The 71,883-nt window shown below is 50.8% G+C and overlaps 4 protein-coding genes across 5 annotated transcripts; all 4 read left to right on the top strand.

The window, feature by feature from the left end:
* Window positions 1–7,672: 7,672 nt before the first annotated feature.
* On the top strand, window positions 7,673–24,945 carry LOC141069215 (nmrA-like family domain-containing protein 1). Its single transcript, XM_073558648.1, has 5 exons — window positions 7,673–7,727; window positions 20,275–20,513; window positions 20,626–20,875; window positions 21,985–22,175; window positions 22,519–24,945. The coding sequence occupies exons 1-5, from the start codon at window positions 7,688–7,690 to the stop codon at window positions 22,696–22,698; spliced, it is 900 nt and encodes a 299-aa protein (XP_073414749.1). The 5' UTR covers window positions 7,673–7,687; the 3' UTR covers window positions 22,699–24,945.
* Window positions 24,946–29,420: 4,475 nt separating this feature from the next.
* On the top strand, window positions 29,421–43,584 carry LOC141069214 (nmrA-like family domain-containing protein 1). Its single transcript, XM_073558647.1, has 5 exons — window positions 29,421–29,535; window positions 41,283–41,521; window positions 41,653–41,902; window positions 42,749–42,939; window positions 43,215–43,584. Exons 1-5 carry the CDS (start codon window positions 29,496–29,498, stop codon window positions 43,392–43,394), a joined length of 900 nt encoding a protein of 299 aa, XP_073414748.1. The 5' UTR covers window positions 29,421–29,495; the 3' UTR covers window positions 43,395–43,584.
* Window positions 43,585–55,943: 12,359 nt separating this feature from the next.
* Window positions 55,944–60,365, top strand: LOC141069213 (nmrA-like family domain-containing protein 1). The gene is made up of 5 exons (XM_073558645.1): window positions 55,944–56,097; window positions 57,493–57,731; window positions 58,009–58,258; window positions 59,430–59,620; window positions 59,900–60,365. The coding sequence occupies exons 1-5, from the start codon at window positions 56,058–56,060 to the stop codon at window positions 60,077–60,079; spliced, it is 900 nt and encodes a 299-aa protein (XP_073414746.1). The 5' UTR covers window positions 55,944–56,057; the 3' UTR covers window positions 60,080–60,365.
* A 3,702-nt stretch (window positions 60,366–64,067) lies between these two features.
* LOC141069210 (nmrA-like family domain-containing protein 1) lies at window positions 64,068–70,214 on the top strand. 2 transcript variants are annotated; one of them, XM_073558642.1, is made up of 5 exons: window positions 64,068–64,193; window positions 65,527–65,765; window positions 65,889–66,138; window positions 69,506–69,696; window positions 69,761–70,214. In XM_073558642.1, exons 1-5 carry the CDS (start codon window positions 64,154–64,156, stop codon window positions 69,938–69,940), a joined length of 900 nt encoding a protein of 299 aa, XP_073414743.1. In that variant the 5' UTR covers window positions 64,068–64,153; the 3' UTR covers window positions 69,941–70,214. The 2 variants fall into 2 exon arrangements, with proteins under 2 accessions (XP_073414743.1, XP_073414742.1); XM_073558641.1 differs by lacking the exon at window positions 64,068–64,193 and adding an exon at window positions 65,220–65,379.
* The last annotated feature ends 1,669 nt before the right edge of the window (window positions 70,215–71,883 follow it).

The following is a 71,883-nucleotide window of genomic DNA, read 5'->3' as shown; positions in this document are numbered from 1 at the left end:
GTGATGGGGCGATGTTCTGCAGGGTGATGTGGCGATGTTCTGCAGGGTGATGTGGCGATGTTCTGCAGGGTGATGTGGCGATGTTCTGCAGGGTGATGTGGCGATGCTCTGCAGTGTGATGGGGTGATGTTCTGCAGGTTGATGGGGCGATGCTCTGCAGAGTGATGAGGCGATGTTCTGCAGGGTGATGGGGCGATGCTCTGTGGTGTGATGGGGCGATGTTCTGCAGGGTGATGGGGCGATGTTCTGCAGGTTGATGGGGCGATGCTCTGCAGAGTGATGAGGCGATGTTCTGCAGGGTGATGGGGCGATGTTCTGCAGGGTGATGGGGCGATGCTCTGCAGTGTAATGGGGCGATGTTCTGCCGTGTGATGTGGCGATGCTCTGTGGTGTGAAGGGGCGATGTTCTGCAGGGTGATGGGGCGATGTTCTGCAGGGTGATGGGGCGATGTTCTGCAGGGTGATGGGGCGATGTTCTGCAGAGTGATGGGGCGATGTTCTGCAGTGTGATGGGGCGATGTTCTGCAGGGTGATGGGGCGATGTTCTGCAGAGTGATGGGGCGATGTTCTGCAGTGTGATGGGGCGATGTTCTGCAGAGTGATGGGGCGATGCTCTGTGATGTGATGGGGTGATGTTCTGCAGGGTGATGGGGCGATGTTCTGCAGAGTGATGGGGCGATGCTCTGTGGTGTGAAGGGGCGATGTTCTGCAGGGTGATGGGGCGATGTTCTGCAGGGTGATGGGGCGATGTTCTGCAGGGTGATGGGGCGATGTTCTGCAGAGTGATGGGGCGATGTTCTGCAGTGTGATGGGGCGATGTTCTGCAGAGTGATGGGGCGATGCTCTGTGGTGTGATGGGGTGATGTTCTGCAGGGTGATGGGGCGATGCTCTGTGGTGTGATGGGGCGATGTTCTGCAGGGTGATGGGGCGATGTTCTGCAGGTTGATGGGGCGATGCTCTGCAGAGTGATGAGGCGATGTTCTGCAGGGTGATGGGGCGATGTTCTGCAGGGTGATGGGGCGATGCTCTGCAGTGTAATGGGGCGATGTTCTGCCGTGTGATGTGGCGATGCTCTGTGGTGTGATGGGGCGATGTTCTGCAGGTTGATGGGGCGATGTTCTGCAGGGTGATGGGGCAATGTTCTGCAGGGTGAAGGGGCGATGTTCTGCAGAGTGATGGGGCGATGTTCTGCAGTGTGATGGGGCGATGTTCTGCAGGGTGATGGGGCGATGTTCTGCAGAGTGATGGGGCGATGTTCTGCAGTGTGATGGGGCGATGTTCTGCAGGGTGATGGGGCAATGTTCTGCAGGGTGAAGGGACGATGTTCTGCAGAGTGATGGGGCGATGTTCTGCAGTGTGATGGGGCGATGTTCTGCAGGGTGATGGGGCGATGTTCTGCAGAGTGATGGGGCGATGTTCTGCAGTGTGATGGGGCGATGTTCTGCAGAGTGATGGGGCGATGCTCTGTGGTGTGAAGGGGCGATGTTCTGCAGGGTGATGGGGCGATGTTCTGCAGTGTGATGGGGTGATGTTCTGCAGGGTGATGAGGCGATGCTCTGTGGTGTGAAGGGGCGATGTTCTGCAGGGTGATGGGGCGATGTTCTGCAGGGTGATGGGGCAATGTTCTGCAGGGTGAAGGGGCGATGTTCTGCAGAGTGATGGGGCGATGTTCTGCAGTGTGATGGGGCGATGTTCTGCAGGGTGATGGGGCGATGTTCTGCAGAGTGATGGGGCGATGTTCTGCAGAGTGATGGGGCGATGTTCTGCAGAGTGATGGGGCGATGTTCTGCAGTGTGATGGGGCGATGTTCTGCAGAGTGATGGGGCGATGCTCTGTGGTGTGAAGGGGCGATGTTCTGCAGGGTGATGGGGCGATGTTCTGCAGAGTGATGGGGCGATGTTCTGCAGTGTGATGGGGTGATGTTCTGCAGGGTGATGGGGCGATGTTCTGCAGGGTGATGGGGCGATGTTCTGCAGGGTGATGGGGCAATGTTCTGCAGGGTGAAGGGGCGATGTTCTGCAGAGTGATGGGGCGATGTTCTGCAGTGTGATGGGGCGATGTTCTGCAGGGTGATGGGGCGATGTTCTGCAGAGTGATGGGGCGATGTTCTGCAGTGTGATGGGGCGATGTTCTGCAGTGTGATGGGGCGATGTTCTGCAGGGTGATGGGGCGATGTTCTGCAGAGTGATGGGGCGATGTTCTGCAGTGTGATGGGGCGATGTTCTGCAGAGTGATGGGGCGATGCTCTGTGGTGTGAAGGGGCGATGTTCTGCAGGGTGATGGGGCGATGTTCTGCAGGGTGATGGGGCGATGTTCTGCAGGGTGATGGGGCGATGTTCTGCAGAGTGATGGGGCGATGTTCTGCAGTGTGATGGGGCGATGTTCTGCAGAGTGATGGGGCGATGCCCTGTGGTGTGATGGGGTGATGTTCTGCAGGGTGATGGGGCGATGCTCTGTGGTGTGATGGGGCGATGTTCTGCAGGGTGATGGGGCGATGTTCTGCAGGTTGATGGGGCGATGCTCTGCAGAGTGATGAGGCGATGTTCTGCAGGGTGATGGGGCGATGTTCTGCAGGGTGATGGGGCGATGTTCTGCAGTGTGATGGGGCGATGTTCTGCAGAGTGATGGGGCGATGCTCTGTGGTGTGAAGGGGCGATGTTCTGCAGGGTGATGGGGCGATGTTCTGCAGAGTGATGGGGCGATGTTCTGCAGTGTGATGGGGTGATGTTCTGCAGGGTGATGGGGCGATGTTCTGCAGGGTGATGGGGCGATGTTCTGCAGGGTGATGGGGCAATGTTCTGCAGGGTGAAGGGGCGATGTTCTGCAGAGTGATGGGGCGATGTTCTGCAGTGTGATGGGGCGATGTTCTGCAGGGTGATGGGGCGATGTTCTGCAGAGTGATGGGGCGATGTTCTGCAGTGTGATGGGGCGATGTTCTGCAGTGTGATGGGGCGATGTTCTGCAGGGTGATGGGGCGATGTTCTGCAGAGTGATGGGGCGATGTTCTGCAGTGTGATGGGGCGATGTTCTGCAGAGTGATGGGGCGATGCTCTGTGGTGTGAAGGGGCGATGTTCTGCAGGGTGATGGGGCGATGTTCTGCAGGGTGATGGGGCGATGTTCTGCAGGGTGATGGGGCGATGTTCTGCAGAGTGATGGGGCGATGTTCTGCAGTGTGATGGGGCGATGTTCTGCAGAGTGATGGGGCGATGCTCTGTGGTGTGATGGGGTGATGTTCTGCAGGGTGATGGGGCGATGCTCTGTGGTGTGATGGGGCGATGTTCTGCAGGGTGATGGGGCGATGTTCTGCAGGTTGATGGGGCGATGCTCTGCAGAGTGATGAGGCGATGTTCTGCAGGGTGATGGGGCGATGTTCTGCAGGGTGATGGGGCGATGCTCTGTGATGTGATGGGGTGATGTTCTGCAGGGTGATGGGGCGATGTTCTGCAGAGTGATGGGGCGATGCTCTGTGGTGTGAAGGGGCGATGTTCTGCAGGGTGATGGGGCGATGTTCTGCAGGGTGATGGGGCGATGTTCTGCAGGGTGATGGGGCGATGTTCTGCAGAGTGATGGGGCGATGTTCTGCAGTGTGATGGGGCGATGTTCTGCAGAGTGATGGGGCGATGCTCTGTGGTGTGATGGGGTGATGTTCTGCAGGGTGATGGGGCGATGCTCTGTGGTGTGATGGGGCGATGTTCTGCAGGGTGATGGGGCGATGTTCTGCAGGTTGATGGGGCGATGCTCTGCAGAGTGATGAGGCGATGTTCTGCAGGGTGATGGGGCGATGTTCTGCAGGGTGATGGGGCGATGCTCTGCAGTGTAATGGGGCGATGTTCTGCCGTGTGATGGGGCGATGTTCTGCAGGTTGATGGGGCGATGTTCTGCAGGGTGATGGGGCAATGTTCTGCAGGGTGAAGGGGCGATGTTCTGCAGAGTGATGGGGCGATGTTCTGCAGTGTGATGGGGCGATGTTCTGCAGGGTGATGGGGCGATGTTCTGCAGAGTGATGGGGCGATGTTCTGCAGTGTGATGGGGCGATGTTCTGCAGGGTGATGGGGCAATGTTCTGCAGGGTGAAGGGACGATGTTCTGCAGAGTGATGGGGCGATGTTCTGCAGTGTGATGGGGCGATGTTCTGCAGGGTGATGGGGCGATGTTCTGCAGAGTGATGGGGCGATGTTCTGCAGTGTGATGGGGCGATGTTCTGCAGAGTGATGGGGCGATGCTCTGTGGTGTGAAGGGGCGATGTTCTGCAGGGTGATGGGGCGATGTTCTGCAGTGTGATGGGGTGATGTTCTGCAGTGTGATGGGGCGATGTTCTGCAGGGTGATGAGGCGATGCTCTGTGGTGTGAAGGGGCGATGTTCTGCAGGGTGATGGGGCGATGTTCTGCAGGGTGATGGGGCGATGTTCTGCAGGGTGATGGGGCAATGTTCTGCAGGGTGAAGGGGCGATGTTCTGCAGAGTGATGGGGCGATGTTCTGCAGTGTGATGGGGCGATGTTCTGCAGGGTGATGGGGCGATGTTCTGCAGAGTGATGGGGCGATGTTCTGCAGAGTGATGGGGCGATGTTCTGCAGAGTGATGGGGCGATGTTCTGCAGTGTGATGGGGCGATGTTCTGCAGAGTGATGGGGCGATGCTCTGTGGTGTGAAGGGGCGATGTTCTGCAGGGTGATGGGGCGATGTTCTGCAGAGTGATGGGGCGATGTTCTGCAGTGTGATGGGGTGATGTTCTGCAGGGTGATGAGGCGATGCTCTGTGGTGTGAAGGGGCGATGTTCTGCAGGGTGATGGGGCGATGTTCTGCAGGGTGATGTGGCGATGTTCTGCAGGGTGATGAGGCGATGCTCTGTGGTGTGAAGGGGCGATGTTCTGCAGGGTGATGGGGCGATGTTCTGCAGGGTGATGGGGCGATGTTCTGCAGGGTGATGGGGCGATGTTCTGCAGAGTGATGGGGCGATGTTCTGCAGGGTGATGGGGCGATGTTCTGCAGGGTGATGGGGCGATGTTCTGCAGAGTGATGGGGCGATGTTCTGCAGTGTGATGGGGCGATGTTCTGCAGGGTGATGGGGCGATGTTCTGCAGAGTGATGGGGCGATGTTCTGCAGGGTGATGGGGCGATGTTCTGCAGGGTGATGGGGCGATGTTCTGCAGGGTGATGGGGCGATGTTCTGCAGGGTGATGGGGCGATGTTCTGCAGGGTGATGGGGCGATGTTCTGCAGGGTGATGGGGCGATGTTCTGCAGAGTGATGGGGCGATGCTCTGGTGTGATGGGGCGATGTTCTGCAGGGTGATGGGGCGATGTTCTGCAGGGTGATGGGGCGATGTTCTGCAGGGTGATGGGGCGATGTTCTGCAGGGTGATGGGGTGACTTACATTGTCTTTTGACAGAAAACCCCCAGAATTGACAGCTCTAAAATGAGCTGAATTTTATAAACCAGAGCTTCGTTCACAATTCTGCAGTCTTCAGAGCTGAAATCTCCCAGCATTCCCTGCTTGTCCAGGTGATTTGCTTTCTAGGAAATGTTGTTTTTACACAGTGATGAGATGTAGGATAAGCTTAGTGCCCCCCTGCACTGTCGGAGCTCGGGGGCCGGTGATTTGTGGCGGTTCGCTCTTTTCTAGGACGACGTCCCTGCGCGGTGTCTCCGGTATCAGGCCGGCGGCTGCAGAGGATTACAACATCACACGGCCTATTATGTGTAGTGGGATTATAAACCGCACTTCAATACTGGGATTACACGGCAGCCGCCGCCCGGGTCATGGGATCGGATTCTCTGCGCCTTCAGGGCACGGATCGTCCATAGAATGAGGAGACCTGCGAGCCAAGGATCCGATACTGAGCCACATTCACAATGGCAGCCTGCAAACCGAGTGCTGATTGTCTGCCGCAGACATTCAACCACTCAACATAAACCGGGGAAAGTTGTTTGCAAAAGGAAATAAAAAGAGGATGGAATAAGGGGCGGCTCTGGAGATTTCCTTGGATTCCTAGAAATAGATCATATAATTCTTCACTCCCTCCTGCTCTTCCCTGTGTCAGTCCTCACTGTGATCCTGCAATCAGTCCGTGAACCCGGGGGCTCAGGATGAACAAACCAGAAAGAAGTTCCATCAGCTCAGTAATAGAATTTTTATTTGGGTTGTATTCTGAGTTATCACAGGGTCTGTACACCATCATGTCTCTGCTCGGCGGACATGATGGGGGCATTTATATAGGGTCTTGGGATCAGGGTCTAACTTTCCTTAGGGACCCCGGCATCCTGATGATCTGGTTGCCTCTTACGTGCAGTGCTGAGTGACAATGTAATGTATGTAAGTACCTGGATAAGAATGAAGTGATTAAACAGAGTCAGCATGGGTTTGTAACTAATAAGTCATGTCAGACTAACTTAATTTCCTTCTATGACAGAATCACTGACTGGGTGGATCAGGGAAATGCTGTAGATATAGTATATCTTGACTTCAGCAAAGCATTTGACAAAGTCTCTCATACAATCCTTATTGAAAAAATGACTAAGTATGGAATGGACAAGGCAACTGTTAGGTGGATTCATAACTGGCTTAGTGATCGGACCCAAAGAGTGGTCGTAAATGGCTGCACATCCAGTTGGAAGAATGTCTCAAGTGGGGTACCACAGGGCTCTGTCCTGGGCCCTGTATTGTTCAACATCTTTATCAACGATTTAGATGAAGGAATTGAGGGTAAACTGATTAAATTTGCTGATGACACAAAGCTAGGAGGGATAGCTAATACTAGAGAAGAGAGAGAGAGGATTCAAAAAGATTTAAATAAACTGGAGAAGTGGGCAGCAACTAACAGAATGGTTTTTAACAGGGAGAAATGCAAAGTACTACATCTGGGCAATAAAAATGAAAAAAGCATATACAGAATGGGAGGAATAGGCCTAAGCAACAGCACATGTGAAAAAGACTTGGGTATACTAATAGATCACAGACTGAATATGAGTCAACAGTGTGATGCAGCAGCAAAAAAGGCAAATGCAATTCTAGGATGTATTAACAGAAGCATACAGTCTAGATCACGTGAAGTCATTATTGCCCTCTACTCCTCTTTGGTCAGACCTCATCTGGAATATTGTGTCCAGTTTTGGGCACCACATTTAAAAAAAGACATCAACAAACTGGAGCAAGTTCAGAAAAGAGCGACCAGAATGGTGACCGGTCTGCAAACCCTGTCTTATGAGGAAAGGTTGCAGGATTTGGGAATGTTTAGTTTGCAAAAGAGAAGACTGAGAGGAGACTTAATAGCTGTCTACAAATATCTAAAGGGCTGTCACATTGTAGAAGGATCAACTTTATTCTCATTTGCACAAGGAAAGAATAGAAGCAATGGGATGAAACTGAATGGGAGCAGACACAGATTAGATATTAGAAAAACTTTTTGACAGTTAGAGTGATCAATGAGTGGAACAGGCTGCCACGAGAAGTGGTGAGTTCTCCTTCAATGGAAGTCTTCAAACAGAGGCTGGACAGACATCTGACTGGGATGATTTAGTGAATCCTGCTTTGAGCAGGGGGTTGGACCAGATGGCCCAGGAGGTCCCTTCCAACTCTACCATTCTATGATCTGCAGCCTCGGCCCGGGGGCGGGGAGGGGTCCGGGCTCTGGTATATAATCCGCTCCTCTGGGCTGTATACCTGCACACACTCCAGCGCACAGCAGACATGGCCAACAAGAAAGTCCTCGTGGTCTTTGGAGCCACAGGTGAGTGCGGGGGTGGAGGAAAGTGCTGAAATTTGAGGGAAACTATTTCTCTGAATTAATCGGTGACGACATTATGAGCAAAGTTTCCGTAGCGTCCCATTCATTGCATCCTGAAAATCTGCGCCCCCGCGGCATTGTGTGCGCACCGCCGAAATACACATGGACCTGCCGTCCTGTCACCCCCATCATCCAGCACTTGCCCTGTGGTGAGAAATGTGCAGAATTAATGACAATTTCCAAGCAACTTTAATTTTCTGCCTCACGAGTCCCAAAACCTCCCATTAGAATTCTGAAAATTCTCCCAAATCATAAAAAGAGGAAAGAGGTTCACACATAGCGGAGTCAGTGCGATAAATCAGTACACCCGGGTGTTTCTATACACCCACACAGAAATATTCTCCTAGATAAGCTCATTAGTGTTCACACACAGTATGGTACTGTACGCATGCCCCCCACAGTGCCCCCTATAAAGTGTAATGCCCACCACCCTGTATGATGAGCCCACAGACCAAGAGAACTGTTTTATATGCCTCACAGTGTACGCACAATACACACAGCTCTGCTATGCAGACACACAGCTCAGCTCTGCTATGCAGACACACAGCTCAGCTACCCACACATACACACTCAGCTCTGCTATACAGACACAGCTCTGCTGTACACACTCAGCTCTGCTATACAGACACAGCTCTGCTGTACACACTCAGCTCTGCTATACAGACACACAGCTCAGCTACGCACACATACACACTCAGCTCTGCTATACAGACACACAGCTCTGCTGTACACACTCAGCTCTGCTATGCAGACACACAGCTCAGCTACGCACACATACACACACAGCTCTGCTATACAGACACACAGCTCTGCAATACAGACACTCAGCTCTGCTATGCAGACACACAGCTCAGCTGCACACACATACACACTCACTCAGCTCTGCTATACAGACACACAGCTCAGCTACGCACACATACACACTCAGCTCTGTTATACAGACACACAACTCTGCTGTACACACTCAGCTCTGCTATACAGACACACAGCTCAGCTACGCACACATACACACACAGCTCTGCTATACAGACACACAGCTCTGCAATACAGACACTCAGCTCTGCTATGCAGACACACAGCTCAGCTGCACACACATACACACTCACTCAGCTCTGCTATACAGACACACAGCTCTGCTAAACAGACACACAGCTCAGCTACGCACACATACACACTCAGCTCTGCTATACAGACACACAACTCTGCTGTACACACTCAGCTCTGCTATACAGACACACAGCTCAGCTACGCACACATACACACACAGCTCTGCTATACAGACACACAGCTCAGCTACGCACACATACACACACAGCTCTGCTATACAGACACAGCTCTGCTATACACACTCAGCCCTGCTATACAGACACAGCTCAGCTGCGCACACATACACACACACCTCTGCTATACAGACACTCAGCTCTGCTGTACACACTCAGCTCTGCTATGCAGACACACAGTTCAGCTGCGCACACATACACACTCAGCTCTGCTATACAGACACACAGCTCTGCTGTACACACTCAGCTCTGCTATGCAGACACACAGCTCAGCTGCACACACATACACACTCAGCTCTGCTATACAGACACACAGCTCTGCTATACAGACATACAGCGCTGCTATACAGACACACAGCTCTGCTGTACACACAGCTCTGCTATACAGACACAGCTTAGCTACGCACACATGACACACAGCTCTGCTGTACACACAGCTCTGCTATGCAGACAAACAGCTCAGCTGCACACACATACACACTCAGCTCTGCTATACAGACACTCAGCTCTGCTGTACACACTCAACTCTGCTATGCAGACACACAGCTCAGCTCTGCTATACAGACACTCAGCTCTGCTGTACACACTCAGCTCTGCTATGCAGACACACAGCTCAGCTGCGCACACATACACACTCAGCACTGCTATACAGACACACAACTCTGCTGTACACACTCAGCTCTAGTATACAGACACAGCTCAGCTGCACACTCATACACACTCAGCTCTGCTATACAGACACACAGCTTTGCTGTACACACTCAGGCCTGCTATACAGACACAGCTCAGCTGCGCACATATACACACACAGCCCTGCTATGCAGACACACAGATCAGCTGCGCACTCATACACACTCAGCTCTGCTAAAGAGACACAGCTCAGTTGCGCACACATACACACACAGCCCTGCTATACAGACATACAGCTCAGCTGCGCACTCATGCACACTCAGCTCTGCTATACAGACACAGCTCAGTTGCGCACACATACACACACAGCCCTGCTATACAGACATACAGCTCAGCTGCACACTCATACACACTCAGCTCTGCTATACAGACACAGCTCAGTTGTGCACATTCAGCTCTGCTATACAGACACACAGCTCTGCTGTACACACTCAGCTCTGCTATACAGACATAGCTCAGCTGCGCACTCATACACACTCAGCTCTGCTATACAGACACAGCTCAGTTGCGCACACATACACACTCAGCTCTGCTATACAGACACAGCTCAGTTGCGCACACATACACACTCAGCTCTGCTATACAGACACAGCTCAGTTGCGCACACATACACACACAGCCCTGCTATACAGACACAACTCTGCTGTACACACTCAGCTCTGCTATACAGATACAGCTCAGCTGCGCACACATACACACACAACTCTGCTATGCAGACACACAGCTCAGCTGCGCACTCATACACACTCAGCTCTGCTATACAGACACACAGTTCTGCTGTACACACTCAGCTCTGCTATGCAGACACACAGCTCAGCTGCGCACACATACACACTCAGCTCTGCTATACAGACACACAACTCTGCTGTACACACTCAGCTCTGCTATACAGACACAGCTCAGTTGCGCACACATACACACAGCTCTGCTATACAGACACAGCTCAGTTGCGCACACATACACACACAGACCTGCTATACAGACACAACTCTGCTGTACACACTCAGCTCTGCTATACAGATACAGCTCAGCTGCGCACCCATACACACACAACTCTGCTATGCAGACACACAGCTCAGCTGCGCACTCATACACACTCAGCTCTGCTATACAGACACACAGCTCTGCTGTACACACTCAGCTCTGCTATGCAGACACACAGCTCAGCTGCGCACACATACACACTCAGCTCTGCTATACAGACACACAACTCTGCTGTACACACTCAGCTCTGCTATGCAGACACAGCTCAGCTGCGCACACATACACACTCAGCTCTGCTATACAGACACACAGCTCTGCTGTACACACTCAGCTCTGCTATGCAGACACACAGCTCAGCTGCGCACACATACACACTCAGCTCTGCTATACAGACACACAACTCTGCTGTACACACTCAGCTCTGCTATACAGACACAGCTCAGCTGCGCACACATACACACTCAGCTCTGCTATACAGACACACAGCTCTGCTGTACACACTCAGCTCTGCTATGCAGACACACAGCTCAGCTGCGCACACATACACACTCAGCTCTGCTATACAGACACAGCTCAGTTGCGCACACATACACACAGCTCTGCTATACAGACACAGCTCAGTTGCGCACACATACACACACAGCCCTGCTATACAGACACAACTCTGCTGTACACACTCAGCTCTGCTATACAGATACAGCTCAGCTGCGCACACATACACACACAACTCTGCTATGCAGACACACAGCTCAGCTGCGCACTCATACACACTCAGCTCTGCTAAAGAGACACAGCTCAGTTGCGCACACATACACACACAGCCCTGCTATACAGACATACAGCTCAGCTGCACACTCATACACACTCAGCTCTGCTATACAGACACAGCTCAGTTGCGCACACATACACACTCAGCTCTGCTATACAGACACAGCTCAGTTGCGCACACATACACACACAGCCCTGCTATACAGACACAACTCTGCTGTACACACTCAGCTCTGCTATACAGATACAGCTCAGCTGCGCACACATACACACACAACTCTGCTATGCAGACACACAGCTCAGCTGCGCACTCATACACACTCAGCTCTGCTATACAGACACACAGCTCTGCTGTACACACTCAGCTCTGCTATGCAGACACACAGCTCAGCTGCGCACACATACACACTCAGCTCTGCTATACAGACACACAGCTCTGCTGTACACACTCAGCTCTGCTATGCAGACACACAGCTCAGCTGCGCACACATACACACTCAGCTCTGCTATACAGACACACAACTCTGCTGTACACACTCAGCTCTGCTATACAGACACAGCTCAGTTGCGCACACATACACACACAGCCCTGCTATACAGACACAACTCTGCTGTGCACACTCAGCTCTGCTATACAGATACAGCTCAGCTGCGCACACATACACACACAACTCTGCTATGCAGACACACAGCTCAGCTGCGCACTCATACACACTCAGCTCTGCTAAAGAGACACAGCTCAGTTGCGCACACATACACACACAGCCCTGCTATACAGACATACAGCTCAGCTGCCCACTCATACACACTCAGCTCTGCTATACAGACACAGCTCAGTTGCGCACACATACACACACAGCCCTGCTATACAGACATACAGCTCAGCTGCACACTCATACACACTCAGCTATGCTATACAGACACAGCTCAGTTGTGCACACTCAGCTCTGCTATACAGACACACAGCTCTGCTGTACACACTCAGCTCTGCTGTACACACTCAGCTCTGCTGTACAGACATAGCTCAGCTGCGCACTCATACACACTCAGCTCTGCTATACAGACACAGCTCAGTTGCGCACACATACACACTCAGCTCTGCTATACAGACACAGCTCAGTTGCGCACACATACACACTCAGCTCTGCTATACAGACACAGCTCAGTTGCGCACACATACACACACAGCCCTGCTATACAGACACAACTCTGCTGTACACACTCAGCTCTGCTATACAGATACAGCTCAGCTGCGCACACATACACACACAACTCTGCTATGCAGACACACAGCTCAGCTGCGCACTCATACACACTCAGCTCTGCTATACAGACACACAGCTCTGCTGTACACACTCAGCTCTGCTATGCAGACACACAGCTCAGCTGCGCACACATACACACTCAGCACTGCTATACAGACACACAACTCTGCTGTACACACTCAGCTCTGCTATACAGACACAGCTCAGTTGCGCACACATACACACAGCTCTGCTATACAGACACACAGCTCAGCTGCGCACTCATACACACAGCTCTGCTATACAGACACAGCTCTGCTGTACACACTCAGCTCTGCTATACAGACACAGCTCAGTTGCGCACACATACACACACAGCCCTGCTATACAGACACAACTCTGCTGTACACACTCAGCTCTGCTATACAGATACAGCTCAGCTGTGCACACATACACACACAACTCTGCTATGCAGACACACAGCTCAGCTGCACACTCATACACACTCAGCTCTGCTATACAGACACACAGCTCTGCTGTACACACTCAGCTCTGCTATGCAGACACACAGCTCAGCTGCGCACACATACACACTCAGCTCTGCTATACAGACACACAACTCTGCTGTACACACTCAGCTCTGCTATACAGACACAGCTCAGTTGCGCACACATACACACAGCTCTGCTATACAGACACAGCTCAGTTGCGCACACATACACACACAGCCCTGCTATACAGACACAACTCTGCTGTACACACTCAGCTCTGCTATACAGATACAGCTCAGCTGCGCACACATACACACACAACTCTGCTATGCAGACACACAGCTCAGCTGCGCACTCATACACACTCAGCTCTGCTAAAGAGACACAGCTCAGTTGCGCACACATACACACACAGCCCTGCTATACAGACATACAGCTCAGCTGCACACTCATACACACTCAGCTCTGCTATACAGACACAGCTCAGTTGCGCACACATACACACTCAGCTCTGCTATACAGACACAGCTCAGTTGCGCACACATACACACACAGCCCTGCTATACAGACACAACTCTGCTGTACACACTCAGCTCTGCTATACAGATACAGCTCAGCTGCGCACACATACACACACAACTCTGCTATGCAGACACACAGCTCAGCTGCGCACTCATACACACTCAGCTCTGCTATACAGACACACAGCTCTGCTGTACACACTCAGCTCTGCTATGCAGACACACAGCTCAGCTGCGCACACATACACACTCAGCTCTGCTATACAGACACACAGCTCTGCTGTACACACTCAGCTCTGCTATGCAGACACACAGCTCAGCTGCTCACACATACACACTCAGCTCTGCTATACAGACACACAACTCTGCTGTACACACTCAGCTCTGCTATACAGACACAGCTCAGTTGCGCACACATACACACACAGCCCTGCTATACAGACACAACTCTGCTGTGCACACTCAGCTCTGCTATACAGATACAGCTCAGCTGCGCACACATACACACACAACTCTGCTATGCAGACACACAGCTCAGCTGCGCACTCATACACACTCAGCTCTGCTAAAGAGACACAGCTCAGTTGCGCACACATACACACACAGCCCTGCTATACAGACATACAGCTCAGCTGCCCACTCATACACACTCAGCTCTGCTATACAGACACAGCTCAGTTGCGCACACATACACACACAGCCCTGCTATACAGACATACAGCTCAGCTGCACACTCATACACACTCAGCTCTGCTATACAGACACAGCTCAGTTGTGCACACTCAGCTCTGCTATACAGACACACAGCTCTGCTGTACACACTCAGCTCTGCTGTACACACTCAGCTCTGCTGTACAGACATAGCTCAGCTGCGCACTCATACACACTCAGCTCTGCTATACAGACACAGCTCAGTTGCGCACACATACACACTCAGCTCTGCTATACAGATACAGCTCAGCTGCGCACTCATACACACTCAGCTCTGCTATAAAGACACACAGCTCTGCTGTACACACTCAGCTCTGCTATGCAGACACACAGCTCAGCTGCGCACACATACACACTCAGCACTGCTATACAGACACACAACTCTGCTGTACACACTCAGCTCTGCTATACAGACACAGCTCAGTTGCGCACACATACACACAGCTCTGCTATACAGACACACAGCTCAGCTGCGCACTCATACACACAGCTCTGCTATACAGACACAGCTCTGCTGTACACACTCAGCTCTGCTATACAGACACAGCTCAGTTGCGCACACATACACACACAGCCCTGCTATACAGACACAACTCTGCTGTACACACTCAGCTCTGCTATACAGATACAGCTCAGCTGTGCACACATACACACACAACTCTGCTATGCAGACACACAGCTCAGCTGCACACTCATACACACTCAGCTCTGCTATACAGACACACAGCTCTGCTGTACACACTCAGCTCTGCTATGCAGACACACAGCTCAGCTGCGCACACATACACACTCAGCTCTGCTATACAGACACACAACTCTGCTGTACACACTCAGCTCTGCTATACAGACACAGCTCAGTTGCGCACACATACACACAGCTCTGCTATACAGACACAGCTCAGTTGCGCACACATACACACACAGACCTGCTATACAGACACAACTCTGCTGTACACACTCAGCTCTGCTATACAGATACAGCTCAGCTGCGCACACATACACACACAACTCTGCTATGCAGACACACAGCTCAGCTGCGCACTCATACACACTCAGCTCTGCTATACAGACACACAGCTCTGCTGTACACCCTCAGCTCTGCTATGCAGACACAGCTCAGCTGCGCACACATACACACTCAGCTCTGCTATACAGACACACAACTCTGCTGTACACACTCAGCTCTGCTATACAGACACAGCTCAGTTTCGCACACATACACACAGCTCTGCTATACAGACACAGCTCAGTTGCGCACACATACACACAGCTCTGCTATACAGACACAGCTCAGTTGCGCACACATACACACACAGCCCTGCTATACAGACACAACTCTGCTGTACACACTCAGCTCTGCTATACAGATACAGCTCAGCTGCGCACACATACACACACAACTCTGCTATGCAGACACACAGCTCAGCTGCGCACTCATACACACTCAGCTCTGCTAAAGAGACACAGCTCAGTTGCGCACACATACACACACAGCCCTGCTATACAGACATACAGCTCAGCTGCGCACTCATACACACTTAGCTCTGCTATACAGACACAGCTCAGTTGCGCACACATACCCACACAGCCCTGCTATACAGACATACAGCTCAGCTGCACACTCATACACACTCAGCTCTGCTATACAGACACAGCTCAGTTGTGCACACTCAGCTCTGCTATACAGACACACAGCTCTGCTGTACACACTCAGCTCTGCTATACAGACATAGCTCAGCTGCGCACTCATACACACTCAGCTCTTCTATACAGACACAGCTCAGTTGCGCACACATACACACTCAGCTCTGCTATACAGACACAGCTCAGTTGCGCACACATACACACTCAGCTCTGCTATACAGACACAGCTCAGTTGCGCACACATACACACACAGCCCTGCTATACAGACACAACTCTGCTGTACACACTCAGCTCTGCTATACAGATACAGCTCAGCTGCGCACACATACACACACAACTCTGCTATGCAGACACACAGCTCAGCTGCGCACTCATACACACTCAGCTCTGCTAAAGAGACACAGCTCAGTTGCGCACACATACACACACAGCCCTGCTATACAGACATACAGCTCAGCTGCGCACTCATACACACTCAGCTCTGCTATACAGACACAGCTCAGTTGCGCACACATACACACACAGCCCTGCTATACAGACATACAGCTCAGCTGCACACTCATACACACTCAGCTCTGCTATACAGACACAGCTCAGTTGTGCACACTCAGCTCTGCTATACAGACACACAGCTCTGCTGTACACACTCAGCTCTGCTATACAGACATAGCTCAGCTGCGCACTCATACACACTCAGCTCTGCTATACAGACACAGCTCAGTTGCGCACTCATACACACTCAGCTCTGCTATACAGACACAGCTCAGTTGCGCACACATACACACTCAGCTCTGCTATACAGACACAGCTCAGTTGCGCACACATACACACACAGCCCTGCTATACAGACACAACTCTGCTGTACACACTCAGCTCTGCTATACAGATACAGCTCAGCTGCGCACACATACACACACAACTCTGCTATGCAGACACACAGCTCAGCTGCGCACTCATACACACTCAGCTCTAATATACAGATACACAGCTCTGCTGTACACACTCAGCTCTGCTATGCAGACACACAGCTCAGCTGCGCACACATACACACTCAGCTCTGCTATACAGACACACAACTCTGCTGTACACACTCAGCTCTGCTATACAGACACAGCTCAGTTGCGCACACATACACACAGCCCTGCTATACAGACACACAGCTCAGCTGCGCACTCATACACACAGCCCTGCTATACAGACACAACTCTGCTGTACACACTCAGCTCTGCTATACAGATACAGCTCAGCTGCGCACACATACACACACAACTCTGCTATGCAGACACACAGCTCAGCTGCGCACTCATACACACTCAGCACTGCTATACAGACACACAACTCTGCTGTACACACTCAGCTCTGCTATACAGACACAGCTCAGTTGCGCACACATACACACAGCCCTGCTATACAGACACACAGCTCAGCTGCGCACTCATACACACAGCTCTGCTATACAGACACAGCTCAGTTGCGCACACATACACACTCAGCACTGCTATACAGACACACAGCTCTACTGTACACACTCAGCTCTGCTTTACAGACACAGCTCAGCTGTGCATACATACACACACAGCCCTGCTATGCAGACACACAGCTCAGCTGCGCACTCATACACACTCAGCTCTGCTATACAGACACAGCTCAGTTGCGTACATACACACTCAGCTCTGCTATACAGACACAGCTCAGTTGTGCACATATAAACACACAGTCCTGCTATACAGACACACAGCTCTGCTGTACACACTCAGCTCTGCTATACAGACACAGCTCAGTTGCGCACATATTCACACACAGCCCTGCTATACAGACATAGCTCAGCTGCGCACTCATACACACTCAGCTCTGCTATACAGACACAGCTCAGTTGCGCACATATACACACACAGCCCTGCTATACAGACACACAGCTCTGCTGTACACACTCAGCTCTGCTATACAGACACAGCTCAGCTGCGCACATATTCACACTCAGCTCTGCTATACAGACACAGCTCAGTTGCGCACTCATACACACTCAGCTCTGCTATACAGACACAGCTCAGTTGCGCACATATACACACACAGCCCTGCTATACAGACACAGCTCAGCTGCGCACTCATACACACTCAGCTCTGCTATACAGACACAGCTCTGCTATACACACACAGCCCTGCTATACAGACACACAGCTCTGCTGTACACACTCAGCTCTGCTATACAGACACAGCTCAGCTGCGCACATATTCACACTCAGCTCTGCTATACAGACACAGCTCAGCTGCGCACTCATACACACTCAGCTCTGCTATACAGACACAGCTCAGTTGCGCACATATACACACACAGCCCTGCTATACAGACACAGCTCAGCTGCGCACTCATACACACTCAGCTCTGCTATACAGACACAGCTCTGCTATACACACACAACCCTGCTATACAGACACAACTCAGCTGCGCACTCATACACACTCAGCTCTGCTATACAGACACAGCTCAGTTGCGCACATATACACACACAGCCCTGCTATACAGACACAGTTCTGCTATACACACTCAGCCCTGCTATACAGACACAACTCAGCTGCGCACACATACACACACACCTCTGCTATACACACTCAGCTCTGCTATACAGACACAGCTCAGCTACGCACTCATACACACTCAGCTCTGCTATACAGACACAGTTCTGCTATACACACTCAGCCCTGCTATACAGACACAACTCAGCTGCGCACACATACACACACACCTCTGCTATACACACTCAGCTCTGCTATACAGACACAGCTCAGTTGCGCAAACATACACACTCAGCTCTGCTGTACACACTCAGCTCTGCTATACATACACAGCTCAGTTGTGCACATATACACACACAGCTCTGCTGTACACACTCAGCTCTGCTGTACAGACACACAGCTCAGCTACGCACATTTTCACACACAGCCCTGCTATACAGACACTCAGCTCTGCTGTACTCACTCAGCTCTGCTATACAGACACAGCTCAGCTGCGCACTCATACACACACAGCTCTGCTACACACACTTGCCTTCGTCCTGATCTTTACCTAGACTGAACAGTGGAGGAAGGATCTGTTGGCTCTGTGCTAACTTTTCATTTCACTGTTTGTTAATTCTTATAAAGTGCCTAAAGGGTTAACAAACATCCTGACAGTAGTTTTTAGACCTTGAGGGGTGCAGCTTTTATGGCATCACTTCTGAGGGTTTCCAATGTACAGGAGCTTCTCACAACAATAGAATATCATTAAAAAGTGAAATTATTTCAGTTCTTCAATACAAAAAGTGACTCTCCTCTATTCTACAGAGTCATTGATTGGCAGCAAACTCGCCTGACCTTAACCCCATAGAGAATCTATGGAGTATTGTCAGGAGGAAGACGAGAGACACCAGAGCCAACAATGCAGACGAGCTGAAGGCTGCGATCAAAGCGACCTGGGCTTCCATAACCCCTCAGCAGTGCCACAGGCTGATCGCCTCCATGCCACGCCGCATTGATGCAGTAATTGATGCACACGGAGCCCGACCAAGTACTGAGGGCATCTACTGATCACACATTTCAGGAGGACAACATTTCAGATTTTACAATCACTTTCAGGCTGGTGTTATAAAGTATTCTAATTTCCTGAGATAATGACTTTTGGGTTCTCATTGGCTGTAAGCCATAATCATCAACATTACCAGAAATAAACCCGTGACATAGATCTCTCTGTGTGTAATGTCTCTATAGAATAGAGGAGAGGCGCTGTCTGTATAAATTCACTTTCTGATGATATTCTCATTTTGGGAGAAGCTCCTGTAGATGCCCCTTAATGTCACTTTTAAAACTGAAGAGATCTCTAGAAAACAAAAAAAAGTTTTCTAAATGTCATTGGAAAAAAATGGAAAATTGTTGTGAAGGGTTAACCCTAGTTGACTTATGGGAAATGTTTTTTTATGAACTATTTTGTATAGTGCGACTATCTGCTGTAAGGAAATAAGAATTCAAAGTTTGAAAATTTACATTTTTTCCAAAATTGGAACATTTAGGCCCCAGAGGGATCTGTAATTCTATAGTTTACTGATCGCTGCCTAGGTTACCGACCACCTCCAAATCTAATGGTGGTGCTAATGTCCGCCATGTCTTGTGCTTTCTCTCCCAGGAGCTCAGGGCGGATCGGTCGCTGCCGCTCTCCTGGATGATGGCACCTTTGAGGTCAGGGCGGTGACTCGGGACACCAGCAAACCGGTAGCTGTGAAGCTAAAGGAGGCCGGAGCGGAGGTCGTGTCCGCGGATCTGGACAATGAGAGGAGCCTGGAGGCCGCCCTGAGCGGGGCGTATGGGGCGTTCCTGGTCACCAACTTTTGGGAGCATAAGAGCAAGGAGAAGGAGATCACACAGGTAACGGCGCCATTACTAGACTGTCGCATGATGTGGGATTCATCCTGAGCCTCCTGGTTCATGTAAGGAGCGCTGCTCTGGATCCTGATAACACTTTTATAAATTTCTCCAGGGTAAACTGATCGCAGATCTGTCCAAGCGTCTCGCCCTGGAGATTGTGGTCTTCAGCGGCCTGGAGAATGTGAAGAAACTGACGGAGGGAAAGCTGGAGGTGCTGCATTTTGATGGAAAAGGAGAAATTGAGGAATATTTCCGTGAGATCGGGGTCCCCATGACCAGCGTGAGGCTTCCCGGTTACTACGAGAACCTGCTGACCTTCTTCAGGCCCCAGAAGAACAAGGACGGTGATGGCTACTCGCTAGGTACAAGAAACGTTCGTTTTACAAAACCTTTTGATTGTCAAAAATATGTATTTTTTTGTACCTTATGTAAAAGCCGCCGTTCTCCTGAATCCGGCGATGTTTTTCCTTTGTACCTGCCCCTCTCCGTTCCTGAGATATGGCCTCTTCTTCCCTGTACAGAAATCAAGTCTTGTTAAGCAAGTGGGCGTTACAATCAAGAACACGCCCACTGTTTACTGGACAACCCCGCCCACTTGGCTGAAATTCAAGATTTATATATGATGAAGAGGTGACACAGGCTCAATGACATGTAAAACAATAAACTGAGTATTACTCGCGCTCCACAGGTCCAGCACTGCCTCTCCGCCGCCGGACTCGTCTGTTGTTTGGCTGCAGCGGTGATGTCTTATTAACACTGCTGCAGCCAATCACTTCTTGCCATCTCCTCTTCTCCTGACTCTGGTGTGGAGCGCCGACATCTCTCAGCTTCCTACAGACTTGCATACAATTAAATAAACAATTCTCTTTTTTTTTTTTAGAGGTCTGATCTCAGCAGGATGTGAACTCCCAACCTGCATCATTGTAGGCAGCAGCCAGCGCTACAAGCCACAGGCTGCACTGACAAGTAACGGAGCGTAGGATTTCATGAAAGCTCCTCCCTCTGTGCAGCTAAAGATGCTGCTAAACTGTGCAGATTTGGTGCATGTTTTTCTCCATAGGCTTCTTTCTATTTGGAGCCTGAAAAAATACGCCGTTGCCCTTTAAAAAAAAAAAAAAACACATTAAAAAAGCTGCTTTACCTCTGCACAAAAAAATGCATCAAACAAGGGGGACAATGCAGTAGTGATGCCTATTCCTATACTAAATGGGGTCAACAGTCGGCTCTGAGCCAGCAAGAAAGCAGAACTATGAATGCAGCTCTGGATGTGATTGGGGTATAATGAAGTATTTATCCAAGATCTCTGTAGCTGTCAGTGACCAGTCATACGCTTGTCTACCTCCACAGCTGAAGTCTCTGTATGGATGTAATGTGCTACAGCTGAGGGTTTGTTACAGTTGCATCCAGTCTCGCATCCTAGACTCCAGGTGATCGGTCGGCTCCAGTTTCATGACTCTCCTTCTCTTTCCAGCCATCCCGATGGGTGATGTGCCCCTGGATGGGATGTCGGTCACAGATTTGGGCGGTGTGGTGGTCAGCATCCTGAAGTCGCCATCTGATCATGTAGGCAAGAACATCGGGCTGAGCACGGAGAAGCTGACGGTGGCGCAATATGCGGCCATAATGTCCAAAGTCACCGGCAAGGACATCAAAGACGCCAAGGTGAGATCAGCGGCTTCTCCGGTGAGCGATCACGCTTATCTTACATGTAAGCTCCGCCCTTAAACTATAAGACACGCCCCATCATGGCCGCCACATTGCAGAGTGTGCGTGGGTTACCAAGGCAACCATCCAGCGTCCAATCCTCACCAGACATGGGGTGGAGTATGCTCACTCACAACCAGAGCTGCATTTACAATTCTGCTGCCTTATAGTGGGCTCTCAGGCTGCGGGACAATCTCCTCTGCCTGTCATGGCTGATACCAGAGAGCAATAGCTTGTGTTTAGTCACACTGAGGCCTGTGGTGCGATGTCCCATTAAATGTACATTTTTATGTAACCGCAGATCTCCCTTGAGGCGTATGAGAAGCTCGGCTTCCCCGAGGCATCAGAGGTGGCCAAAATGTTCCGCTTCCTAGTCACGAAGCCCGAACAGGACGTGGACATCACCTTAAAGCTCAACCCCAAAGCCAAGACCTTTGAGCCATGGATGGAGGAGAACAAGGAGGCGTTTAAGGACTTGTGAAGTCGTTTGTGACTGTGAAATACTGAAACATCGGGGCTGCTTTAGAAAAACTAGTGCATGGAGACAGGAAAAGCAATCTGACCATAGCAACCAATCAAAATCCAACTCTCATTTCTGAGACGGCCTTTGGAAAATGAAAGCTGTAGCCTGATTGGCTGCTATAGACTATTTCTGTTGAATCTGCTGGTTCTCTGGACTATTACTGTGAAACACTGAACTGTCTGTTAAAAACTGAAGCCTGAGGATCCCCTTCAGTATGATTGCTCCCATAGCCACCCACATAGTACAATCCTATCACAGCCCCTCACACAGTAAGATGCTAGCACTGTCCCCTACACACAGTATGATACCCTAAAGGCTTCTCCACACACACAAAATGCTGCCCCAGCCCCACAGTCACCCCTACAGTTTTACATCCCCACACAAAGTATTATGCCCCTACAGCCCCCCATACAGTGTGATGCCCCTCACCATACAGTATGATACCCCCCATACAGTGTGATGCACCCCATACAGTGTGATGCCCTCCACCATAGAGTATGATGCCCCCCATACAGTATGATGCCCCCAATAGTGTGATTCCCTCCACCATACAGTATGATGCCCCCCATACAGTGTGATGCCCTCCACCATACAGTATGATGTCCCGCCATACAGTGTGATGCCCCCCATACAGTATGATGCCCCCCATACAGTGTGATGCCCTCCACCATACAGTGTGATGTCCCCCCATAGTGTGATGTCCCCCCATACAGTGTGATGCCCTCCACCATACAGTATGATATCCCCCCATACAGTGTGATGTCCCCCCATAGTGTGATGCCCCCATACAGTGTGATGCCCTCCACCATACAGTATGATATCCCCCCCCATACAGTGTGATGTCCCCCCATAGTGTGATGCCCCCATACAGTGTGATGCCCTCCACCATACAGTATGATATCCCCCCATACAGTGTGATATCCCCCCATAGTGTGATGCCCTCCACCATACAGTATGATGCCCTCCACCATACAGTATGATGCCCTCCCCCATACAGTATGATGCCCCCCATACAGTGTGATGCCCCCCATACAGTGTGATGCCCTCTACCATACAGTATGATGTCCTGCCATACAGTGTGATGCCCACCATACAGTATGATGCCCCCCATACAGTATGATGCCCTCCACCATACAGTGTGATATCCCCCCATACAGTGTGATGTCCCCCCATAGTGTGATGCCCCCATACAGTGTGATGCCCTCCCCATACAGTGTGATGCCCTCCACCATACAGTGTGATGTCCCCCCATACAGTGTGATGCCCCCCATACAGTATGATGCCCCCCATACAGTGTGATGCCCTCCACCATACAGTATGATGTCCCCCCATAGTGTGATGCCCCCCATACAGTGTGATGCCCTCCACCATACAGTGTGATGTCCCCCCATACAGTGTGATGTCCCCCCATACAGTGTGATGCCCCCCATACAGTATGATGCCCCCCATACAGTGTGATGCCCTCCACCATACAATATGATGTCCCCCCATAGTGTGATGCCCCCATACAGTGTGATGCCCTCCACCATACAGTATGATATCCCCCCATACAGTGTGATATCCCCCCATAGTGTGATGCCCTCCACCATACAGTATGATGCCCTCCACCATACAGTATGATACCCTGCCCCATACAGTATGATGCCCCCCATACAGTGTGATGCCCCCCATACAGTGTGATGCCCTCTACCATACAGTATGATGTCCTGCCATACAGTGTGATGCCCACCATACAGTATGATGCCCCCCATACAGTATGATGCCCTCCATCATACAGTGTGATATCCCCCCATACAGTGTGATGTCCCCCCATAGTGTGATGCCCCCATACAGTGTGATGCCCTCCCCATACAGTGTGATGCCCTCCACCATACAGTGTGATGTCCCCCCATACAGTGTGATGCCCCCCATACAGTATGATGCCCCCCATACAGTGTGATGCCCTCCACCATACAGTATGATGTCCCCCCATAGTGTGATGCCCCCATACAGTGTGATGCCCTCCACCATACAGTGTGATGTCCCCCCATACAGTGTGATGTCCCCCCATACAGTGTGATGTCCCCCCATACAGTGTGATGCCCCAATAGTGTATCCACTTCATCTCATGCTTCTTTTACTGGGGAAATGTATACCAGGAAAAAAAACTCTCCCCCAAAAAAGGAGCAATTTCCTCTAGGAGAACGAGGTTTCTGCTTGGAAAAACTCCTTGATTCTGTCCATCTCCAAAAACTCTGTTGTAATGTGACCCTGACTGATCCGGAGCTTGTTTGATGTCCTAATATATGTGCATGCTACTCTATAGGAGATGGATCAGCACACCCGCCCTTGTCCCGCTGCTTTATAGTGTAACCTTTTGTTTTTCTCTCCTTTCCTATCCTCCCCTCTTTACATTAACATTTTTTGCTCTCCCTCCCCTTCTGTAGTGTAACATTTTTTTTAAAGCCAATAAAAATATGTTGATAAGAAAAACATGTTAGGTGATTATATTAATACACTCGCACCATACTACATGCATACACACACACATTTACTGAATAAAACAGACGGAGTGCTTCTTTAGACTGGCTTGAAAAATGTTAGTCGTCCATACAGCAACTCCATGCTCGCTATTTCCAGAGATGTCCAGATCGGAGTTGCTGCACGGAGGTCCGTGATTTCTGTGCACACAGTACTGTTTATAAGGACGTCCTCCATACAGCAACTCCATGCTGGCTGTCTCACTACAGAGGTGACCAGATCTTAGTTATTGCACGGAGGTTCTGCTTTTGCATTAAAAAAAACCCAAAACATTCTACTCATCTGACTCTGCTCCCATGATGTGCACCAAGGCCGGCAGCTGAGATCAGCGTGCCTACTATGGCGACGCATGACGTCACTGCTATGCAACGCCAATGCCTGGCACGCCATTTTCAGCCTCTTATTGGCTGGCGGCTTTTATTGTAGTGTTGTGAGCCGGCGGTCTCAGTGACACAATACATTTCACTTGGACGCACATCCAGCTGAAGTAGACGCCGGGGTCAGTCGGCCCCTCCCAGCACGGACCCGGTCGGCCCCTCCCAGCACGGACCCGGTCGGCCCCTCCCAGCACGGACCTGGTCATCCCCTCCCAGCACGGACCCGGTCGGCCCCTCCCAGCACGGACCCGGTCGGCCCCTCCCAGCACGGACCCGGTCGGCCCCTCCCAGCACGGACCCGGTCGGCCCCTCCCAGCACGGACCCGGTCGGCCCCTCCCAGCACGGACTCGGTCGGCCCCTCCCAGCACGGACCCGGTCATCCCCTCCCAGCACGGACTCGGTCGGCCCCTCCCAGCACGGACCCGGTCGGCCCCTCCCAGCACGGACCCGGTCGACCTCTCCCAGCACGGACCCGGTCATCCCCTCCCAGCACGGACTCGGTCGGCCCCTCCCAGCACGGACCCGGTCGGCCCCTCCCAGCACGGACCCGGTCGGCCCCTCCCAGCACGGACCCGGTCGACCTCTCCCAGCACGGACCCGGTCATCCCCTCCCAGCACGGACTCGGTCGGCCCCTCCCAGCACGGACCCGGTCAGCCCCTCCCAGTACGGATCCGGTCATCCCCTCCCAGCACGGACCCGGTCGACCTCTCCCAGCACGGACCCAGTCGGCCCCTCCCAGCACGGACCCGGTCGGCCCCTCCCAGCACGGACCCGGTCGACCTCTCCCAGCACGGACCCGGTCATCCCCTCCCAGCACGGACCCGGTCGGCCCCTCCCAGCACGGACTCGGTCGGCCCCTCCCAGCAGGGACCCGGTCGGCCCCTCCCAGCACGGACCCGGTCGACCTCTCCCAGCACGGACCCGGTCGACCTCTCCCAGCACGGACCCGGTCGGCCCCTCCCAGCACGGACCCGGTCATCCCCTCCCAGCACGGACTCGGTCGGCCCCTCCCAGCACGGACCCGGTCGGCCCCTCCCAGCACGGACCCGGTCGACCTCTCCCAGCACGGACCCGGTCATCCCCTCCCAGCACGGACTCGGTCGGCCCCTCCCAGCACGGACCCGGTCGACCCCTCCCAGTACGGACCCGGTCATCCCCTCCCAGCACGGACCCGGTCGACCTCTCCCAGCACGGACCCGGTCGGCCCCTCCCAGCACGGACCCGGTCGGCCCCTCCCAGCACGGACCCGGTCGACCTCTCCCAGCACAGACCCGGTCATCCCCTCCCAGCACGGACCCGGTCGGCCCCTCCCAGCACGGACTCGGTCGACCTCTCCCAGCACGGACCCGGTCGGCCCCTCCCAGCACGGACCCAGTCGGCCCCTCCCAGCACGGACCCGGTCGGCCCCTCCCAGCACGGACCCGGTCGACCTCTCCCAGCACGGACCCGGTCATCCCCTCCCAGCACGGACTCGGTCGGCCCCTCCCAGCACGGACCCGGTCGGCCCCTCCCAGTATGGACCCGGTCATGGTCGCACCCTCTGCGACTGTTACGCTTCTGCTGCAGAGAGTTTCTCCAACAAATCGCAATGTGTGAACACACCCTGAAACAGATCCACATGCCGTCATTTTTCACTAATGTCACACCAAGCTTAGAAACGACAACTGAACCCATAGTTCTGAAATAGAATTATTTATATATTTGTTTTAATAAAACTAACAAAGATATGGATATATTTATATACACAAATGTAGAACAATGAACTTTACAAATCAATATGTAGAATTAACCCAAGTTGGAGATTAGCGATGACGAAAGCAAAAAAACCTTTGTACCCGAGTCCCCTGCGCTTTAGTTGTAAAAAATTTTGGAAAAATTGGATTCCTGTATTTACAATAAAATCCTTTTTTGGTGAATACAGTAGAGGACACGAGACTGTGAGTATATGCCCCGCCACTAGAGGGCATTCCATCGTAGCCCTGAGATATACCGGGGTCAGGGAGGTGGTGATCACATCAACCATTCAGATCTCCCTGAAGAAATGTCCACAGGAGGCCGCCTGGAGGGATCCCGGAAAGATGACATGGTGCTGGGAAAAATGAAAATAGGCTCAGGAGGGTGCAGGAGCTGTGAAACCTCACGACGGTGTGGCAATGGTGACACCCTGGTCTTCTGTCTGGATGCTTGCTGAGGAAAGGAAGAGTGCCAAGACAGGAGAAATGAGGCCTCAGTGCCAACACCGCCGGGAGCCCAGGAAAGGAAACTGCCACTCTCCGACCCACCGTCACCTGCCTCCCCCACTGCCCCCAATCTGGGTGAGGGAGGTCAGAGTGGTTCATATGCCAAAAAGAGGCCTATGGCAGAGAGAAGAGGACCTGGGTGAGCCCCGCACCACGTATAACACCTCGTAAGATATCGCAAAAACACCAGAGCCTCAAAAAAAAAGCCATACAGGTGTCAAGAAAGTACAGAAAAGGGCAGTAAAGCAGAAGACGGGGAAGGTGGAAAAGACGTGCCCAAAGGAAACCCCCCAGAGGACAGACCCCAGCAAGCCAATAGAAATAAGGAGCGGGGGAGGGACTACTTATTCACTCATTTATATAGCGCCATTAATTCCACAGCGCTTTACAGACATTATCATCACTGTCCCCATTGGGGCTCATAATCTAAATTCCCTATCAGTATGTCTTTGGAATGTGGGAGGAAACCCACGCAAACACGGGGAGAACATACAAACTCCGTGCAGATGTTAACCTACAAGAGAGAAAATGAAAAAAAAAACCCTAACGTAACAGCATGGTTTTTCTCATTTTGTCTTTTGTAGGTTTTGTATGCTTTTTGGCCATGTGAACATGCGTTTATATGCTGCATGTGTACCAACTCAAACCAAGCTCAATTTTTGTGTTTTTTTCTTTGTATTTTTGCATTCTGTGCCAGCCGGGGTGTGGCCTCCCTCTCCTGAGCTGGAAATTGTATATAAAGGCTTCCCCTGACTGGTGTCCACTGGTTGGGACCCGGTCCTTGTCTGCCCTTATTCACACAGGCGTCCACTTTGACACATGATAAGGTTATTAATATTAGACAGTGTAGGACCGCCCCGACCACAGAGTCACCTTCTCGATGGTGGGGCGGCTTTTGTGCTATGTTTGATCAAATACAGTATTACTAAGAACTCTGTATGATTTAAATGCACTTTTGCTTTTTATTTAATTACAGCAGGGTTTTTCTCATTTTGTCTTTTGCAGGTTTTGTCTGCTTTTTGGCCATGTGAACATGCATTTATATGCTGCATGTGTACCAACTCTAACCAAGCTCAATTTTTGTTTCTTTTCCTTGCAGATGTTGTCCTTGGTGGGATTTCAATCCAGGACCCCAGCGCTGCAGTGCTAACCACTGAGCCACCCTGCCGCCCATAACTCGTCTATCGGACATCAGTGGCCGCTCATAGTTTGGAGCCTCTGAGGTCCGGTGTCCCCCAATACTATTAAAGAGAAAAACAGCCAGAACTCAGCCCTCACCAGCCCTTCAGAGGGTCTCGTGGAAATACAAATTCTTCCCTTCAGATCCCCCAACACCCCTTTCCCTGTTCAGCTCCACACCCCACACGCAGCCCCATGCATGGAACAGCACCCTTTTCCCTGTACTCCCCCCACAAGTGATATCCCCCCCAGCACGCAGCCCCCCATGCGTACCATCACGCTCTTTGCATGTACCCTCAGCCCCACACACAGCCTCACCCTTTTCCCCACACTGCCTTATGTGCAGTGCTGTCACATTACTCTTTGGTCGCAGCCCAGGGGCGGATCCGGGGCCTCCGTATATAATCGACTCCGCGCGCTGCCAGTCCACAGCAGCCATGGCTGACAAGAAAGTGTTTGTAGTCTTTGGAGCCACAGGTGAGTGTGAGGAAGGGAGGAAAAGTTTTGAGAAGATATTTCCCTGCAGGCGGCCATGGTGTCTGGATGTGGAGGTGATTCTGTAACTGTCCCAATCATACTAATTATGCAAAGTGTCTCTTCAGAGAGGAAGAGGACTAGAACTCTAATGCCACCTATTGGAGGTAGCAATCCTAAAAGTCAATGTTGACCCTTTAATGATCCTTGTTACATGACTTAGGATAAAAGCCAAACCAGAATCTCCATTTGCAGACACTGTGTTTCGGGGTACTGCCCCTCGTCAGTGCAAAGTGGGAGATCTGGTTTGGCTGTGAGAGAGGCGTCTGACCGATATCCAAGAAGTATCATTTCTCCTCATGGAGAATGACATGCTAAGCATGTCGAGGTGAGGAGAAATGATACTTCTTGGATACATGTCCTAATCATCTTACTGCAGTTTGCGTAAGGAGTTGGACATACTGCCCACGTTCCCCCTGGAAGAACACGTGTTTTTTTGTATTGTAATGTATAATGTGAACTGTGATATGCCTCCCTATATCCTCTGCAGGAGCCCCACACAGCCTCCCTATATCCTCTGCAGGAGCCCCACACAGCCTCCCTATATCCTCTGCAGGAGCCCCACACAGCCTCCCTATATCCTCTGCAGGAGCCCCACACAGCCTCCCTATATCCTCTGCAGGAGCCCCACACAGCCTCCCTATATCCTCTGCAGGAGCCCCACACAGCCTCCCTATATCCACTGCATGAGCCCCACACAGCCTCCCTATATCCTCTGCAGGAGCCCCACACAGCCTCCCTATATCCTCTGCAGGAGCCCCACACAGCCTCCCTATATCCTCTGCAGGAGCCCCACACAGCCTCCCTATATCCTCTGCAGGAGCCCCACACAGCCTCCCTATATCCTCTGCAGGAGCCCCACACAGCCTCCCTATATCCTCTGCAGGAGCCCCACACAGCCTCCCTATATCCTCTGCAGGAGCCCCACACAGCCTCCCTATATCCTCTGCAGGAGCCCCACACAGCCTCCCTATATCCTCTGCAGGAGCCCCACACAGCCTCCCTATATCCACAGCATGAGTCCCACACAGCCTCCCTATATCCACAGCATGAGCCCCACACAGCCTCTCTATATACACTGCGTGAGCCCCACACAGCCTCCCTATATCCTCTGCAGGAGCCCCACACAGCCTCCCTATATCCACAGCATGAGCCCCACACAGCCTCCCTATATCCACAGCATGAGCCCCACACAGCCTCCCTATATCCTCTGCAGGAGCCCCACACAGCCTCCCTATATCCACAGCATGAGCCCCACACAGCATCCCTATATCCACAGCATGAGCCCCACACAGCCTCCCTATATCCACTGCATGAGCCTCACACAGCCTCCCTATATCCTCTGCATGAGCCCCATACAGCCTCCCCATATACACTGCATGAGCCCCACACAGCCTCCCTATATCCTCTGCATGAGCCCCACACAGCCTCCCTATATCCACTGCATGAGCCTCACACAGCCTCCCTATATCCTCTGCATGAGCCCCATACAGCCTCCCCATATACACTGCATGAGCCCCACACAGCCTCCCTATATCCACAGCATGAGCCCCACACAGCCTCCCTATATCCTCTGCATGAGCCCCACACAGCCTCCCTATATCCACTGCATGAGCCCCACACAGCCTCCCTATATATCCTCTGCATGAGCCCCACGCAGCCTCCCTATATATCCTCTGCATGAGCCCCACGCAGCCTCCCTATATCCACAGCATGAGCACCACACAGCCTCCCTATATCCTCTGCATGAGCCCCACACAGCCTCCCTATATCCACAGCATGAGCCCCACACAGCCTCCCTATATATCCTCTGCATGAGCCCCACGCAGCCTCCGTATATATCCTCTGCATGAGCCCCACGCAGCCTCCCTATATCCTCTGCATGAGCCCCACGCAGCCTCCCTATATCCTCTGCATGAGCCCCACGCAGCCTCCCTATATCCTCTGCATGAGCCCCACGCAGCCTCCCTATATCCTCTGCATGAGCCCCACGCAGCCTCCCTATATCCTCTGCATGTGGGTCGCCCTCCCAGGGCTGTGGGGTACTCGGTACCGGGCCGGTGTCAGGGGGATGTGTCACAGCAGCGGTGACCCGGTCCGTGGCCCTGGGCGCCCAAGTATTGGTGGGGTTGATGTATTGGTTTATATGAATAGTTCGTGACGCCACCTGTGGTGTTCGGCAAATGAGGTGTTAGGCCAACGCTGCATGCAGATCCTCTGGGGCTGGTGGTGTGTTGCAGCCTACATGGTGTAGCTCCCCACAGGTGAAGCTGTAGCCCCAGGGCAGTGTAGACGTGTACTTAGAGGAGAGGCGCAAGCGGTGTGGATGCTGGTACCCAGATGTAGCGGTGCTGAAGGTGTTAGCGCAAAAATGAATGGAGGATACCGGGGCTTGTAGTTCCAAAGCTTTACTCAGTCTGTAGTGCACACAGGTGCCTGCCTCCGGGACATGTCCTCCGGGTCAGAGACTCAATCAACCTCCAGGCAAGATAGGACTCTCCCCGCCAACACTCCGCCAACATGTACCTTTCTGAACGTCTCCTCTTTAGCGCCTTTAAGTGTGAAGATCTCCTAGTACCGAGTTACACTGGAGTGCCTCCTGACAGATGTTCCCAAGAACTCTACTTGTACAGCAGACAGCTGTAGCCTGCTTCGTGGACTCCCTTCTCCTGAGTCCCGGCTCTCTATACAATTGCTGTTGCGCCCCAAGTCTCAGATGGGAGTAGTGCATTTACAGCCAACTACTCCACCGGTGTCTGCTGCAGAACCATAAGTGTCCATACAACCTCGGGGACCGGCCCCCGGCCTTGCGCTTAGAACCTATAGGCAGGGTTCTTCCTCTAACCCACGTCCTCTCTGTTCTTTACGCCTTCATTCCGTACTTGTCTTTCTTTCTTATGGAATCTTAGGTTACAGTTCTACGTCTTTCTCCTTCTCTTCCCTTTCCCGTGCCAGGTGGCTCAGATCACTGAAGCAGCTGCAGCACTCCTTCCTCCATCCCTCTTCCAGGGATCTCCTTCCTCTCTGACCTCCTGTCAGACCGACCCATCCTCAGACTCTCCTGACTGACTGTCCTGTAATTCTAAACCTTCCCAATCTTTTATATGTATCTCAACTCCACTCACCTCCCAGCACGTCCAGTGTTCCAAGCAGGGAACCACCAAAGGTGCTCTGCTACCCTCTGAGCACGGAGCCGCAATGTGGTTGTGCTGAACTACCCTGTTGTGTGGGATGCGAGTGTTGGAGTGTGGCAAAGGAGCGCCCACCTTACCTGGATGGTGGGGCACTACACCTTAGGAGAAGGTGCAGTACCTCTGTGGCGACTGAGCCTCAGGGGCACCACACATGAGCCCCACACAGCCTCCCCATATACTGCAGGAGCCCCACACAGCCTCCCCATATACTGCAGGAGCCCCACACAGCCTCCCTATATACACTGCATGAGCCCCACACAGCCTCCCTATATTCTCTGCAGGAGCCCCACACAGCCTCCCCACATATACTGCAGGAGCCCCACATAGCCTCCCTATATATACTGCAGGAGCCCCACACAGCCTCCCTATATAATGCATGAGCCCCACATAACCTCCCTATATATACTGCAGGAGCCCCACACAGCCTCCCTATATATACTGCAGGAGCCCCACACAGCCTCCCTATATAATGCATGAGCCCCACATAGCCTCCCTATATATACTGCAGGAGCCCCACACAGCCTCCCTATATAATGCATGAGCCCCACATAGCCTCCCTATATATACTGCAGGAGCCCCACACAGCCTCCCTATATATACTGCAGGAGCCCCACATAGCCTCCCTATATACATTGCATGAGCCCCACACAGCCTCCCTATATCCACTGTATGAGCCCCACACAGCCTCTCTATATCCTCTGCATGAGCCCCACACAGCCTCCCTATATACACTGCATGAGCCCCACACAGCCTCCCTATATACACTGCATGAGCCCCACACAGCCTCCCTATATCCTCTGCATGAGCCCCACACAGCCTCTCTATATCCTCTGCATGAGCCCCACACAGCCTCCCTATATCCACAGCATGAGCCCCACACAGCCTCCCTATATCCACTGCATGAGCCCCACACAGCCTCCCTATATCCTCTGCATGAGCCCCATACAGCCTCCCCATATACACTGCATGAGCCCCACACAGCCTCCCTATATATCCTCTGCATGAGCCCCACGCAGCCTCCCTATATATCCTCTGCATGAGCCCCACGCAGCCTCCCTATATATCCTCTGCATGAGCCCCACGCAGCCTCCCTATATATCCTCTGCATGAGCCCCACGCAGCCTCCCTATATCCTCTGCATGAGACCCACGCAGCCTCCCTATATATCCTCTGCATGAGCCCCACACAGCCTCCCTATATATCCTCTGCATGAGCCCCACGCAGCCTCCCTATATCCTCTACATGAGCCCCACGCAGCCTCCCTATATCCTCTACATGAGCCCCACGCAGCCTCCCTATATCCTCTGCATGAGCCCCACGCAGCCTCCCTATATCCTCTGCATGAGCCCCACACAGCCTCCCTATATCCTCTGCATGTGGGTCGCCCTCCCAGGGCTGTGGGGTACTCGGTACCAGGCCGGTGTCAGGGGGATGTGTCACAGCAGCGGTGACCCGGTCCGTGGCCCTGGGCGCCCAAGTATTGGTGGGGTTGATGTATTGGTTTATATGAATAGTTCGTGATGCCACCTGTGGTGTTCGGCAAATGAGGTGTTAGGCCAACGCTGCATGCAGATCCTCTGGGGCTGGTGGTGTGTTGCAGCCTACATGGTGTAGCTCCCCACAGGTGAAGCTGTAGCCCCAGGGCAGTGTAGACGTGTACTTAGAGGAGAGGCGCAAGCGGTGTGGATGCTGGTACCCAGATGTAGCGGTGCTGAAGGTGTTAGCGCAAAAATGAATGGAGGATACCGGGGCTTGTAGTTCCAAAGCTTTACTCAGTCTGTAGTGCACACAGGTGCCTGCCTCCGGGCCATGTCCTCCGGGTCAGAGACTCAATCAACCTCCAGGCAAGATAGGACTCTCCCCGCCAACACTCCGCCAACATGTACCTTTCTGAACGTCTCCTCTTTAGCGCCTTTAAGTGTGAAGATCTCCTAGTACCGAGTTACACTGGAGTTCCTCCTGACAGATGTTCCCAAGAACTCTACTTGTACAGCAGACAGCTGTAGACTGCTTCGGGGACTCCCTTCTCCTGAGTCCCGGCTCTCTATACAATTGCTGTTGTGCCCCAAGTCTCAGATGGGAGTAGTGCATTTACAGCCAACTACTCCACCGGTGTCTGCTGCAGAACCATAAGTGTCCATACAACCTCGGGGACCGGGCCCCGGCCTTGCGCTTAGAACCTATAGGCAGGGTTCTTCCTCTAACCCACGTCCTCTCTGTTCTTTACGCCTTCATTCCATACTTGTCTTTCTTTCTTATGGAATCTTAGGTTACAGTTCTACGTCTTTCTCCTTCTCTTCCCTTTCCCGTGCCAGGTGGCTCAGATCACTGAAGCAGCTGCAGCACTCCTTCCTCCATCCCTCTTCCAGGGATCTCCTTCCTCTCTGACCTCCTGTCAGACCGACCCATCCTCAGACTCTCCTGACTGACTGTCCTGTAATTCTAAACCTTCCCAATCTTTTATATGTATCTCAACTCCACTCACCTCCCAGCACGTCCAGTGTTCCAAGCAGGGAACCACCAAAGGTGCTCTGCTACCCTCTGAGCACGGAGCCGCAATGTGGTTGTGCTGAACTACCCTGTTGTGTGGGATGCGAGTGTTGGAGTGTGGCAAAGGAGCGCCCACCTTACCTGGATGGTGGGGCACTACACCTTAGGAGAAGGTGCAGTACCTCTGTGGCGACTGAGCCTCAGGGGCACCACACATGAGCCCCACACAGCCTCCCCATATACTGCAGGAGCCCCACACAGCCTCCCCATATACTGCAGGAGCCCCACACAGCCTCCCTATATTCTCTGCAGGAGCCCCACACAGCCTCCCCATATATACTGCAGGAGCCCCACATAGCCTCCCTATATATACTGCAGGAGCCCCACACAGCCTCCCTATATAATGCATGAGCCCCACATAACCTCCCTATATATACTGCAGGAGCCCCACACAGCCTCCTTATATATACTGCAGGAGCCCCACACAGCCTCCCTATATAATGCATGAGCCCCACATAGCCTCCCTATATATACTGCAGGAGCCCCACACAGCCTCCCTATATAATGCATGAGCCCCACATAGCCTCCCTATATATACTGCAGGAGCCCCACACAGCCTCCCTATAGATACTGCAGGAGCCCCACATAGCCTCCCTATATATACTGCAGGAGCCCCACACAGCCTCCCTATATATACTGCAGGAGCCCCACATAGCCTCCCTATATATACTGCAGGAGCCCCACACAGCCTCCCTATATACTGCAGGAGCCCTACACAGCCTCCCTATATCCTCTGCAGGAGCCCCACACAGCCTCCCTATATCCTCTGCAGGAGCCCCACACAGCCTCCCTATATATACTGCATGAGCCCCACGCAGCCTCCCTATATCCTCTGCAGGAGCCCCACACAGCCTCCCTATATCCTCTGCAGGAGCCCCACGCAGCCTCCCTATATCCTCTGCAGGAGCCCCACGCAGCCTCCCTATATACACTGCGTGAACCCCACACAGCCTCCCTATATACACTGCGTGAACCCCACACAGCCTCCCTATATACACTGCGTGAGCCCCACACAGCCTCCCTATATACACTGCGTGAGCCCCACACAGCCTCCCTATATACACTGCGTGAGCCCCACATAGCCTCCCTATATACACTGCAGGAGCCCCACACAGCCTCCCTATATACACTGCGTGAGCCCCACACAGCCTCCCTATATACACTGCGTGAGCCCCACACAGCCTCCCTATATACACTGCGTGAGCCCCACACAGCCTCCCTATATACACTGCGTGAGCCCCACACAGCCTCCCTATATACACTGCGTGAGCCCCACACAGCCTCCCTATATTCACTGCGTGAGCCCCCATAGCCTCACCATGTGCAGCATGTCAGTTCCCCTATGTGCAGCACTATGTCATCCAAACAGCCCATACACAAGATAAAAAAAAACAACAAAAAACACCACTTACTCACCTTGGTCCTGTCCCCCGGCGCTTTGCTTTTCTCCCTGCTCTCCGGTGTACACAGCTGACGTGATGATATGTCGTCAGCTGTTTCACACGCTGATTGTTGGGGGAAATGGCTGGAGGCCCCTCCTCTGCCAATGCTGACTGCGGGGGACAGCGGGCGGGCACGTTGCGGCCCGCGGACTTCAGGTTTTGAGCCCCACAGCTGTCTCGGTCCGCGGGCCGGAGTGAGACAGCCAGAGGGTCCAATGTGGCCCGCGGGCCGCATTTTGCCCAGGTCTGGACTAGAAGAACAGTCCAGAAGGGGAGCTGAAGCTGAGTGCAGCTTGTTCCCAGACTAAAGAAAGAGAAGCAAGAGGAAAGGAAAAGCTCCAGTAGTGGAGAGGAAGAAGAGGTCTCAGGGGCACGGAGAGTGAGAATCCATCCGTGGTGCCCGTATCCACCTGTCATCACCAGGTGGAGGGACCAGGTTGCAGGATGGGGACTGGCCCCAAAACTAAGAAACTAAGGACTCAGCTAGGAAACCAGAGGCTGCAGTATCTGCAGGTGCTGCAGCCACATCCATACATATGCGTTGAAAAGGCAGTTGGATAGGATCCTGGGGTCTGACCAATGTCCTCCAGCCAGATCTGAATCTGCTGGCTTGGTACACTATGTATGAAGACGCAGGGCAAGGAGAGGCGGTAGCCAGCGTAGTGAGATGGCCAGGAAAGGAATATCTCAGGGAGCCCTGGAAACGTGCACCCCCAAACTACCTGAGAGCTGTCTGGACCACTGACCCTGAGGACACAGCACCCCCGGCTGGGGTTTGTACCATCTGAACTATGAGTAAAACTTCTGAAGACTGCATATTGCTGTGTCCTCCATTTTATTGCTGCGTCACTTGCCCTGCACTACAACCACCATCATCACCATCCCTTACACTATAATCTGCCCTGGGGAATAGCTCTGCCTGTGGAGAGCTGAACCAACTCTGCTGCATTAACATCTACCCCAGTGGACTGAATCTGCAGCGTCAGCTAACACCTTTACTTGCCGAGTACCACAGGTGGCGCCACAAACTATCTTTCATAAACTTAAACATCCCCTTATCTTTTTCATTGCACGCCCAGGGCTACGGACCGGGTCACTGCTGCCGTGACATCCCCTTTAAGAACTGACCGGCCTGGTACCGAGTACCCTGGCCCTAGGGGGCGCTACATTACCAGTCCTCATTACTGCATCTCCCGTGTCTGAGTTACCTGTACAACTTCTTTTGGAATGACTTGAGTCTCTGTACTCCTAAATTAATCCTGTCCCACTCTCCTCTGAGACTTGTAAAATGGATTTTTAAGGAAGTCCAGTCCGGAGAACTAGGAAAATTCTTGCACACAACCAAATAACCAACCATACCAAGCCTACTGCTCCAACTACTACTGCAACTGTCTCTCTGTGGTCCTATAACATCTCCTGAGATAATTTACAGTTTATCCTTCAGCTGGGTCAGTTCCTGTAGAAAAGAGGGATGTCGCCCAGGTGGTGGTGTAGTGGTGAGCTTCTACTACCCAGAGCAAAGGTTTTCCTACAACACCTTCTAGAACCCCAGCGTGACAATTACATCTATATATATGTTTGTTTCCCGGTCGGAGTCTGTAGGCTGAACAAGAACTTCACCTACCATGATTTTTCCCTCTCTTGAGTTCACACAAACGCTCAAGACACCGATTCTGATTCATCAAAACAATTTTACAATCCAACGTTCCACAATCACTGGTATAATTCATCCTGCGCGTTTGGGCTAAGGCCCCGTTCAAGATGGTGTCCTTATCAATTTACAGAGGACATTTATACCCTTAGAGTACAACCTTACGTGAAGGATTCCTTTGTTATAGACAGTCACTCTTTTTCAATCCTGTTAGGGACCAATATTTCCTTCACCAAATATGAAGGAACACACCAGAGACGGTAGTCCCTTCCTGGTCACTTCATCCAATTTTCATTCAGTTGTCACTCATACATCTTAAGACATGTAGAAACATATACAGATCAAAAACTATATACATGATTCACACACTGGTAAGGGTTCCACAGAGACTGACCACCAATTACCCAGCCGGGATTCCTCTTGGTAACAATTATTAGTAACACAATGGGTTACTTACCGCTGTTTAATTCAGTGGTTCCCAGAGAAGTCCTTGCGATTGGGTACGAAGGAGGTCCAGTTTGCACAAACCCGGGTTTCGGCACCATGTACTGTTGTGGAAACCCTTATTTAGGCCGAGATCACACTTGCGAGAATCTCGCACCTCAATATCCAGCACTGCGACTCCCTATATTTCTATGCAGCTGCACACGCCGGTCCCGAGTGCTGGCGGCAGTGCCGGATATTGAGGTGCGAGACTCGTGCGAGTTTCTCGCAAGTGTGATCCCAGCCATAGTGAGAGAATTCAGGGACCATGTAAAAGATCTCGCAGGTTGTCAGGCCCCTCTCTACAAGCATTGGACCTTTACTCTTTTTAAGAAAAAACGAATTTACGGAAAGTTATCACAAAAATGTAATCTACAAGAAGAGGTAGCAGACCTCCTTCGTTCAAAACACATTCGGCCGTCAGGAAACTGAACGGGAAGCCAATATCCTGCTCCGATAGTTTCATGAACAGAAGAAGCTAAATATATAAAACTCAGACAAATTAAAGCTTGACATAAGCGGTAAATATAAACTTGTTTAAATGATAATGAAAGCGGGATATAAAATATTAACCATAACGTCCTTCACCTGTCTGACATGCAGGTCTGCTGGACTATAACCCCCATCATCTATCTCTGGCCCTGTGATGTGAAAAGGAATCTTATTTTGTGTCCCAAAACGTTCCCCCGGATTCTTTTCTGCCTCTGCCGTGCTGCCACCTCTGCTTGCTGTGCTGCACGCAGGTCAGGGCTCACTTGGCTCCTCTCCACCGTTAATATGGCAGCCATCCCACAATTTTAGTGCTGGAGGCAATGTGCATCTCATTATTCCTCATGGCGCAATTTAATAACGGAAATATCTTATACGGAAATTTGCACTGTGCACTCCGTGTGGGGGCAGGGAGTCCGCACGCCGCACAAAAATCCCACTGTTTAACCCTTTTATGATGCCTTTTTGCTGACCTGAGGAATTAGAGAATGGCGTCCAGTGTGCCACATCTGACACGGATACGACCAGCCTTAGTGTCAACTGTGGCTGTTAACTCCCTAGATGCTGCAGTTAATAATGACAGTGTCATCTAAATGGTTAACAGAGGAAAGGTGCTCCTTCTTTAATCCTATCAAACTTTTTTGAGGTCTGCCAATTATGGAGGCCTGTTAGGATGCTGGCAAAATTTTGGAGGTAAAAAAAAAAAATAATTTTTCACTTTATAATGCACATTGATTTCTGTCAAGAACCTCAAGGGTTAAACATCCTGCAAAAAGTTTTTCATACTTTGAAGGGTGCTGTTTTTTAAAACTGAAAAGGTACACACACACACCTTAAACAAAAAAAAAGTTTTAATATTTCCTTAACTTTTTATTTTCTCAAATCACATTTTTTTTATTTGTGCCTTTTTTGAATAAAAAAATTGTACAACGCATTAAAATGTTCCTGTCGTGATCCAGACCGGGTTTTGAATCCTGTCTTTCCATGTTCCCTGTCTGGTCATTTCAGGGGTTAATCTTAGCCTCTGCTTCCTACACCACTGCTTCCTGCAGGCCATGTCAGTTATAGTTCTGCCTACGGCGTGAGTAGCTGACTCTGTTACACCCTGATTTGTCCTGCTGTTAGTCCTGACTCGACCCGTGTCTGTTATTCCCTGCTCCCTGACCCGACTCTGTGTGTCCCCTTTGTGTCTGGACTTCTTGGTACTTGAATTTGGCTTGGACCCTGACCTGCTTTTGTCTCTGGCATATCCGCTCCTGACCGTTACTGATCCCCTGGCTTCTTTCTGACCCTGAGTTTGCTTATTCCTTTGGTATTGCGCTACAGTCTAGGATTTGACCCGGCTTGTTTGACTTCTCTGCTGCCACCTGGTGGTAGCTTCGCTGCTGCACCGCAGGTCTGCTTCATCTGTGTGCTGGACCTCTCTCACCCCCTAGCGGAGCTAGCTTCTACCTGCATTTCCAGCAGCGTGACAGTTCATGTTAGTCCTGAACTGTGCCAAAAAACATCTTGGCTTTTGTTCTCCACTAGGATCCTGTAGTACAATTGCACAAAAAAAGGCAATATTTCGAAAAGTCACAAATTACGAATTGGCTGTAAACATCTGAATAATGTGAATCACGTCCATAATGGTGCGGTGGGAGGAGGAAAATAACAAAAGTCGCAATTCAAACCATTTTTACTCCTTAAAAAAGGCGATAAAACAACAAATAACGCCTTTTGGTGCCCGTTCCATTAAGCGGGGTCGTCCCGGTATAATCAGGACTGATGGTGAATATTTACAGGGTCGTCCCTCGGCTTTCCCAAACTTCTGGATGGCAAAGTTTCCAGATGTCTGGCTGTGGTGCTAATGTCCACCATGTCTTGTGCTTTCTCTCCCAGGAGCTCAGGGCGGATCGGTCGCTGCTGCTCTCCTGGATGATGGCGCCTTTGAGGTCAGGGCGGTGACTCGAGACACCAGCAAACCGGTAGCTGTGAAGCTAAAGGAGGCCGGAGCGGAGGTCGTGTCCGCGGATCTGGACGATGAGAAGAGCCTGGAGGCCGCCCTGAGCGGGGCGTATGGAGCTTTTGTGGTCACCAACTTCTTGGAGCATTTCAGCAAGGAGAAGGAGATCGCACAGGTAACGGCGCCATGACCACATTACTACATTGCAGCATTAGTAATGTAGAATGTGGGATTCATCCTGAGCCTCCTGGTTCATGTAAGGAGCGCTGCTCTGGATCCTGATAACACTTTTATAAATTTCTCCAGGGTAAACTGATCGCAGATCTGTCCAAGCGTCTCGCCCTGGAAATTGTGGTCTTCAGCGGCCTGGAGAATGTGAAGAAACTGACGGAGGGAAAGCTGGAGGTTCAGAATTTTGATGGGAAAGGAGAAGTTGAGGAATATTTCCGTGAGATCGGGGTCCCCATGACCAGCGTGAGGCTTCCCTGTTACTACGAGAACCTGCTGACCTTCTTCAGGCCCCAGAAGAACAAGGACGGTGATGGCTACTCGCTAGGTACAAGGAACGTTCCGTTACTCGTCATAAATGTGGGACAGGCCTTCAAAAGCTTCATATAGGGCAGGGTTCCCAACTCCAGTCCTCACGGCCCACCAACAGGTCGTTTCCAGGATTTCCTAAGTATTGCCCAGGTGATAATTGCATCACCTGTGCAATACAAAGGAAATCCTGAAAACATGACCTGTTGGGAACCCTGAAATAGGGGACGCCCAAAATGGCGGCTGTCACGGTGGGGTCGTCCCCCTCTCAGACTTTTTTACCCACAGACTCGGTGAAATGTCAAACTGAGTCGTCCTCTCCCTCCCTGGGTCCAGTGTGACACCCTCGGCGCTGCAGCCAATCGCCGAGTTTAGCCAATGTAGATAGTGCGCAGTGCTGTCAACATGTCACCGCTGCAGCCAAACAGACCCAGTCAGCACTGCACTCAATGAGGGTAGGTGAAGCTCAGTTTATTTTACACTGACCCTGTAGGTAAAAAAACCCCCCAGGAAATGGCTAATAGGGGACAACCTCTTTATGACTTTCTGATTGACGGGGCCCTCACCATTCTGGAGAACGAAGACTGTGTGTCTCCTCAGTAAATGGAGCAGGAGGGCACATGTTTGACTCCTGCCCTAGGAAGGGGGCTATAGGAGTCTCTATTCTCGAGAGAGAACTCATTTTTTTCCCCAAGATCTCTGTAGCTGTCAGTGACCAGTCATACGCTTGTCTACAGCCACAGTTGAAGTCTCTGTATGGATGTAGCGTCCCACAGCTGAGGCTTTGTTACAGTTGCTTCCAGTCTCACATCCGAGACTCCAGATGATCAGTCGGTTCCATTTTCACAACTCCTTCTCTTTCCAGCCCTCCCGATGGGTGATGTGCCCCTGGATAAGATGTCTGTCAAAGATTTGGGCGGTGTGGTGGTCAGCATCCTGAAGGCTCCATCTGATCATGTAGGCAAGAACATCGGGCTGAGCAGAGAAAAGTTGACGGTGGCGCAATATGCGGCCATAATGTCCAAAGTCACCGGCAAGGACATCAAAGACGCCAAGGTGAGATCAACGGCTTCTCGCCCTCAGATAGGACACCACCATAATGGCCACCACCGTGTAGACCGGGCATTACAAGGCAACCATCCCAATACTAGGTAGACCTGGGGTCACATACGCCCAGTCACAACCAGAGCTGTATTTACGATTCTGCTGACGTAACTAGCTCTTGGGCTGCAGGACAATCTCCTCTGCATAAAATGGCTGATACCAGAGAGCAATATCTCGTAGTGAGGCCTGTGCTGCAATGTCACTTATATCTGCATTTTACCCCACAGATCACCCCTGAAGCCTTTGGGAAGCTCGGCTTCCCCGGAGCGGAGGAGCTGGCCAACATGTTCCGCTTCTACATCACGAAGCCCGACCGGGACGTGGACGTCACCTTAAAGCTCAACCCCAAGGCCAAATCCTTTGAGCCATGGATGGAGGAGAACAAGGAGGCGTTTAAGGACTTGTGAAGTCATGTATGACACGTGGGGAAGAAAAGACTGTGAAATACTGAAACATTGGGGCTGCTTTAGAAAAACTAGTGCATGGGGCAGGGGGAAAAGTATTCTGACCATAGCAACCAATCAGAATCCAGCTCTCAATTCTGATACGCCCTTTTGAAAATAAAAGGTGTAGCCTGATTGGCTGCTACAGACCACACCTGTTACTCTAGTGCTGTTGAATCTGCTGGTTCTCTGGATCATTAGTGTGAAACATTGAAGCCTGAGGATTCCCTTCAGTTCTGCCCGCTATATGATTGCTTCTACAGCCCTTCTAGTATGATGCCACCACAACCACTGCCACAGTATGATGCCCCCACAGCCCTCCACATACAGTATGATGCCCCCATAGCCCTCCACACATAGCATGATGCCCCCCACAGCCCTCCACACATAGCATGATGCCCCCACAGCCCTCCACACATAGCATGATGCCCCCATAGCCCTCCACATACAGTATGATGCCCCCATAGCCCTCCACACACAGTATGATGCCCCCATAGCCCTCCACATACAGTATGATGCCCCCATAGCCCTCCACACATAGCATGATGCCCCCATAGCCCCCCACACATAACATGATGCCCCCACATATAGTATGATGCCCCCACAGCCCTCCACACATAGCATGATGCCCCCACAGCCCTCCACACGTAGCATGATGGCCCCACAGCCCTCCACACGTAGCATGATGGCCCCACAGCCCTCCACACGTAGCATGATGGCCCCACAGCCCTCCACATGTAGCATGATGGCCCCACAGCCCTCCACACGTAGCATGATGGCCCCACAGCCTCCTACACACGTAGCATGATGGCCCCACAGCCTCCTACACACGTAGCATGATGGCCCCACAGCCTCCTACACACGTAGCATGATGGCCCCACAGCCTCCTACACACGTAGCATGATGGCCCCACAGCCTCCTACACACGTAGCATGATGGCCCCACAGCCTCCTACACACGTAGCATGATGGCCCCACAGCCTCCTACACACGTAGCATGATGGCCCCACAGCCTCCTACACACGTAGCATGATGGCCCCACAGCCTCCTACACACGTAGCATGATGGCCCCAGAGCCTCCTACACACAATATGATGCCCCCTTAGTGTACATACACTATCTACAAGGACTGAATGGTGGATTAAGGACCTAATGGTGTATTGCTCCGGTTATATTCCACTTTATCTGTGCCCTGAGAACACAAATATAGCTGATATCAGGACATGACCCCGACCTCCCAAATTTGGAACAGTTGGGAAGTTTGCAAGTAATGATGGAACAAACCCGTGCCCTTTCCATTCAGCCGCCGTCAATAAAACATTTGATTAGTGGTTGTCCTGAGTGTCAGACCCCTAACGATCTAATATTGATGACTTATCATAGGGACATCGATAGCAACAAATGTAGATGGAATGAAGGACTTATTGCAAAGGGTCAAGATGGAAAGCTTCAACATGGGACTGCTACGCAACACGATGAAGACAAAGATATTGACTACTGCCAGGTACGACCGGGAGACATTTGAGATGGCAACAAACTGGAAGTTGTAAAGGACGCCATCCTACTCTGATCAATGGTCACTCAAGATGAAGGGACCACCCCGGAAGTCAATAGAATAGCCATGAACAAATCAACAATGAAGTCACTGGACAAGGTCTTCGAATTAAGGAACATTGGGTCACGATTCCACCACTTTTAGTGTCCTAATGATGCTGTGAGTAACCGTTCAGCCACCCTATAGGATCAGGGGCATGCTGAGCTGTCAAGATTATGAGTGACAGCTCGCCGCCCAATCTGACATGGGCATGCTGAGCTGTCAGTATTGTGAATGACAGCTCAGCGGTCCAATCTTGCCAAGCTTGTAGGGTTTCTTCCAGGTGTAATTACCTGGCTATTTAGCTGGCTGGCAATGATTATGACATTGCCAATTGTAGCTTAGCTCAAGTGATGTGTGTTTGCTCTGTGCTCTGAGTTCTTATTTTCTGATCTTTGTTGCCTGACCTTGGATTTGCCTTTGACCATCAATTTGCCTAGCCCCTTTGTCTTGATCCGCTTCCTTCTGGGAATTCTGACCCCGGACTGTGATTTGACTACTCCTTTGTCTCACTTCTCTGTTTATGACATACCTCCTGGCTTTTGAGCTCGGTCTCCTTGACTTCCCCGACTTACAGCTTGTCTGTGAGAAGTGAATCAGCGTCACACATTTCAGTGGTGACGAAGACACGACTCGCTCATAGTTTTCTGTGGTAACAAATAGATGTGAAACCTGGACAATAAAGAAACTCGATGGAAGAAGACTCAACTCCTTTACATGTGCTGGAGAAGGACGTTATCAATGCCATGGATGGCAAGAAGAAGAAACAAATACATTTTGGAAAAAAATCAACACAGAAATGTCACTGGAAGTAAGGATCACCGAGCTACGACTTGCCTACTTTGGACATATCATAGGAAGAGAGCGATCACTGGGGAAGGACATCATGGTCAGAAGAATACAAGGAACGACCAGCAATCCGATGGCTTGATACTATCAAGAACTGGCGGAGAAGACCCTGGTGGACCTATCTGGGCTGCACAAGACTGATCTTCCTACAGATCGTTCATCCATCAAGTCACCATGACTCGAGATCGAGCCGAAGGACGTTAAATAATAATAATCATAGTGACTGATCATCAATATCCACAGGCTAGTTGTTAGGGCCTCCATAGAAATAACTGGAGCTCCTGGGACTTTATACAAAATCTATAGTCGGGGGCCCAAACTAGCACGTCCCTTATTGTATCCCTCAAATTAAGGGCACAAGTGTGACCTAAATTTATGCCCCCTGTTGGCACCCTAAGGAAAGCAAACTGGTAATGAAGCCAGGGAAGGTAAATTCTACAAATAATGACCACAGCTTCAAGATGATTCCAGAGTGGTTAGCACTGTGGCTTTGTAACGTTGGTATTCTGGGTTCAAATGACAACATCTGCAAGGAGTATGTGCGTTCTACCCGTGTTTGTGTGGGTTTCATAGACACACTGATAGGAGATTGAGATTGTGAGCCCCAATGGGGACAGTGAAGATAATGTCTGTAAAGCGCTGTGGAATATGATCGCGCTATAGCAAGTAAAATAACAAAAAATAAATCAGTATTAAAAATGTGCAAAGACTGCAGTAACATATTTCTGCCTCTAGAGGGCAATCTGTAAGAGTAATATTGACATCTACTTATCTGAAAAGCATACAATATTAGTGAGCAATGAAAAATATTTCCTAATGAAAAAGAGCTAGAGTTTAAAGTTTCCCCACCTAATTTGGTATGAGGTGAATAATTCTAGGCTGATGTTAAAATACATAAGATGTCTGACCTCAGTTTTTTTTGATACATAGCTTCAAATTCCCTTCATGGGTAAAATGTAACTGTAAGGTCCACGACCATAGTCATGGTCGAGCACTCCGGTGTATCTGAGCGCTGGCCTCCTCTTACATGAAAACAGCCTTCTCCCACCAGCGACCCTGCGTCTTCTCTCACTGCACCATCAGGGACACCACTGTGTGGTGCTGGAGCCTTTCTGCAATCGGTTTTGCAAGAATTGAGACACAGTCCGGCTCAAATGCAACATGAGAAACTTTACTTGAACAGATTGGCAGCACATTCTTGTCAGTAACAACATCAACAGCAACTTCCATGCAATTCTCATCCTGTTCTTTCCCTGCACTCAGTTCCACGTCCTTCAGTACATTACGGGGTAATAGCGCCTTAGGCGGAACCGTAGTGTTCTCCCTGTCCAGACTCACTGTGCTTGGGGATTCACTGGCCCGTTTCGCCCTGGTACTGAGAGCATCGGCCCATGCAATAATCTGCCACATGTCGAATAATCTGCGCCCCTGTAGTTTTCCGGACCGCTTCCTTTCTCCAGCTATGAACTGCTGCAGAGTGAGTGCTCCACCTAGTGGTGGCTTAAGACACAATGTTATCATGTATCTCTGTATACAGGGAGCTCCCCCTAGTGGTGGCTGCAGACAGGATCTTATCCTGTATCCCTGTATACAGGGAGTTCCCCCTAGTGGTGGCTGCAGACAGGATCTTATCATGTATCTCTGTATACAGGGAGCTCCCCCTAGTGGTGGCTGCAGACAGGATCTTATCATGTATCCCTGTATACATGGAGCTCCCCCTAGTGGTGGCTGCAGATGGGATCTTATCATGTATCTCTGTATACAGGGAGCTCCCCCTAGTGGTGACTGGTGACAGGATCTTATCATGTATCTCTGTATACAGGGAGCTCCCCCTAGTGGTGACTGCAGACAGGATCTTATCATGTATCTCTGTATACAGGGAGCTCCTCCTAGTGGTAACTGCAGACAGGAGCTTATCATGTATCTCTGTATACAGGGAGCTCCCCCTAGTGGTGGCTGGTGACAGGATCTTATCATGTATCTCTGTATACAGGGAGCTCCCCCTAGTGGTGACTGCAGACAGGATCTTATCATGTGTCTCTGTATACAGGGAGCTCCCCCTAGTGGTGGCTGCAGACAGAATCTTATCATGTATCTCTGTATACAGGGAGCTCCCCCTAGTGGTGACTGCAGACAGGATCTTATTATGTATCTTTGTATACAGGGATCTCTCCCTAGTGGTAACTGCAGAATCTTATCATGTATCTCTGTATACAGGGAGCTCCCCCTAGTGGTGGCTGCAGACAGGCTCTTATCATGTATCTCTGTATACAGGGAGCTCCTCCTAGTGGTGACTGCAGACAGGATCTTATCATGTATCTCTGTATACAGGGAGCTCCCCCTAGTGGTGGCTGGTGACAGGATCTTATCATGTATCTCTGTATACAGGGAGCTCCCCCTAGTGGTGACTGCAGACAGGATCTTATCATGTGTCTCTGTAAACAGGGAGCTCCCCCTAGTGGTGGCTGCAGACAGAATCTTATCATGTATCTCTGTATACAGGGAGCTCCCCCTAGTGGTGACTGCAGACAGGATTTTATTATGTATCTCTGTATACAGGGATCTCTCCCTAGTGGTGACTGCATATTCTTATCATGTATCTCTGTATACAGGGAGCTCCCCCTAGTGGTGGCTGCAGACAGGATCTTATCATGTATCTCTGTATACAGGGAGCTCCCCCTAGTGGTGGCTGCAGGCAGACTGTTGGCATGTAATCTGGGTATGCATGGAGCTCCCCCTAGTGGTGACTGCAGACAGGATCTTATCATGTACCTCTGTATACAGGGAGCTCCCCCTAGTGGTGACTGCATACAGGATCTTGTCATGTATCTCTGTATACAGGGAGCTCCCCCTAGTGGTGGCTGCAGAAAGGATCTTATCATGTATCTCTGTATACAGGGAGCTCCCCCTAGTGGTGGCTGCAGACAGGATCTTATCATGTATCTCTGTATACAGGGATCTCTCCCTAGTGGTGACTGGTGACAGGATCTTATCATGTATCTCTGTATACAGGGAACTTCCCCTAGTGGTGACTGCAAACAGAATCTTATCATGTATCTCTGTTTACAGGGAGCTCCCCCTAGTGGTGACTGCAGACAGGATCTTATTATGTATCTCTGTATACAGGGATCTCTCCCTAGTGGTGACTGGTGACAGGATCTTATCATGTATCTCTGTATACAGGGAACTCCCCCTAGTGGTGACTGCAAACAGAATCTTATCATGTATCTCTGTATACAGGGAGCTCCCCCTAGTGGTGACTGCAGACAGATTCTTATCATGTATCTCTGTATACAGGGAGCGCCCCCTAGTGGTGACTGTAGACAGGATCTTATCATGTATCTCTGTATACAGGGATCTCTCCCTAGTGGTGACTGGTGACAGGATCTTATCATGTATCTCTGTATACAGGGAGCTCCCCCTAGTGGTGGCTGCAGACAGGATCTTATCATGTATCTCTGTATACAGGAAGCTCCCCCTAGTGGTGACTGCAGACAGGATCTTATCATGTATCTCTGTATACAGGGAGCTCCCCCTAGTGGTGGCTGCAGACTGTTGGCATGTATCTGGGTATGCATTGATCACACACAGTAATAATGACTCTTAGATTCTCCTCCGGACTGTATTAGTCCCCCATTGCACCTCATTATAGTGATGCCTCCTCTGTGCTCATACAGTAGTAATATCCCCCCTTTTCCTTCCTAACAATTGTATTCCCGTTTTGTGCCCCTCTCCCGAGTCATCCTGTGTCCTACTTATATCAATAGTTAAAACCCCTGAGAGCCACCTATCCCCTTTTCCACAGTGTATAACGGGGTCCTCCACCCCCTGCCGCAGGGGCATGATGAAGTGATGTCACAGTGATGTCATAGTGCCACCTCATGAGATGCGGGTTACAGAGTACATGTCGGGCAGGGACGGCGCTCTGCTCCGGGGTCTTTAGGTGCGCGGTATTCGCCCTGTGACCAGGACAGACACCTTTCACCCTCTTCTTCTAATCAGCAGAGTCATCTTCTACGCGACATTTTTCACAATGCAGCCTGTTCTTCCTGTTCTGCTGAGTTAGGATGACACTGACATGACAGCGCGCTCCCCCTCAGTGTGAACAGTCACGTATGGGCCGTACAGTGTGTGACTGCGCAGGGAGATCTCAACTGTGAGGGGACAATGGGGAGACCCCAGAATAGAGGGGAATTCCCTTCTTGTTCAGTGTTTTGCATTTTGGAAAGTGTCACCTTTACATTAGACTATGGCATCTGACCGAGGAAACTTTCATTGTTTTTCCTGGTGTTATACGAGCTCAGGTAAAGAAGAGGCGTAGCTGGGGGGGGGACAAAACTTCTGAGTGGACCCTAACCAGGTAACCCTGATTACAACGGGATGCCACCCCCTAATAGTGGAGGAGAACCTGAGCAGATGGCTGCATTGATACTGAAATAATCTCTATACACAGACCAACGTGGATATTACCGCCACATGGTGCCGATATAGTGGTAGATACCAGTCCTGCAGAACATATAGAGATTACAGCACAGTTATAGATGGTGACTTACAGCTGACATTTCTGATGGAGACACTCATTTTCTTTTCCATCTAGCCCACACCGACATGGCGACTTCTCCAGCCAGGACTCGTCGGCAGAGATTACAGAACAGACACCTTTGACTTCTCACATTTCCTGCACCGTCCCCATCTATCCCCGACCTGCACAAACTCCTCATCCTGCTGATACCCCAATACTGAGCCTCTGCCGCATGTGTCCCTATTACTGCACCTGATACCCCAATACTGAGCCGCTGCTGCCGTATGTGTCCCTATTACTGCACCTGATACCCCAATACTGAGCCTCTGCTGCCGTATGTGTCCCTATTACTGCACCTGATACCCCAATACTGAGCCGCTGCTGTATGTGTCCCTATTACTGCACCTGATACCCCAATACTGAGCCGCTGCTGCCGTATGTGTCCCTATTACTGCACCTGATACCCCAAAGCTAAGCCGCTGCTGCCGTATGTCTCCCTATTACTGCACCTGATACCCCAATACTGAGCCACTGCTGCCGTATGTGTCCCTATTACTGCACCTGATACCCCAATACTGAGCTGCTGCTGCCGCATATGTCCCTATTACTGCACCTGGTACCCCAATACTGAACCTCTGCCATATGTCCCTATTACTGCACCTGATACCCCAATACTGAGCCTCTGCTGCCGTATGTGTCCATATTACTGCACCTGATATCCCAATGCTGAACCTCTGCCATATGTGTCCCTATTACTGCACCTGATACCCCAATACTGAGCCTCTGCTGCCGTATGTGTCCATATTACTGCACCTGATATCCCAATGCTGAGCCTCTGCCGTAACTGTCCCTATTACTCCACCTGATACCCCAATGTTTGAGCCTCTGCTGCTGTATGTGTCACTATTACTGCACCTGATACCCCAATGCTGAGCCGCTGCTGCCGTATGTGTCCCTATTACTGCACCCGATACCCCAATGCTGAGCCTCTGCTGCTGTATGTGTCACTATTACTGCACCTGATACCCCAATGCTGAGCCGCTGCTGCCGTATATGTCCCTATTACTGCACCTGATACCCCAATGCTGAACCTCTGCCGTATGTGTCCCTATTACTGCACTTGATACCCCAATACTGAGCCGCTGTTGCCGTATATGTCCCTATTACTGCACCTGATAGCCCAATGCTGAGCCTCTGCCGTATGTGTCCCTATTACTGCACCTGATACCCCAATGCTGAGCCTCTGCTGCCGTATGTGTCCCTATTACTGCACCTGATACCCCAATACTGAGCCTCTGCTGTATGTGTCCCTATTACTGCACTTGATATCCCAATACTGAGCCCCTGCTGCCGTATGTGTACCTATTACTGCACCTGATACCCCAATGCTGAGCCTCTGCCGTATGTGTCGCTATTACTGCACCTGATATCCCAATGCTGAGCCTCTGCCGTATGTGTGCCTATTACTCCACCTGATACCCCAATGCTGAGCCTCTGCTGCTGTATGTGTCACTATTACTGCCCCTGATACCCCAATGCTGAGCCCCTGCTGCCGTATGTGTCCCTATTACTGCACCTGATACCCCAATGCTGAACCTCTGCCGTATGTGTCCCTATTACTGCACTTGATACCCCGATACTGAGCCGCTGCTGCCGTATGTGCCCCTATTACTGCACCTGATACCCCAATGCTGAACCTCTGCCGTATGTGTCCCTATTACTGCACCTGATACCCCAATGCTGAGCCTCTGCCATATGTGTCCCTATTACTGCACCTGATACTCCAATGCTGAGCCTCTGCTGCCGTATGTGTCCCTATTACTGCACCTGATACCCCAATACTGAGCCTCTGCCTTATGTGTTCCTATTACTGCACTTGATATCCCAATACTGAGCCCCTGCTGCCGTATGTGTCCCTATTACTGCACCTGATACCCCAATACTGAGCCTCTGCCGTATGTGTCCCTATTACTGCACCTGATACCCCAATACTGAGCCGCTGCTGCTGTATGTGTACCTATTACTGCACCTGATACCCCAATGCTGAGCCGCTGCTGCCGTATGTCTCCCTATTACTGCACCTGATACCCCAATACTGAGCCGCTGCTGCCGTATGTGTCCATATTACTGCACCTGCTGTGTGGTTCTCTGTGCCCTCTAAATTCTAAAGCAACTCTCTAGAATATAGTAATGCCGGGTGCAAGTGCCCTAGAAAACAGCACCCACATTTTACCCCCTAGAAAGTAATACATGTGCCCCTCTGACATCACAGTAACCTGAGTTTCCCTATAACACTAAGTGCCCACTTTACATTTAATAATGTCCCGAGTCCCCCTGTACAGCTCCCCTATACACAGTATGATGCTCTCTTATACACAGTATAATGACCCACGCATTATATAGTACCCCTGCACACAGTATGCTGATCCGTTAGTAGCACCTAAACTGCTTCATGGCCCCAACACTGTAAAAAAATACCCCACATTAACTCCCACACTGTATGATGGCCCCCTCACTGTAATCCCCACACTGTATGATGGTCCCCTAAATGGCCTTCATACAGTATAATACACTCCCCATAGACCTCCATACAGTACAATGCATTACCCATAGACCTCCATATAGTATAATGCATTCCCCATAGTCCTATATATAGTATAATATGCTCCCCATAGGCCTCCATACAGTATAATGCACTCCCATAGTGCTCCATACAGTATAATACATTCACCCTAGGCCTCCATACAGGACAATACACTCCCCATAGGCCTCCATACAGTATAATACACTCACCCTAGGCCTCCAGACAGCATAATACACTCCCATAGTCCTCCATACAGTATAATACATTCACCCTAGGCCTCCATACAGGACAATACACTCCCCATAGGCCTCCATACAGTATAATACACTCCCCATAGGCCTTCATACATTATAATGCACGTCCCACAAAAATAAACCCTGTTCTGCAGGGTGATGGGGCGATGTTCTGCAGGGTGATGGGGCGATGTTCTGCGGTGTGATGGGGCGATGTTCTGCAGGGTGATGGGGCGATGTTCTGCAGGGTGATGGGGCGATGTTCTGCAGGGTGATGGGGCGATGTTCTGCGGTGTGATGGGGCGATGTTCTGCAGGGTGATGGGGCGATGTTCTGCAGGGTGATGGGGCGATGTTCTGCGGTGTGATGGGGCGATGTTCTGCAGGGTGATGGGGCGATGTTCTGCAGGGTGATGGGGCGATGTTCTGCAGGGTGATGGGGCGATGTTCTGCAGGGTGATGGGGCGATGTTCTGCAGTGTGATGGGGCGATGTTCTGCGGTGTGATGGGGCGATGTTCTGCAGGGTGATGGGGCGATGTTCTGCAGGGTGATGGGGCGATGTTCTGCGGTGTGATGGGGCGATGTTCTGCGGTGTGATGGAGAGATGTTCTGCAGGGTGATGGGGCGATGTTCTGCAGGGATATGGGGCGATGTTCTGCGGTGTGATGGGGCGATGTTCTGCGGTGTGATGGAGAGATGTTCTGCAGGGTGATGGGGCGATGTTCTGCGCTGTGACGGGGCGATGTTCTGCAGGGTGATGGGGCGATGTTCTGCAGGGTGATGGGGCGATGTTCTGCAGGGTGATGGGGCGATGTTCTGCAGGGTGATGGGGCGATGTTCTGCGGTGTGATGGGGCGATGTTCTGCGGTGTGATGAGGCGATGTTCTGCAGGGTGATGGGGCGATGTTCTGCGGTGTGATGGGGCGATGTTCTGTGGTGTGATGGGGCGATGTTCTGCAGGGGGATGGGGCGATGTTCTGCAGGGTGATGGGGCGATGTTCTGCAGGGTGATGGGGCGATGTTCTGTGGTGTGATGGGGCGATGTTCTGCAGGGTGATGGGGCGATGTTCTGCAGTGTGATGGGGCGATGTTCTGTGGTGTGATGGGGCGATGTTCTGCAGGGGGATGGGGCGATGTTCTGCAGGGTGATGGGGCGATGTTCTGCAGGGTGATGGGGCGATGTTCTGCAGGGTGATGGGGCGATGTTCTGCAGGGTGATGGGGCGATGTTCTGCGGTGTGATGGGGCGATGTTCTGCGGTGTGATGGAGAGATGTTCTGCAGGGTGATGGGGCGATGTTCTGCAGGGATATTGGGCGATGTTCTGCGGTGTGATGGGGCGATGTTCTGCGGTGTGATGGAGAGATGTTCTGCAGGGTGATGGGGCGATGTTCTGCGCTGTGACGGGGCGATGTTCTGCAGGGTGATGGGGCGATGTTCTGCAGGGTGATGGGGCGATGTTCTGCAGGGTGATGGGGCGATGTTCTGCAGGGTGATGGGGCGATGTTCTGCGGTGTGATGGGGCGATGTTCTGCGGTGTGATGAGGCGATGTTCTGCAGGGTGATGGGGCGATGTTCTGCGGTGTGATGGGGCGATGTTCTGTGGTGTGATGGGGCGATGTTCTGCAGGGGGATGGGGCGATGTTCTGCAGGGTGATGGGGCGATGTTCTGCAGGGTGATGGGGCGATGTTCTGCGGTGTGATGGGGCGATGTTCTGCAGGGTGATGGGGCGATGTTCTGCAGTGTGATGGGGCGATGTTCTGTGGTGTGATGGGGCGATGTTCTGCAGGGGGATGGGGTGATGTTCTGCAGGGTGATGGGGCGATGTTCTGCAGGGTGATGGGGCGATGTTCTGCGGTGTGATGGGGCGATGTTCTGCAGGGTGATGGGGCGATGTTCTGCAGTGTGATGGGGCGATGTTCTGCAGGGTGATGGGGCGATGTTCTGCAGGGTGATGGGGCGATGTTCTGCGGTGTGATGGGGCGATGTTCTGCAGGGTGATGGGGCGATGTTCTGCAGGGTGATGGAGAGATGTTCTGCAGGGTGATGGGGCGATGTTCTGCAGGGATATGGGGCGATGTTCTGCGGTGTGATGGGGCGATGTTCTGCGGTGTGATGGAGAGATGTTCTGCAGGGTGATGGGGCGATGTTCTGCAGAATTGACAACTCCAATGTGAGCTGAATTTTACACTCCAGAGCTGCATTCACAATTCTGCAGTCTTCAGAGCTGAAATCTCCCAGCATTCCCTGATTTGCTTTCTAGGAAATGTTGTCTTTCCACAGTGATGAGATGTAGGATGAGCTAAGTGGCCCCTGCACTGTCGGAGGTCGGGGGCCACATTCACAATGGCCGCCGCAGACATTCAACCAATCAACAGCCACCAGCGAGTCGTAGGAACAGGACCGCCGCCTCCTATTAATGTCGCTGATATTCCCCCTTATAAAATAAACATCACGACGTCAGTAATCTGTCGCTGATCCCTTATTATTTCTAGATCTCGTATTTGCTTCCATTTCTCTGCGTTTCTACATGAAGCTGAATATTCCTCTGCTGGTGTCAGTCCTCACTGCCGACCTGCATTCTGTTTGTGAACTAGGAGGCGCAGGATGAACAGCCGGGGTGATGGAATTTCCTTTTTGGTCGATAATCAGAGTGATGACTGTCTGCTGACTGCTGGCGGACATAGTGAGGGTGTTAGAGGGTCTTGGGATGAGTGGCGACTATTGTGTGCAGTGCTGAGTCATAATGACGCTTGGCCACAGCCCAGGATGGGGAGGGGTCCGGGCTCCGGTATATAATCCGCTCCTCTGGGCTGTATACCGCACACTCTCCAGTCCACAGCAGATATGGCCGACAAGAAAGTCTTCGTGGTGTTTGGAGCCTCAGGTGAGTGCGGGGGAGGAGGAGAGTGCTGAAGTTTGGGGGAAACTCTTCCCTTGCAGGCGGTGGTGCCTGGATGAACCTGTGATTGCTGTATATGCCCCATAAGTCACCCACCCGATGTACAGGCAGGGGGCGCTGCTGGACTATAACCCCCATCATCTGTCACTAGTCCTGGGATGGGAAACCTTATAAGCCGTTTTCTGTTCCTCTCTCCTCCTCAGTCCTAATGTCGGGGGGCAGTGTGTGGCTCCTTATGGGGGAGCCTCATCATGGAAACTGACCCCAAGTGCTATGGTGGGGGAGGGGGGACCCCCCTGTTTAACCCTTTAGCTGCAGTCAATATGTGTATTAATCCTATCCTCTGGAAGGCAGAAAGTGCAGCTGGCGCCTACTGCAGGGGAGACCATCAGGGGAGACCATCAGGGGAGACCATCAGGGGAGACCATCAGCTTTGGCTGTTTTACCCTATAGATGCTGCAGACAATAACAGGTTTTGAAAAGGGAGTGCCCATCCTGTGAACCAATGGGGACTTTTTGGGTTAAAGTGTAGCAATCCTCTCAAAGTAAGAAACAAATATTTAACTTCTTGTTTTAAATATTACGAGATATAATGGGGAAGGAAGAGGAATGGGGAGGGGGGAGTGTCGCTCTTCCATAGAAATAACAAAAGGTGTAACACATAAATTTAAAAAATACATGTATATTAGCAAACAAAGTTTAGTTACGGTAGATAATAAGAACACTAATAGTTTATTATTGATACCATTATGTATAGAATTATAACCAGTCACTCTAGGAATAAGAACTGTCCCAGATTTCCTCTTAAACATTAAAAAAAAAAATACTAATCCTTGTGCCGCCTGTCGCTGCCTTGTCCAGTTTTGGGTTGTTTTTTCCCATCTTATCTGAGACGTCCCGTGTAGTCCGGTCCGCGGCGGCTCACAGGCTTTGGGCTCAGATAATCTTTCCCACTTCAACGTGAGATCGTCGTTCTAATGAATTTATAGTTTGCTGCTCGGGAGATGACCGATGAAATCAGAAAAGCGATTCCTTATTCCTTCCAGTGTTTTTTTTTTTTTTTTTTTTTTTTTTTTTTTTCTAAATCTGCCACATCTCAAAATGTCACAAATTAAGATTTAGTAGAAAACATCTGAAAAATGTCAGCCGCACCTATAGTGGCAGGCGGGTCGCTGGTGAAACTACTTTACCTCCAGGAAATGGGTGCTGGGACGCCCCCTGGTGGCTGTTTTGGTAAGCGGGGTTGTCCCGGTATAATCAGGACTGATGGTGAATATTTACAGGGTCGTCCCTCGGCTTTCCCAAACTTCTGGATGGCAAAGTTTCCAGATGTCTGGCTGTGGTGCTAATGTCCGCCATGTCTTGTGCTTTCTCTCCCAGGAGCTCAGGGCGGATCGGTCGCTGCCGCTCTCCTGGATGATGGCACCTTTGAGGTCAGGGCGGTGACTCGGGACACCAGCAAACCGGCAGCTGTGAAGCTAAAGGAGGCCGGAGCGGAGGTCGTGTCCGCGGATCTGGACGATGAGAAGAGCCTGGAGGCCGCCCTGAGCGGGGCGTATGGGGCGTTCCTGGTCACCAACTTTTGGGAGCATTTCAGCAAGGAGAAGGAGATCACACAGGTAACGGCGCCATTACTAGACTGTCGCGTGATCTGGGAGTCGTCTTTAGGCCGGGATCACACCTGCGAGGAATATGGCCGAGTCTCATACGTTAATACCTGACACTGCTGCCGGCACTCGGGAGCAGAGCATGCGGCCGCGTAGCAATACATGGCGCCACACACTATCGGCAGCAGTGGCGGGTATTAACATGCATGTGTGATCCCATCCTGAGCCTTCTGGTTCATGTAAGGAGCGCTGCTCTGGATCCTGATGACACTTTCATAAATTTCTCCAGGGTAAACTGATCGCAGATCTGTCCAAGCGTCTTGCCCTGGAGATTGTGGTCTTCAGCGGCCTGGAGAATGTGAAGAAACTGACGGAGGGAAAGCTGGAGGTGCTGCATTTTGATGGAAAAGGCGAAATTGAGGAATATTTCCGTGAGATCGGGGTCCCCATGACCAGCGTGAGGCTTCCCTGTTACTACGAGAACCTGCTGACCTTCTTCAGGCCCCAGAAGAACAAGGACGATGATGGCTACTCACTAGGTACAAGAAGCGTTCCGTTACTCGTCATAAAGGTGGACAGGCCTTCAAAGCTTTATATCGGGGACACCCAAAATGGCGGCTGTCACAGGGCACCAATTATACAGAGGGTGGACGACACTTTCAGCCTCTTTCCACCCACAGACTTTGGAGATGTGTAAACCGTTGAGCGTAGTCTTCTCCATCCCTGGTTCAAGTGTCGCAACATCGGTGCTGCAGCCAATCACTGAGCTCGGCCATAGTAGCCGGTACGAACCGGTGAGCTCAGCGACTGGCTGCAGTGCTGTTAAAATGATGTCACTGCTGCAGCCAAAGACTGGGGCAGCAGTGGAGTCGGCACTGGACCCAATGATAAGTGAAGAAGTTTTGTTTTGGGCCTTGAGTGCCATCAGTGGTTTTCACAGATGAGCCGCACCTGTGATGTCTGTGGGGCGATAACTCTTCATGGACCGAGTGGTCGGTGGAAAATCTCTAACAAATCTACAGTTTTTTATCTGTGGGTGAATCGATATCCACCATGGAAGTCAATGGGTGAGGGAAAAATCAGCACCCTGACCCTTAGGCCGGGGTCACACTTGCGTGTGCAATGCGAGACACTCTCACATCAATACCCCGACACTGCCGCCGGAGTGTGTGGCTCTATAGTGAGAACTGAGTACACCCTTGGAATGGCTGCCCAGAGGTCATCCTCCAGTTCTGTGTTTGGTGCGCTCCATTCAGACTTGGGCCAGGATCACACATGCGAGAAACCCGACCGAGTCTCGCCTGTTAATACCTGACACTGCCGCCGTCACTCGGGAGCTGCACGCTCCGCTCCCTGTATTGCTGTGCGGCCACACGCTCCGCTCCGTGTGCTGGGTAGTAATATATGAGACTCGGCCGTGTTTCTCGCATGTGTGATCCCGGCCTTACACCGAGAATCTCCTTTTATTGGTCAGTAAATACTTTGCACCAACAGGGGGCAGTAAACTGCTGGAGATCAGGCTGCATGATGGCACATCAACTGAATGCAGCTCTGGATGTGATTGGAGTATAATGCACCAAGATCTCTGCTGTCAGTGACCAGTCATACGCTTGTCTACCTCCACAGCTGAAGTCTCTGTATGGATGTAATGTGCTACAGCTGAGGGTTTGTTACAGTTGACTCCAGCTTAACGCCTCCTTCTCTTTCCAGCCATCCCGATGGGTGATGTGCCCCTGGATGGGATGTCGGTCACAGATTTGGGCGGTGTGGTGGTCAGCATCCTGAAGGCTCCATCTGATCATGTAGGCAAGAACATCGGGCTGAGCACGGAGAAGCTGACGGTGGCGCAATATGCGGCCATAATGTCCAAGGTCACCGGCAAGGACATCAAAGACGCCAAGGTGAGATCAGCGGCTTCTCGCCCTCAGGACACCGCCATAGGGCCTGGTCTACACAGTGGTGGCCACTAACTACCAAGGCAACCATCCCGTGCCTTATACTCGTTGGGCACAGGGTGGCGTACACCCGCTCACAACCAGAGCTGCACTCACAATTCTGCTCACTTAGTTTGCCCTCATGTTACCGTACAATCTCCTCTGGCTAACATGGCTGATACCAGAGAGCAGTAGCTTGTAGTGAGGCCTGTGCGGCAATGTCCCTTATGTGTATTTTTCCCACAGATCACTCCTGAAGCGTACGAGAAGCTCGGCTTCCCCGGAGCGGAGGAGATGGCCAACATGTTCCGCTTCTACATCACGAAGCCCGACCGGGACGTGGACGTCACCTTAAAGCTCAACCCCAAAGCCAAGACCTTCAAGCCATGGATGGAGGAGAACAAGGAGGCGTTTAAGGACTTGTGAAGCTGTTTGTGACAAGTGGTGGAGGAAGGACTGATACTGAAACATCGGGGCTGCTTTAGCAAAACTAGTGCATGGAGACAGGTGGGAGAGAGTACTCTGACCATAGCAACCAATCAGAACCCAGCTCTCACTCCTGAGACTCCATGTGGAAGATGAAAGCTGTAACCTGATTGGATAGACCTTTGTGTCCTAGTTTTTGGGACCATTACTGTGAAACCCCCGAGGCCGCCGGTCTCCAGTATTCTGTATGTTTGTATCTAATAAAAAAACAATCTCTGAACTCTGACATTGGTGTCTGACTTGTAAGGCGGATGATGGTTTCTGGGGATACACAGCCTATCTACTGGTGTCACTAGCAACCTTAAAAATGAGCATTGGTTGCTATGGGTAACGAGGCCACTTCTGCCCTATGGAGTCTATTAGTGACCACATCCTCTGCCCCCTAGTGGCCACGCTAATGAGGTGAGGGGTTCTGACCTTGTTTTCTGATGGCTTCTTATAGTATCCTGTAGAACTCAGATTTCAGCTCTGGAGTGTAAAGATCCCACACTTCCTAGATGACTGTTTCTCATATTGGCTGCCCGCCATCTTTCCACGCTCACTCATACATGGGATCGTTCATGCGTTCTCTATGGGGAGAGAGGAGTATGCTGATGTCTGACACTTATGGAACGTGGTATATGAGGCTTCAGAGAAGTGACACGAACTTTTTTTCCCACAAGGAGTTTTGCAGAAGTTCTACGTGTGTGTGTGTGTGTTTGAAACTGCTGCAAAAATATATACTGTATATAGTTTAGTTTGTTTCTTGCTTGTGCAAGTTTTGGGAGATTCCCACCCCTCTCTTGTGAGACATGCACATAGAAAGCCGTCCTGCACAGCGTAACTACATCAGGCATTGCCTTTCTGAATCCTGCTCCTATAGGTACTGTTCACATGATCAGGTCTTGGATAGGACTGCTCCGAGATAGGTATACCATGACACTGGTGGAGTGGCTTAGTATACACTTCGCAAAAAACATCAACTAAATACCCTGTTTTTATCTGTGTGTGTGTTTTTTTTTTTTTTTTTTTTTTTTTCTCCCCCCCCCCCCCCCATCTTTGGGTGGTGTGAACACGGTCCTACCAACTTGTTCACTTTTGTGCATGTGTTTTATATATACTGCATGGCCTCCAAAAAAATATTGACGTGAGAAAAAACTTAAACTCCCTCACCATACCTGATGTATATTGCAGAAGAAAGCATAAAAATGCCCTGACCCCTCCCCCCACACTCGTTGGTTTTTTTTTTTTTCTTCAAATACTCTGAGCTCTGCTATAAATCTGACCCGACTGATCCTGAAAAACTCGTTGTGTGATGGGGCGACTTACATTGTCCTTTGACAGGAAAAAAAAAGAATTGATAACTCCAATGTGATCTCAGTTTTATACTCAAGAGCTTCATTCACAATTCTGCAGACTTCAGAGCTGAAATCTCCCAGCATTCCCTGCTTGTTCAGGTGATTTGCTATCTAGGAAATGTTGTCTTTCCACAGTGATGAAGATGTAGGATAAGCTAAGTGCCCCCCTGCACTGTCGGAGTTCGGGGGCCGGTTATTTGTGGCGGTTCGGTCCGTCCCTGCGCGGTGTCCCTGGTATGAGGCCAGCAGCTGCAGAGGATTACTCCATCACACGGCCTATTCTGTGCCGCCGCCCGGGTCATGGGATCGGAATCTCTGCACCTTCAGGGCTCGGATAGTCCATAGAGTAGACCTGCGAGCCAAGGATCCGATACAGAGCCACATTCACAATGGCAGCCTGCAAGCCGAGTGCTGTTTGTCTGCGGCAGCCAATCAGCATCCACCAGGGAAAGTCCTAGCAGTAGGACCGGCCAACTCCTATTAATTTCAGTGGACTTCCCCTTTAAATGTATAAAAAAAAAAAAAACCATCAGAATATCAGCAATCTGTCGGTCAAGACCTCTGCTTGATGTCAGTGACTTAAATCCTATATATAGGAGCTTCTCACAAAATTATAATATCAAAGTGAATTTATTTCAGTTCTTCAATACAGACAGCGCCTCTCCTCTATTCTATAGAGTCATTACACAGAGAGTGATCTTTGTCACGGGTTTATTTCTGGTAATGTTGATGATTACGGCTTACAGCCAATGAGAACCCAAAAGTCATTATCTCAGGAAATTAGAATACTTTATAACACCAGCTTGAAAAATGATTGTAAAATCTGAAATGTCGTCCTTCTGAAATGTATGATCAGTAGATGCCCTCAGTACTTGGTTGCGGCTCCTTCTGCATCAATGCGGCGTGGCATGGAGGCGATCATCCTGTGGCACAGCTGAGGGGTTATGGAAGCCCAGGTCGCTTTGATAGCAGCCTTCAGCTCGTCTGCATTGTTGGGTCTGGTGTCTCTCGTCTTCCTCTTGACAATACTCCATAGATTCTCTATGGGGTTAAGGTCAGGTGAGTTTGCTGCCAATCAAGCCCGGTGATACTGTTGTCTTTACACCAGGTATTGGTGCTTTTGGCAGTGTGGACAGGTGCCAAGTCCTGCTGGAGAATGACATTTCCATCTCCAAAAAGATTGTCGGTAGAGGGAAGCATGAAGTGCTGTAACATGTCCTGGTAGACGGCTGCGCTGACTTTGGTCTTGATAAAACACAGTGGACCTACACCAGCAGATGACATAGAATCGTAGAGTTGGAAGGGACCTCCTGGGCCATCTGGTCCAACCCCCTGCTCAAAGCAGGATTCGCTAAATCATCCCAGTCAGATGTCTGTCCAGCCTCTGAAGACTTCCATTGAAGGAGAACTCACCACTTCTCGTGGCAGCCTGTTCCACTCATTGATCACTCTAACTGTCAAAAAGTTTTTTCTAATATCTAATCTGTGTCTCCTCCCATTCAGTTTCATCCCATTGCTTCTAGTCTTTCCTTGTGCAAATGAGAATAAAGATGCTCCTCCTACAATGTGACAGCCCTTGAGATATTTGTAGACAGCTATTAAGTCTCCTCTCAGACATGGCTCCCCAAACCATCACTGATGGTGGAGACTTCACACTAGACCTCCAGCAGCTTGGATTGTGGCCCCTCCACTCTTCCTCCAGACTCTGGGACCACTGACCACAGTCCGGTTCTTCTTCTCCTTGGCCCAGGTAAGACGCTTCTCGCGTTGTCTATTGGTCATGAGTGGCTGACACAAGGAATGTGACACTTGTAGCCCATGTCCTGGAGACGTCTGTGTGTGGTGTGAAGCAATGACTCCAGCAGCAGTCCGCTCATGGGGAATCTCCCCCACATTACTGAATGGCCTTTTACTAACAATCCTTTCCAGGCTGCGGTTATCCCAGTGGCTTGTGCACCTTTTTCTACCACACCTTTTCCTTCCACTCCACTTTCCATTAATCTGCTTGGATACAGCACTGTGTGAACAGCCGGCTTCTTTAGCAATGACCTTTTGTGGCTTCCCCTCCTTGTGGAGTGTCAGTGACTGCCTTCTGGACATCTGTCAGGTCAGCAGTCTTCCCCATGATTGTGGAGCTATTGAAACAGACTAAGGGACCATTTTGTCCCCTCAATAATAGCCAGCATCTCCTGAGACTTATGAGGGGAGAGCCACCAATGGCCGCAATCATACATACTGTCTTACTATAGATCAGGCAGAGGGGAGAGGCTCCTGCTGCAGAAACAGGACAGTGAGGAGACGCAGATGTTCTCTTATCTCATAATCGTATTTGCTTCCATTTCTGTGTGTTCCTACATGAAGCTGAATATTCCTCTGCTGGTGTCAGTCCTCACTGCCGACCTGCATTCTGTTTGTGAACTAGGAGGCGCAGGATGAACAGCCGGGGTGATAGAATTTCCTTTTTGGTCGATAATCAGAGTGATGACTGTCTGCTGACTGCCTGGCGGACATAGTGAGGGTGTTAGAGGGTCTTGGGATGAGGGGCGACTATTGTGTGCGGTGCTGAGTCATAATGACACTTGGCCTCAGCCCAGGGTGGGGCGGGGTCAGGGCTCCGGTATGTATATAATCCGCTCCTCTGGGCTGTATACCGCACACTCTCCAACGTACAGCAGATATGGCCGACAAGAAAGTCTTTGTGGTGTTTGGAGCCTCAGGTGAGTGCGGGGGAGGAGGAGAGTGCTGAAGTTTGGGGGAAACTCTTCCCTTGCAGGTGGTGGCGGTGCCTGGATGATCCTGTGACTGCTGTATATGCCCCATAGGTCACCCACCCTATGTACAGGCAGGGGGCGCTGCTGGACTATAACCCCCATCATCTGTCACTAGTCCTGGGGTGGGAAACCTTATAAGCCGTTTTCTGTTCTTTTCTCCTGGCTCCGCCACCGTTAATATGGCAGCCGTCCCACCGTCCTAATGCCGGGGGCAATGTGCATCTCGTTATGGTGGAATTTCATCATGGAAATTTATGATGCGGAAATTTACCCCAAGTTCTATGGTAGAGGAGGGGGAACGCCACTGTTTAACCCTTTACTTAAATTTTTCATAAGTATTATTGGGCACGGGAATATACGTTTTATTAAGTGAAATATTGTTAATAATAATAATATCCGACACTTTCGGGACGTTCGGTTTCTTCTCTTGTTTGCGTAAGTCTAAGACTTTTATTAGTTGCTGAAAGGGATGTGGCCGGTTCCAGTGTGAAGATCTCACTTTTTTAATATACTGTATATATATTTTTTTTTATTCCTAGCTGAACCTATTAAATGGAGGTTTCAATACCTGATAATGGTAAAGCTTTAATTTTCTCATATTTTATGTCCTCTTTGAGAGTGTTGCTAATATTTTCTAAGCTGAGATTGTAGCTCTTAAAGGGAACCGGTCACCAGGTTGGGCCGATGTAAGGTAAGACCACCACCTTTCAGGGCTGATATACAGGATTCTATAATGCTGAATATTTGCCCCCAATCCGACCTGGAAGAGAAGTAAAAGCCTTTTTATTATTCTCTCCTGCGGTCCAGTGCGAGGGGCATTGCTGGTCTTGGTCGGGCGCCTGCCATCTTTTCGTGATGCCATCCTCCTTCTTGCTTCGTGTGATTGACACGTCCCTACGTCATCCAGTCTCCCCGGCATCGCGCAGGCTCCGGGGCCCTTTGACCTTTCCCTGCGCGCTGGAGTTCGCCTGCGCAGGAGCGTGATGTCGGGGAGACTGTGGATTCTGTTATAGGGGAGTGTAACTGTAAATCTGGAAAATGTCAGCCGCACCTATAGTGGCAGGCGGGTCACTGCTCAAACTACTTTACCTCCAGGAAAAAGGTGCTGGGACGCCCCCTGGTGTCTGTTTTGGTAAGCGGGGTCGTTCCGGTATAATCAGGACTGATGGTGAATATTTACAGGGTCGTCCCTCGGCTTTCCCAAACTTCTGGATGGCAAAGTTTCCAGATGTCTGGCTGTGGTGCTAATGTCCGCCATGTCTTGTGCTTTCTCTCCCAGGAGCTCAGGGCGGATCGGTCGCTGCCGCTCTCCTGGATGATGGCACCTTTGTGGTCAGGGCGGTGACTCGGGACACCAGCAAACCGGCAGCTGTGAAGCTAAAGGAGGCCGGAGCGGAGGTCGTGTCTGCGGATCTGGACAATGAGAGGAGCCTGGAGGCCGCCCTGAGCGGGGCGTATGGGGCGTTCCTGGTCACCAACTTTTTTGAGAATTTCAGCAAGGAGAAGGAGATCACACAGGTAACGGCGCCATTACTAGGCTGTCGCGTGATGTGGGATTCATCCTGAGCCACCTGGTTCATGTATGGGGAATGTAAGGAGCGCTGCTCTGGATCCTGATAACACTTTTATAAATTTCTCCAGGGTAAACTGATCGCAGATCTGTCCAAGCGTCTCGCCCTGGAGATAGTGATCTTCAGCGGCCTGGAGAATGTGAAGAAACTGACGGAGGGAAAGCTGGAGGTGCTGCATTTTGATGGAAAAGGAGAAATTGAGGAATATTTCCGTGAGATCGGGGTCCCCATGACCAGCGTGAGGCTTCCCAGTTACTATGAGAACCTGCTGACCTTCTTCAGGCCCCAGAAGAACAAGGACGGTGATGGCTACTCGCTAGGTACAAGGAACGTTCCGTTACTCGTCATAAAGGCCTTCAAAGCTTTATATAGGGGACGCCCAAAATGGCGGCTGTCACAGGGCACCAATTATACAGAAAGTGGACGACACTTTCAGACTCTTTCCACCCACAGACCATTGAACTGAGTCTTCTCCATCCCTGGTTCCAGTGTCACAACATCGGTGCTGCAGCCAATCACTGAGCTCGGCCAAAGAAGACGGTACGAACCGCTCAGTGATTGGTTGCAGTGCTGTTAAAATGATGTCACCGCTGCAGCCAAAGACTGAGGCAGCAGTAGAGTCGGCACTAGACCTATTGAGATCAGATTGTTTCAGGCCTCGAGTGCCATCAGTGGTTTTCACGGATGACCCGTACCTGTGATGGACGTGTGAATGGCCCCACACACTGTGATTCTTCATGAAGTCAGTTTAAAAAATGTACAATTTTAATCTGCGGGTCAGATCTACAATGCAAGTCAATGGGTCCGGGGGGGGGGAATCGGACTTCACGCGGATGACAATTGAATCTGTTCGGCTTCTTATTTTTCCCATGTATGACACTCTGATCAGAATCGTATGTGAAAATCGTCTGTCTGAATGAGGCCTTACACTGAGCTTGCGGGCAAAAGAAAAATGCCGACAGGGACGATCGCTTTATCAATTTACAACTTCTGGGAATAGAGCAGGAGGGCATATTCGACTGCTGCTCTGCGAGGGTCCTGTGTCCCCCTCACATCCCAACAGATGGACCCCCACCAAGGGAAAGCCTCCTCTGTCCATGCAGGACTGCTGTTCAGGGGCCTATGGAAACTGGACACGGTGACTTTTAAATGGAAGGTTTTGGCCACGACCTTTAGTAAATTTAAATATAGAACTCAATAACTTATAAACCATACGGCAGCTTAGCCAAATCTCCAGCCCCTTTACCATCATGCTGTCCATTCAGTTCCCTGAATCACTTACTCACAGGCCAGAGACAAAATAAATGTAAGGGAGGGAGGGCGGCACTTTAGGTATGGCGGTGATGAGGAACGACCACTTCCCTCAGCGCTGCCCCCTCTTTATCCCTCCAGCCCATAGCTTGTGTTCTTAGCCTGTCCTATCAGCGTCCGTCACTGGGGAGAAAACTACACTTCACTCAGCGACGAGCAGCTGACTGGACAGGCCACCACCAATGTCTGTACTCAAAATATACATATAAAATACCAGGAAAAAACGGCGGGAAAACTCTATCCCACCACAAATTAACCCTTGGGGGAAGCTATACCTGAGGCTTGGTAATGCCATGCATTACCCTCCTAAGGGTTTGGGTCCTGCAATTCTGTATGGAGCAATATATGGGGCTCATTATTCTGTATGGAGCAATATATGGGGCTCATTATTCCGTATGGAGCAATATATGGGGCTCATTATTCCGTATGGAGCAATATATGGGGCTCATTATTCTGTATGGAGCACTATGTGGTGCCCATACTGTATGGAGAAATATTGGGGGCTCATTATTCTGTATGAAGAAATATAGGGTGCTCACTATTCTGTATGGAGGACTATATGGGGCTCATTATACTGTATGGAGCAATATATGGGGCTCATTATTCTGTATGGAGCAATATATGGGGCTCATTATTCTGTATGGAGCAATATATGGGGCTCATTATTCTGTATGGAGCATTATATGGGGCTCATTATTCTGTATGGAGCACTATGTGGTGCCCATACTGTATGGAGAAATATCGGGGGCTCATTATTCTGTATGAAGAAATATAGGGTGCTCACTATTCTGTATGGAGGACTATATGGGGCTCATTATACTGTATGGAGCAATATATGGGGCTCATTATTCTGTATGGAGCAATATATGGGGCTCATTATTGTGTATGGAGCAATATATGGGGCTCATTATTCTGTATGGAGCAATATATGGGGCTCATTATTCTGTATGGAGCACTATGTGGTGCCCATACTGTATGGAGAAATATCGGGGGCTCATTATTCTGTATGAAGAAATATAGGGTGCTCACTATTCTGTATGGAGGACTATATGGGGCTCATTATACTGTATGGAGGACTATAGTGTCTTTGTTGTGAGTTCATTTTCCCCTTCATCTTTGATGTCTGATGAACTCCCTCTGCTGGTGAAGGGAGGTAGTGAAATTGATTTGGATGGGAAGAACCTGTCATCTGAACAGGCGGAGTGTGATTGGATATCCGGAATCTCTGAGTGGATATAAGGCAGCCGACGCCCTGCAGGGTTGATGGTGATCCTTTCTGTTCTGAGCTCTGGCATACAGTTTAGTTCCTGTCTACTAAAAGCTAAGTTTTTGCCCTGCTATTATTCCATGAGATTTTGTCTGGTTTCCTTAGTGTTTGTATTCAGCCAGCCCTGGTTGGGACTGGCTGAATTCCATTTTTGTCTCTGATCAGTTGATCTCTTTGCTCTGTTTTCAGAATATACCTGAGTGCTGATATAGTGATTTTGAAGTCTAGCGACTTCAGGGCCTTTTCTCCTATCAGACGGTTGGGACATTTTTGGTAGGGTTTTTGCGGATTGCAGCCAGCATCTTTTCTGTCCTTTCCTATCTAGTTAGTTGGGCCCCATCGTTTGCTCAGCCTGTCTTTCTGTCTGTGTTTGTGTTTTCATCTGTTTTTCACCGACAATACATGTTGGGGGCTGTCTATTGCTTTGGGGTCTGCTCTGGGGCAGTTTAGATTTCCCCTTACTTTCTTTAGGCTTATTTAGTTCTCCGGCTGTGACGAGGGGTCTAGGGCACCGTAGGAACGCTCCACGGCTACTGTTAGTTGTGTGAATAGGATCAGGGGTCTGCAAACCGATAGCTACCAACCTCTCCGGTTTTCTGGACTTAGCTTGTATTTTTGTTTTCTCCTCCTCGGTGACTCATTCATAACATGTCTGGTTTCTGACCTATTGTAGAATTTACAATAGATATCACTCATGTAATGTAAGAAGTGAAATCTTTGGCATTGTACTATATTTCTCTGCCGTCTCTGTGCATCATGAATTGTGGCATGTGTTCAAGGGGCCCTGAGAGTCTTTCGCTCGGGGCTCACGAAAACCTGGAGCCGTCTTGCACCCTTGCAATTGCTGCCCAAAGGTCCTCATCCAGTCTTGTGTTCAGTACTCCTGTCTGCTTTCAGACTTGCACAGGGAATCTCCTAATGCCAGTCACTAAACACTTTGCACCAGCAGGGGGCAGTAATGTGCTATTCTGCAGCCTAATTTTCAGCAGGAAATCAACTGTGAATGCAGCTCTGGAGCATAATGAAGCTAATTTTTTTTCCAAGATCTCTGCTAGCTGTCGGTGACTAGTCATAGTCAGCTCCAGTTTTGATTCTCATTCTCTTTCCAGCCCTCCCGATGGGTGATGTGCCCCTGGATGGGATGTCCGTCAAAGATTTGGGCGGCGTGGTGGTCAGCATCCTGAAGTCGCCATCCGAATACATAGGCAAGAACATCGGACTCAAAAGGGAGATGCTGACGGTGGCGCAATATGCGGCCATAATGTCCAAAGTCACCGGCAAGGACATCAAAGACGCCAAGGTGAGATCAGCGGCTTGTAGTGAGGCCTCTGCTGCAATGTCCCTCATGTGTATTTTTCCCACAGATCACCCTTGAAGCGTACGAGAAGCTCGGCTTCCCCGGCGCCGCGGAGCTGGCCAACATGTTCCGCTTCTTCATCATGAAGCCCGACCGGGACGTGGACGTCACCTTAAAGCTCAACCCCAAAGCCAAGACCTTCAAGCCATGGATGGAGGAGAACAAGGAGGCGTTTAAGGACTTGTGAAGTCGTTTGTGACAAGTGGTGGAGGAAGGACTGATACTGAAACATCGGGGCTGCTTTAGCAAAACCAGTGCATGGAGACAGGTGGGAGAGGGTATTCTGACCATAGCAACCAATCAGAACCCAGCTCTCACTCCTGAGAATTCATGTGAAAGATAAAAGCTGTAACCTGATTGGATAGACGGTCCTAGTTGTTGGTACCATTACTGTGAAACGCCCGAGGCCGCCGGTCTCCAGTTTTCTTTATTTTTGTGTCTAAAAAAATTTCTTGACTCTATTTGTGTCTGAATTGTAAGGGGGACGATGGTTTCTGGGGAAATACACGGCCACGGATCCACTAGTGTCACTAGCACCCTCTAGAAATGAGCCTTGGTTGCTATGGTTAACGAGGCCACTTATGGACGCCAGAGGGTGATGTGTTCCAGTGTCAGCGCCCCCCGGAGGGGAACAGGATAGTGATTAGGAGATTGGCGGCCATTGCACTATGGCGCTATTCACACACGTGCAGTATATTCTTGCATCTGATTTCCTGCGACAACTCCCTTTAAGGCCTGTTTCACACTTCAGTTTTTTGACGTCAGTCAAAATCCGCCATTTTTTTGCAGATCCGTTTTTACCCATAGACTTGCAATAGCGGCGGATTTTGACTGATGGTCGTCCATCGCACCCGTTTTTTGACGGATCCGTTAGAATTGCAGCGTCCGCCCGGTGGAGTAAGACGGACACTGTAACGTTTTTCCTGAGTGGCGGACCGCTATTTTAAAGTGCGCCTGCCCGGAAGATCCTTCCTCGCATGCATTTTACCCCTAAACGCCGTTCTGGACACGGAGGAAATTGTCTCTCTCTCCTCTTCCTTTACATTTCCTGACCTTTGCAACTCCCTAAGGCTACTTTCACATTAGCATTAAAAACGCATCATGCGTTTGCTTTTTTCAGGCGCATGCGTTTTAACCAGTTTCTAGCCATGTTAACTCTTAAAGCGCATGCGATTTTAAGCGCAGGCGTGCGCATGTCCATGTGTACGCCTGCGTTCCCATAGACTGTAATGTGTTATTTAGTCGCAATCCGTGCGCATGCGTTTTTTTTACACAGATTGGACGGACCAAAAATGCAACAGGTTGCATCCGGCGCGCCTAGGCGCACACTACAAAAAATGCATACAAATGCGTGCAAACGCTAGACCATGCGCCCGCCATGTTAAACATAGGACGCATGGACGCGCATGATGCGCTGCGCTAAAAAACGCTATTGTGAAACCAGCCTAACTCCACCTGCATTAATGACACATGCATCCATGTGACCGCTGCAGCCAATCAGTGTAGCTTTGGTGCTGAGGCTAGTAAATGGATGAAGTCAGTGCTGCAGACTAGCGGCGACCAATGTCGTGTCGGCACAGGATTATTTATTTTTTCTTTTTGCAGTATTGGTCAAATTTTGGTAAATCTGAGTAACAGACCCGTAATACCAAAAAGTGGGGATGATGGAAACTAATGTTTTTTTTAATAACGTCTGATCCGTTGTTTTTCCTTGCCCCTGTTCGCACCATGTCCCACTACACTGGAGTATAGTACTAATTCTCCTAGGAAGGAATCGCATCTTGTAGGTTAATGACTGAAAATGGTGGAGAGACTCTGCAGCACATTGGGAGGGACAATGGTGGAGGCGACAGTCCAACCGTCTGATAGACAGGACCCATGTACGACCCTCACCAGGCTCCCGGGAAATGAGAGCTGCTGCAGTACTAGATGGCGACGCTGCAGCCTAATGGAGGTGAATGGAGCCGGTCTGCAACACTCCGGATGCACAAGGGGCAGAAAATCCAACTTTATGCAACTAGGATACGGGGTCCCGATGTGACCCCCATTCATTATGCTGTGATGTTCAGCCGCGTCCTACAGCAAAGCCTAAAGGTGGCTCCGGCCCCAGCGACCTAGAATTGGGAATAT

Source organism: Dendrobates tinctorius, unplaced genomic scaffold, assembly GCF_039654945.1.
Source record: "Dendrobates tinctorius isolate UK_male_01 unplaced genomic scaffold, ASM3965494v1 ptg000257l, whole genome shotgun sequence".
Taxonomy (NCBI): domain Eukaryota; kingdom Metazoa; phylum Chordata; class Amphibia; order Anura; family Dendrobatidae; genus Dendrobates; species Dendrobates tinctorius.
This window is presented reverse-complemented; position numbering and strand designations above follow the sequence as displayed.

Excerpts from the sequence above, each read along its gene's own strand:
- LOC141069215 (XM_073558648.1), top strand. The coding sequence starts at position 7,688 with ATGGCCAACAAGAAAGTCCTCGTGGTCTTTGGAGCCACAG. Across the intron at positions 7,728-20,274 it reads CGTGGTCTTTGGAGCCACAG|GAGCTCAGGGCGGATCGGTC; the intron begins GTGAGTGCGGGG and ends TTTCTCTCCCAG. Across the intron at positions 20,514-20,625 it reads AGGAGAAGGAGATCACACAG|GGTAAACTGATCGCAGATCT; the intron begins GTAACGGCGCCA and ends AAATTTCTCCAG.
- LOC141069214 (XM_073558647.1), top strand. The coding sequence starts at position 29,496 with ATGGCTGACAAGAAAGTGTTTGTAGTCTTTGGAGCCACAG. Across the intron at positions 41,522-41,652 it reads AGGAGAAGGAGATCGCACAG|GGTAAACTGATCGCAGATCT; the intron begins GTAACGGCGCCA and ends AAATTTCTCCAG. Across the intron at positions 42,940-43,214 it reads AGGACATCAAAGACGCCAAG|ATCACCCCTGAAGCCTTTGG; the intron begins GTGAGATCAACG and ends TTTACCCCACAG.
- LOC141069213 (XM_073558645.1), top strand. The coding sequence starts at position 56,058 with ATGGCCGACAAGAAAGTCTTCGTGGTGTTTGGAGCCTCAG. Across the intron at positions 58,259-59,429 it reads CGATGATGGCTACTCACTAG|CCATCCCGATGGGTGATGTG; the intron begins GTACAAGAAGCG and ends TTCTCTTTCCAG. Across the intron at positions 59,621-59,899 it reads AGGACATCAAAGACGCCAAG|ATCACTCCTGAAGCGTACGA; the intron begins GTGAGATCAGCG and ends TTTTTCCCACAG.
- LOC141069210 (XM_073558641.1), top strand. The coding sequence starts at position 65,286 with ATGTCAGCCGCACCTATAGTGGCAGGCGGGTCACTGCTCAAACTACTT. Across the intron at positions 65,380-65,526 it reads GCCCCCTGGTGTCTGTTTTG|GAGCTCAGGGCGGATCGGTC; the intron begins GTAAGCGGGGTC and ends TTTCTCTCCCAG. Across the intron at positions 65,766-65,888 it reads AGGAGAAGGAGATCACACAG|GGTAAACTGATCGCAGATCT; the intron begins GTAACGGCGCCA and ends AAATTTCTCCAG.